The sequence below is a fragment of the Myotis lucifugus genome, unplaced genomic scaffold (assembly GCF_000147115.1).
Source record: "Myotis lucifugus unplaced genomic scaffold, Myoluc2.0 scaffold_10, whole genome shotgun sequence".
In the NCBI taxonomy this organism is placed as follows: Eukaryota; Metazoa; Chordata; class Mammalia; order Chiroptera; family Vespertilionidae; genus Myotis; species Myotis lucifugus.
In genome coordinates, this window is record NW_005871058.1 from 14404366 (window position 1) to 14476454 (window position 72089).

At 41.5% G+C, this 72089-nt stretch overlaps 1 protein-coding gene and 2 pseudogenes across 2 annotated transcripts in view; 1 reads left to right on the forward strand and 2 right to left on the reverse strand.

Annotated features, from left to right (window-relative positions):
- DERA (deoxyribose-phosphate aldolase) overlaps nucleotides 1-5326 on the forward strand; it is a 94620-nt gene extending 89294 nt beyond the window's left edge. For both annotated transcript variants that reach the window (XM_006084292.3, XM_023750078.1), the window contains exons 8-9: nucleotides 4044-4193; nucleotides 4738-5326. In XM_006084292.3, coding sequence (XP_006084354.1) covers nucleotides 4044-4193; nucleotides 4738-4794 — 207 coding nt within the window. In that variant the 3' untranslated portion in view covers nucleotides 4795-5326. The remainder of the gene's footprint in view (nucleotides 1-4043; nucleotides 4194-4737) is intronic.
- An 18006-nt stretch (nucleotides 5327-23332) lies between these two features.
- LOC102417465 lies at nucleotides 23333-26848 on the reverse strand (annotated as a pseudogene).
- A 3847-nt stretch (nucleotides 26849-30695) lies between these two features.
- On the reverse strand, nucleotides 30696-38324 carry LOC102417786 (annotated as a pseudogene).
- Between the last annotated feature and the right edge of the window lie 33765 nt (nucleotides 38325-72089).

Sequence of the window (72089 nt, forward strand, 5' to 3'; positions counted from 1 at the left end):
CCTGATCCAGGACACCCTTCAGGGCAAACCAGCCGGCCCCCACCCGTGCACCAGGCCTCTGTCCTATATAGTAAAAAGGTAATATGCCTCCCGGCACCGGGATCAGTGGAGCAGCGAGGCTCCCGGCACCGGGATCAGCGTGACAGGGGGCAGCGCCCAAAACCCCTGATCGCCCTGCGGCTCTGTGTGTGACAGGGGACGGGGCCACAACCTCCCTATCCGCCCTGCTCTGTTCGTGACAGGGAAAGGCGCCCCAACCCCCTGATCAGCCCTGCTCTGTGCCTGATAGGGGGGAGCTCCCCAACCCCCTGATCAGCCCTGCTCTGTGCCTGATAGGGGGGAGCTCCCCAATCCCCTGATTGCCCTGGGGCTCTGTGCTTGACAGGGTGCGGCGCCCCAACCCACCCTGCCCCCATGGGCCCTGCTCTGTGTGTGACGGGGTAGAGCCATAACCTCTCCATCGGCCCTGCCCCGAGTGTGACAGCGGTGGCGCCCCATCCCCCTGATCTGCCCTGCTCTGTGGGTGATAGAGGGTGGCGCCCCAACCCCCCTCCACGGGCCTTGCTCTGTGTGTGACAGGGTAGAGCCATAACCTCCCCATTGGCCCTGTCCTGAGTGTGACAGGGTGCAGCGCCCCAACCCCCTGATCCGCCCTGCTCTGTGTGTGACAGGGGGCGGTGCCCCAACTCCCCTATCGGCCCTACTCTGTGAGTGACAGGGGGGAGCTCCCCAACCCCCTGATGGGCCCTGCTCTGTGTGTGACAGGGTACGGAGCCCCAACCTCCCTGATGGGCCCTGCTCTGTGAGTGACTGGGGGCAGCGCCCCAACCCCCTGATTGGCCCTGCTCTGTGCATCACAGGGGGTGGCGCCGCAACCTCCCCATTGACCCTGCCTTGAGTGTGATAGGGGGCGGTGCCCCAACCCCCCAATTAGCCCTACCCTGAGCGTGACTGAGGGTGGCATCGCAACCTCCCAATCCGCCCTGCTCTGTGCATGACAGGGGGTGGCGCCCCAACTCCCCAATCAGCCCTGCTCTGAGCCCAACCAGGGGCTGCACCTAGGGATTGGGCCTGCCCTCTGCCACCCAGGAGCAGGCCTAAGCCAGCAGGTCGTTATCTCCCGAGGGGTCCCAGACTGCGAGAGGGCACAGGCCGGGCTGAGGGACCCCCTCTTCCCCCCCGAGTGCACAAATTTTTGTGCACCGGGCCTCTAGTATATATATAAAAGAATAACTTCATATCTTAAAAAATTACAAAATAGGTTAAGTAACAAGTGTGACCTACATATGAAAGTTGGCCCAACTTGAATAACCTCTACTTGGTTGCCTTTCTGTAGTGATCCAAATTAAAAAATTTAAGTAAAGCTCTAAAAATGAGAGAATTCTATCTTTACCCTCCCCCCTTCCCCATTGAGTGAGTGGGCCCACCACTTACTAGACCAGCACTTCTTTTTCTCAGCCCAGTAACATCCAAATAGATGTGAAGCTTTTTCTACTTGTAGAGGCCTGGGCACGCATCCCTGCAGTGCTGTGTCAGGGGGAGTCCTCAGTCATGTTCACGTTTCATAAGCTCCATAGTTGGGATTAAAACTCTCCATTGGGCCCTAGCTGGTTTGGCTCAGTGGATAGAGCGTCAGCCTGGGGACTGAAGGGTCCCGGGTTCGATTCCGGTCAAGGGCACATGCCCAGGTTGTGGGCTCGATCCCCAGTAGGGGGCTTGCAGGAGGCAGCCAATCAATGAGTCCCTCTCATCATTGATGTTTCTATCTCTCTCCCTCTCCCTTTCTCTCTGAAATAAATTTTAAAAAATATTTAAAAAAACACACAACTCTACTGGGAACCCAATCCTGTTTTAGTCTCAACAAACATTCGTTGAGTCCTTAACTATGTACCATGTTAACCTATGTTATATGTTAGGGACACCAAAATGAGCAAGTCTCTTCCCAGGAGATCCCTTAGACAACAAGCAAAGAATTTGAATAGAAGTGTTAAATGCTCTATGTTCTAGACCAGAGTAGAGAGCCAGGGATGTTTTGCTGTCTTTCAGCACTTTCTTTTTGAATTATGTTGACTCTTTCCTCAGCTAGTAAGCAGAGGTCATCCCAATTTCATTAAGATAGGGACAGGTACAAGGTAAACTGTATTCATTTTCATCACATTTGGTTTCACACAGTGAGGCGCTGTGTGTGTGTCTTGCAAATCAGGTGCATCCTTTCAGGTTGTTGACAGGTTGCCTGGGCTGTAAAGTTTCTACATCATTGATTTAAGGGGAGTTTTAAAATGGGATCAGCCGCCTTCCTGACTGTGATTAGTGCCGCTCCTGAGAAGCAGAGGTTTAATATTTCATAACTGATTTCATTGCAGATTCATGTTTTCCATGTTCTCTGCCTTATAAAAGGTGCAAACTTAGGCTAGAACCTGTCTTCAGAAGCATTGCCCAACAGACTTGCTGACACAACTGAATCCTGTAGGAAAATCTATATGCACCACTGCCTAATTGATAGCAGTGCTCCTGTGATTAACATGTATGCTAATATCAGCTAATAGATTTTTTTTTTGCCTCTTCTCAATAAATAACCCATCCCACTTGCCTGCCCCATTCCCCCAACTCCCCTCACTCTTACAGAGTCGCTTGGGTTCCAGAGCAATAGGAGGATGTGGTTAGAATCTCTGCACAGCTGCTGCTTAGCTGTGCGACGTGTGTGATTGAGGCATGGAAACCAGTTGGGAGACCTTTACTGATATTCCTTGTGAGAAGTGATGAGGGTTAAAACGAAAGCAGCGAAAGTGAGAGTAGATAGGAAAGTGTGCACAGGGGGCATATAGAAGTGAAGAGGGTAGGACTGGGGGGCCTTGACTGTTGATCGATTGGGTGTGGTAAGGTGAGGAAAACGGTGGAGTCCTGGTGAACTATGAGGTTTCTAGCTTGGGTTCATTTCTTACTGCTTCCCTTCTCCAGCATTCTGTTAGCTGTCACCGCTGCTGGTGTGCCTAGGAAACCCACAACTCTGAGTAGTCAAGTGCATGAGAGTTAGTCCTCGGGCCAGGGGGTGTTTTCTTGATTGCTTCCGTCTAGTTCTTGAGACAGGTGAATCCAGATAAGCAGGTTTTACTGTGTGTAAAGCACATTTGTCCTTTTCCAGTGGGCTCAGGGACATCATTTGTAAACATCAGTTATTGGCTAAATGGTGCTGTTTTATGGGCACCTTCAAAGACTACTGAAGTGCGAAGAGCCCCTTCACTGTCTTTTCTGCTGTGCTTCTTGAGTGAGTCTGGCTGCTTTATATAACTGTCTACTTACAACTTAGGGGGAAATGTCCCTGCAGTTTAAGCTGATTAAAACAACTGTCAGCGCTCCTTGCTGATTGCTGCCAGTGTGGTTAGTGTGGGCTTTCTGTTTTGCTGTTGTTTTAGATACACATGTGTGTTTTGCACCTCGAGATGAAGGGCTGAGAGGTGTCTATCCAGGCTTACTCGTAGAAATGTAGAATGAGTGGGCTTTTGTGAGATGTTTTCCTATTTATTGACACTTTTTTGCTTACCCCAGGTTCACAGCTATAGTCTAGGTCAGTGGTTGGCAAACTGCGGCTCGCGAGCCACATGCGGCTCTTTGACCCCTTGAGTGTGGCTCTTCCACAAAATACCGACTTCTGCGCATGGGCCACGAAGTTTCAATCGCACTGTACGTACGCACCCGCACGTGGTATTTTGTGGAAGAGCCACACTCAAGGGGCCAAAGAGCCGCAGTTTGCCGACCGCTGGTAGGTGGTTGAAGTTTATGGCTTTCCAATAAGTGTAATGTCAATGAGGGTTATTAACTCTCATTAGTGCCTCCTCAGAAGCACATTCTTCTCATTAGTCTTGGAAAAGTCATTTTGTAGTGTGAATGGGCGTGAGTCAGTCATCTAAGCTCTTTTGCTGGGTTAACTGAAATTGACTAAAAAAAAGACAGCGAGAGAATTGAGACCTGTATTAATGCAGTAGCATTTTTAAAAATAACCCAGTGACAATGAGCCTTGTTGTCTTTCCCACCTTCCCTTGTAGATAGGCTTTAAGCCGGCAGGAGGCATCCGCAGTGCCAAGGATTCCCTTGCCTGGCTCTCCCTCATAAAGGAGGAGCTGGGAGATGAGTGGCTGAAGCCAGAGCTCTTTCGGATCGGTGCCAGCGCTCTGCTCTCCGACATTGAGAGGCAGGTGAGTAGTAACCCATTGTCCTTGGAACAAACTGATAAGTGTTTTGGAGAAACGAAAAGTCGCCTATAGGGCTGTGAGAACTAGAGATGAAAACTCATTTGACTTGCCTGGCCGGCATAGCTCGGTGATTGAACATCGACCTATGATCCAGGAGGCACGGTTCGATTCCTGGTCAGGGCACATGCCCGGGTTGCGGGCTCGATCCCCAGTGTGGGGCGTGCAGGAGGCAGCCGATCAATGATTCTCTCTCATCATTGATGTTTCTATCTCTCTCTCCCTCTCCCTTCCTCTCTGAAATCAATATAAATATATTTAAAAGCAAAACAAAACTCATCTGAAGTATGTCATCATATCCAAACTTCTGCCTTCTTCCAAGCAAAACTGCCCCTGAAGTAGGTTGGATGGAGGTTTTGCTGAAGTGCAGAATAATGGGGCTTTATAATGAAGTGTTAATTAACATCATTAATTATTGTATAATAGTATGATTATTAATTAATGTGTAATAATATAATAATTATTAATTAAAAAACTGTTTCCCTCACAGATTTATCACCACGTGACTGGAAGATATGCAGCTTATCATGATCTTCCAATGTGTTAAACCCGAAATGGATTCCAGAAAACGTTTTTCACAACGTTTAAAAATTATTTCTCTACATGATTATGAAAATTACTTAATTAAAAAATAAGAGAGTAGGTAACTGCCTTTTTCCCCTTAAAATTTCCGTTGAATTTAATTCAGAGAATGAAAGAAAAATGCCAGCTAATCCACACATGGAACTCATTTCAGGCACATCTGAAATGCCCTTAATGACTAGATCTGCACTGTTAATTGTGTGAAGGTTTTCTCTTTAAAACTCTGAGTATCACGTTAATGACAGCATTGACAACATTAAATTCTAAGGAAAAAATGTTGACGTGCCCAAGAAACGTGCAGAAGAAACTGGCCTGCCGCTTTCCTCCAACGACCCAGGACTCACTGGCTCGGCACTAACTTCCTGCCATAAAAATCCATCTTTAATTTTTGCAACAGATCTGCGCTTTTATTAATTGTTTTGTTAATGAAATGCCTGTCATTGCAATATGAAACTATGGATGTCATTGAATTTTTTAAATAAAAAAAAATCCCTGTAGTTGTTTATTTTTTTTAAATTTTAAATTGTCACCATACATTGCAAACATGAATTCATGAAACATACAAAGAGGTTATCAATGACTTTCTGAATCCCGACTCTCTCTGGTAGAGTCCAGGGGTACTTATCTCAGCTGAAGCACCCCCAGCCCATTATTAATGAGTACAACTTACGTCTATATTCTGAAACTTAAGATTTACTAGTACAGTGAATAGGGGTAAAACAGCAGACACTAACATAACACTTAAGTGCTGAACTCTTCACATATATCAATTTACTTAATTGTTATTTAATCTCTATAACAGTGATGTAACTACATGAAGGTTTTAAATCCTTACAACAGTGAATACTGATATTATCATCCTTTATTCAGATGCGGGACTGAGGCACAGAGAGTTTAAATAACTTGCCAAAGGTCACGGAGCTCAAAAATTAAGAGTCAAGAATCAAGCCCAGGCAGACAGTCTGGCTCCCGAGCCTGTGCAGGCACTCCCGTGTGGAACTGCCCCTCAGCACACCCAGGCACACAAACAGCTCACGGTCAGCGGTGCGAGATGATCGTCTCTGTTTTACTCAGCTGGTTCCTTTGCCCGCTGAGGTCTCTCCCAACTTCACACCTCCACCTGTGTTGCTTGCTAGCACCTTTGCCACATTATAAAACCTGTTTCGTCTCCTTTTTTTAAGTATTTAAAATAATTTATTTTGATACAATTAATTGATATTAATTTTCAATCTAAAACTGCATCAGGAAACTGATTACGTTTCCAAATCAACATTGACTTAGTTCATACTATGAATCAGGTACTCAGACACAGTATTGAGACACTTCAGGGCATTTGCTCATTTAAAAAAAAAAATTATTTTTCCCATCACCATTTATTCCCTCTTGCCCCTATTTTTTAAAAAAAATGGTGATTTTGATGGAGTCTTCTCCTTCCTGAATGAATCTCTAGCTACTCATTAACGAGAAACCCCGGACTGGGAGTCAGTTGCAGTGCCTCACCTGCCGGGTCCTGGCCCAGCCCCTTCCTCTTTCTAGCTCTGTGACCTTGGCCCAGTAGGTTCACATTTCTGGACCTCTGTTCCTTTATCTGTGAAATGAAAGGACTGAGGCAGGTGATATCAAGGAGCTTTCAGCCCAAACATTACAATGCCCTAAGGATAAACCATAACAGATCCAAGAAGATGCTTTATGGCTATAAAGAGAAAAAGTTTATTGTAGCAATCTAAGTTAGAATTTGCCTCTCAGGAGTCAATTAGGCAAGTCCCTCAAAGCACCTCTCTAACTGTAAATGAAATGACGGAAATAAGTACAGAGAAGTAATCCTGCTTTCCCCCAACACCTTAGCAGAAAGCTGGCTTTTGACTTATGTCTTTGGACGTGGTCAGTGACTGAATGCCGCTTCCACCTTCATAACAGGCTGGCCCAGGTGTCCCCCAGCACAAAGGTCAGTCACCTTTGGAGAAGAAACTGCAGAAAATAATTACACTCTATCACCTTTGAAGCTATTTCAATTTCACAGGGGTTTCTGTTTTCCTCCCATTAAACCCAGCTGGTCACTTTAGTTGATCAAGTGAACAGGCATCATTATCTTCAATTCTAATTTATATGAGACATCCACAGAAATTGACCTCTGCGGACGATTATAGATTCACACAGGAAATTAAGACTGGTGAGTCCCTCAGACCTATTAGAGGCTGATGAGCGTGGCCTGCTCTAAAGGTAAATAATCTTGTATTTTGGGGGACAATTTATTCCAAGGACTATTGGCCTCTTCATCAGAAATGTCTGCCCCTTACCTGGCTCTTGAAGTCAAATATAACAAGGATGACTTTAATAGAAACTCCCAGTCAGTGTTGATTGCTATGAAAACATAAGAGGAAGAGGTCATTTCTGAGGTGATTGTGATTTACTACAAGCAGATTTGTCTGCTTGAGAACACTGGGAGCGATGCTTTATACAACCAGAAAATGAGTTCTGCTGTGTTGTGTTTAAAGCTTCTAGGTTCATAAAAGCAACCTCCCCCAAAATTGTCACAATTGTTGAATAAAGCATATTAGGTTTTAAAGATAACGTAAAACAACCAATCATAAAGTTTAGGGGCTTAAAATGACTTTAGGGACTATCTAATTTTATCCTTTTTTTTTTTTTTTATGTGAGAAGAGAAACTCAAAGTGGGACAGAGGAAGTAGATCCACATCACGCCATGAAGTATTCTATAGGTCATAGCCAGGGCTTTGGAACTGAACATTTCGTAATTGTTTATAAATCCTGCCATACCTAATACTATGTTTGTCAACATGTGAGCTTTAGACGTTTGAAGGACTCACTTTTGCCTCTAGGAGTCTTCTAAATGGTGTTTGGAGATGATCAGCCATGTAAATCTAGTCCAAGTGCTGGTGTGGTTAATTTCATTTCTTAGACTTTCAGAATTTTTGGTGACCTCAAGAACTGAATATTTTTAAAAAAAAGGTAGTTCAATGTTGCTTTTTTTTTTTTTAAAGATTGGATTCTAGTTTGTCTGAAAATGGAGAGAAAATGATGTATACTTGCAAAACAATTTCATAATTATAATATTGTTGCCTCATTGTGGATTATTTCAGCACTAATGGGAAATTTGGGCATATTAGTTTGTATGAAATACAGCATCTGAGGAGACCTATGCAAAGTGGGAACCATTTCAGATATCTTCCTGGAAGTGCATCCTCACAAGAACGTGATACAGTGTCTGTCCTGATGGAGCAGAGCAGTTTGCTGTCCTACATCTGTGTCTCAAGCCCAATCTAGAAAACCACATCAGTTTCTTTGGAAAAATCAGCTTGCACTTCTAGTACATGGGGAGACCAATATTAATTTTTCTTCTGTCAACTTGATCATTTTTTTTACACAACATAAATAGGGCCAGAGTGCAGAAACAGAAAGAAGAAAGAATTTGATTTGATTGTACTTTCTAAGGAAATGAAACGTTACACCTATTTGGACACTATGAAAAAGGTATGAGGTGAAATCAGTTTCTACAATTGTTTTCCTGATCATGCACAAGAGTCTTGCCTCCCAAAGGAACATAGATATTTTATAACCACCACCAAATGATCCTTTCCTGAAATGACCACAGGTAACATCTGGCTGATATATAAAATAGGTAGTAAAAATAATCATTTTTAATTAACTAAAACCTGCTCAGGAGAGAGAGTCAGAGGAATAGCCATCTGGTCAATTCTCAGTTAATAGGACAAATGAGGATCGAATGTTTAATGCAATATATGTGAAATAGTTAGTGACCTTATGATGAACTAAAACTTTTTTTAGGAAGAACAGGGGTGAGGAGGAGGAATCAGAGTATCTAGAAAGAACAGACATAAAATTTGATTTTTTTATTTTTAGAAGTACATCTTATACTATAAAATGTAGATAGAATAGACGAAGCCTAGGTTTCGTGGCATTATTTTCTCTGGTCCAGGGACAGGAAATGAGTTGTAATTCATTTGAACAGTGAAATGAGGTTACACTTTATTCTGGAGCTTGACAAGGATGATGAAGAGTTTTAAAAAGTCATTATACACAAAGGTAAAAGGATCTGGGAGAAGATTGAAGGGTACTTGATGTCTAACGGTCCCAGGAAAGGGTCCTTCTACATTAGATCTTAGCAGACAAGAGTCCTGTATTTCCTCTAGAGAAGAGGAAATGAGCTCATGCTACATGTGAAGTTAGGTTAGTTCAAGGGAAGATTCCTTTAATGCTCTGAAGTGTGTTACACTATTCCCGTCTCAGAAGTAAATTCTTTGATCGGAGTGGTTAGTTGTGCTGCCAAAGAAAGCAGTTCCCTACTTTCCCAAACTATTTTACATGAGAAATACTGGGAGAGTTTATAAAACACAGAATTCCAGCCCTACCCCCAGAGTTTCCAATTCAGTAAATTGGGTATGGGGCCCCAGGATGTGCATTTCCAAGCAGTTCCCGGGTGATATTAATGCTATGACCCGGGAACCACACTTTGAAAACCACTCGACTGGAAAGCCAGTACTCAACACCTAGATTTCAAAGTAAATGCCTCTTTCCGTGATAAAACCCACCAGTGGCAGCACTTCTAAATCATGAAACTCCAGGATAGAGGTGTATATTTTGTTGCTTTTCATAGCCAAGAACAGGAGACAGAACAATGGAAATGACATTATCCCTTAATCCTTTCACAGTAGGCAGTGAACTTGATTACACTCTGGGCTTAAAAGCAAGCTGCGGAGCCTAGAATAAACATTTTAGATGAGGTTAGAATCATTACCCACAAAATCTTCCAAGGGATTGCAGCAAGCCGAGATAGATTCAGCTGTATGTGATTTTTACCTATTGGAATGCCTTAACTTTTGGTGATTCCAGTATAATTGCACTTAAACCCAAGACCTATTTTAACAGAGCCCATTCTTTAATTTATATTTGAAATAGATAAAATATTCCAGGGAAGGAACTTTTCTCTGGTGCTTGGCTTCTTGATGTGAAGCTACTGTGTAAGGGGTAAGGAAAACTTTAGGTCCTGTCCTTTTTAACACAAAAGGATGTTTTACATTTGTTTTTATTATATTTTTATTTATTTCAGAGAGAAATGGGGAGAGAGAGAGAGAGAGAGAATCAATGATGAGAGAGAATCATTGATCAGGCACTGGGACTGAGCCCGCAACCCAGGCATGTGCCCTGACTGGGAATTGAACCATGACCTCCTGGTTCAAAGGACAATGCTCAACCACTGAGCCACGCTGGCTGGGCTTATTTACTTATTTATTTATTTTTATTTTAAGTATGTGTTCTTCCAGACACAGAGCAAGCATGGTTCTTAATTGCAATAACAGAACTCCCCTCTTCCTAGTTTAAGCAGAAAATCAATTTATTTTGAAAACATATTGAGTATCTTCCAGAAGAGGAACGCCAGATTGTTGGGCACAGAGGCAGCCAGCTAGGAATAACACCCAAACCCTTTTTGGAACTGATCCAGTGAAGACCCAATGCTACCACCTCTGGGCACTTGATACCCCAACTTGTGCCTTTGCCACCCTTGAAAGCTGGAGCCCTCCTTGACCACAGTGTCCAAAGATGGGTTCCTCCACTGCTGCCCTGGGTAGCACACTCCTGTGCAGTTGTCTGCTTTGTTGGATCCTCAGCCACATGCCTGTACTCTAACTGTGAAGGAGGCTGGAAAGTGCATTTGGCCTTGGGAGAAGTGGCGCACAGTAATCATGATAGTTGTCAACCACAATATAGCAAGGTGGTACTGGGGACATGGTTCATACGGTTACCGGGAAATCCCGGGTGGGCTCGGGGTTGGCAGGGTTGAATCATACAAGGTGTTTATTGAGAAGGCCAGGCACCTAAGAAGACAGGGTGCTTACAAGCATTCAAATCCTGTCTTATAGCAGGGTGCAGGGGACAGGATTATAAAGGTGAAGGGCTAGGATGAGGCTGGGAATGGAATGCAGCTCTGTGCAGTCCGGGAGGTCCACAGATGTCAGCTGTTATCTTTAATCCTCAGGTGAAGAAATGATGTTGATGAGATGATGTTTTGGCTCCTGGTGGGTCGGTCTGACCATGCCTATTGGTTCTGTTTGCTGGATTCACAGCTGAATCACTTCCTTAATCACTTTGCACAGGTCTTGGAAAGGAAACTTAAGAAAAACTTAACCACCTATTCACATATAAGAAACCTAACCCCCTATTCACATAAGTATATGTGTTCTAAGATTTAAAATAGTATGATTATTTTCAGATTCATTCAGGTGCTCTATCTATCAGATTATAAGTCCCCCTATCAATACTTGGTGGTAGGAAAGGACTCATTGCCTCTGGCTGTATTTCCACTTCCAGTCAGGCTCTAAAGCTGAACTCGGCAGTCACCCCTGGTCTCTTGAGAAGTCCTTACCCTTACTCGCACCAGCAATATATGACAGTGCACCTTCCCTCATATACTTAAATATATCTCTAGACAGATATCTGTTGACTTCCTACCAGGAGTCATGATACAATTAGGTTGTTTTTTTCCCCTCACATCCTCCCCCTCATCTTCCTCCCAAACTCAACTTATTCATGATGATTATATAATTTTTCATATCATATTCTTTAGACTTTGAAATGTACTTATAGCTCTATTACATGATTTATCAGCTTCAATAATCTTTCTATCCTCTGCTCTATCAGATGAGAAAATCAGCATATTGATGTTACTACCCACCATCTGTCCTCTTCCCCTCCAAACTTTTGCTATATTATTTCTACATCATTAGAGTTTATAACATGTAATTTTGTTCTGTGACCGTAATCTCCACAATCATTTTAGTTTTAGTCCTACAGTTTAATGAAGTCGACACTTAGGACTAGTACTCTATTTATCTCTTTGCTTTTCAAAATGTGGCTTCAGGAAGGGCTTGGGGGATATTCCCTGAGTTTTTGCAAGCACAAAAATACTTTCATTACATTTCCTTGACTATTTGGCTGGGTACAATTCTTGGATCACACACTTTATTTCCTGTTGCTCCAATGTCTTCTAATGTTGACCATTGCTGTGGGAAGTAACATTCTGACTTAAACTTTTTGTCCCAATGCACAATAGGTGTTTTTTTTTTTCCTTTCAATTCCAGTAACTTTACTGAAACATGATATAGGGTTGAATGTTTTGTATCAGTTTTTCCTGGAATTCAGTGTGCCCTCTCAGTTTATAGAGTTATGAGTAATATTTCTGAAAAGTTACTTTGAAGTATATCTTTAACTTTTTTCCTATTTTGTTATTTTTTGCCTCTTCTTCAGGATACTGCAAGTTGTTCAGGTTATTGCATATGATAAGGCCTTTTTTTTATGTCAGTCTAGCTATTATTTTTTTCTAATTCTTTTTTTTCTACTTCATTGCATTGCACTCTTTTTCTATTTCTGACATTCTTGTTTCTTTCCATGTTTTTAGCAGAACCTGGTTGCTGCCAGTGAAATGTATGTTTCCTGGGCTCTGCAAATCATCTTTCATTTCCTATTGTCTTGCAGTATCTTCCCCAAGCTCTTGTATATTTGATATGAGCTCTTGCTTTATAGATATGGTAGCTTTGTTTAGGCCTTTTTTAAAGTTTATGGCAATATATATAGCCCAAATTTTTATCTGCTCTATGGACACATTTTTTTTTCCTTGAAAGTATTTTTTGTCTTCCATTTTATCTTTTTTCTCCTCTCTTATTTTCTTGTCATAGCTTTGCAGAGATGATGTCAGTTTTTTTCTGGATCTGCTACTGGCAGGAGGTTTGTGTGGGAGAGATGCCATGTCCATGCCCTAGGCCAGCAGATTTCTCACTGTTCCTAGATAGACACATAGTTCCTTATGACACAGCTTGTGTGTTTGAGTGGATTATTTTGTCCTCCATTATCCCTAGTTACCAGAGATCAATAGCTTTAGGGCTACTCACATTGTGGTTCTGTTCTCTGGCCCTGCCTCAATAACAGGCTGCTTCCTGCAAATATGGTGTCACTGTAAGATTTCTCTTCTAGCTATAACGCCTCTGCTTCTCTTTGATGCCAAACTGGGTCCAGAAAAACTCCTGCTGCCAGTCTATGGACCTGTCCCTATTTATTCATAGAAATTATGGGTCCTCCTTCCCAGGGTGTGACACCTACTTTGATCTGTTGACTTTTTCTGAGGCCAAGGATTTAGAATTTGCATAAATCTTACATTACAATAGAAAGAATTGTTAATTGTGTTTGGGATGAATATAAATTCTGGCTGGCTTTGAAACCAGTAGTAGAAACAACAGCAAGTTGAGAAATGGGGATTGAAGCTATAGTGCCCGAGGCATCTGGCATGATTCATATCTCACTCTCAGATAAGACATCTTCCCATTAGAATATCGAGGGGGATAATAGGTAAAACTGAACTTGGAAAGTGTCTGGCGTGTAGAAGCTGTTCAAAAATTCCAGTTATTCTCTCTGCAACCATAATGACACTGCAAAAAAAAAAAAAAGTGGAAAATCAGCCATGTACAAATATACTATTTTGGTAACACAAATCTAATAGTTTTATGAACATAAATATGCCTCTCCTGCTCTAGTTCCTCCTATTGGGCATCTTGGAAGCCCATTCATCACTAAGCAGAATCAGAAAGGAGGATTCAAAATCAGAAGCTATTTCTCTCACTTATATCACTTAACAGTAACAGCTGGTTCCTATCATTCTTTAAGTGATTTTTATAATTAAATTATTGGCTTGTGTCTTTTTCTGATTCTCCTTTTATGGCAGGTTGTGCCGCGCTCAGCATGGCCAGGGGTGAACCTGGGGGGCGGGCTGGGGGGGAGTGGTGAAGGATTAAAGAAGACAGACAAGAGAATAAAGCTGGGGCTAGGTGGGATACTGCCTTCTGAGGCCAAGTCTTTATTTTATAGCCAGATTCCTCGAGGCAAAGAAAGGGTGTGGTCAAGATGTTTACAATGTTCTCAAGGGTTTCAAATCTACTTAATTACATGCATCTGAACTCTATCAAGCTTTGTTTTGGCAGCACTTGCTGCACCTCCCGCAGCCTATGTCACTTAGCCACCTGGAACCACAGGTTCGGACTATAAGGTCAAGCTTACAACTATAGCCTTTGGCTATAATTGTGCTGGGAGGGCTTTGCCCTCCAAGCTGGGACTTGCATATGGCTTTGCCATGAGAGGACCGTGCCCTCTCATTAGTCTGAGGCTCGAACCTGTAGCTGCTCTCCACAGCAGGTCAGTTTTTGTGTGTGTGTGTTGGGGGGGGGTGGGGGTGGGGGCGGTGAGGAGGGTAGTTGGGACAAGGGAGGGGTAAGGGGTCTTCACTCTGTAGTGTTAGTCTTATACAGCAGGACTGGCAGACAGATTTCTTACCTGGATCTTTGCGAGTCTGGGAGTTAAGAGTGGAAGGAAATCTGAGTCAGCAACGAGGCTCTACATGTGGGATGGATATAGGAAAACAGATTTTAAACTAGGAGATCACAGAAGGAGAAGTTAGGGGCAGGTTGCACACTGGGGTGGTCTAGGACAGAAGTCTAGCTAGCCTGTGTATTCTCCCTTCATCATGATGACACCGTGTCTGGAGCTAGTAAAATGTAGGGATAGAGCATATAATCTTCAATCTACCTGTCTGCACTGCCTGTATGTCCACCCCTAGTGGGAACTCTGATAGGTAAGCTGTTGTAACTTCTTTAAACCCCTCAAATTACAGCGGTTCTCAACTTGTGGGTCGCAACCCCTTTGGAGGTCGAACGACCCTTTCACAGGGGTCGCCTAAGACCATACTGCATATCAGATATTTACATTACGATTCATAACAGTAGCAAAATTGCAGTTATGAAGTAGCAATGAAAATAATTTTATGGTTGGGGTCACAACATGAGGAACTGTATTTAAAGGGCCAGAAGGTTGAGAACCACTGCCTTAAAACATCCAGTAAAGTAACTTAAAGAAAGTAGATGCTCTAGATTAATTTGTTAAACTAATTTAAATAGTACTTATTACTCTAGATAAATACAAGGAAGATATGGTTATAAAATAAGACTGATCCACAAGATAAAGACCAAAATTCAGTGCTGTCTAGGTGGACAAAATATAGCTTTGCTGGTGAATGGAATTCCTAAATAAATGCATAATACATATTTTCAGAGGAGTTTTTCATAAAATAACCACACCTTGAGTTTTAATTCATTTTAATTTGGGGGAACAATGATAAATTTTATCAATGGTTTCTATAATTTCAGACTTAAAACTTGATGGATGAGTTGCAAATGTATGAAAAATGGTTTGGGAAAACAACTTTTATTCATTAAGTTGTTTGTTTTGGTAGATCAAAAAGCACATATTTTTTAAGGCAATGTTTATTTTATGTTTTGAGTGGCAGCAAAAATAATTGCATGTTTGAAATCTTTGAAATATGTTTTAATGCTTTTTAAATGACTTAAGAGCAAATGTGCCAAACTTACCACTGCTTAAGCGATTCTGTGGTTGGAAGTTAGCTTCACTTGCTAAGCCTTTGGAACTGTTTAATATGCTGTTTGATTATATCTTTTAAACTGAAGTCAGTGTCTGCACCTGGTGGAGTGTTTAGAACATTTAACACACCTACAGCAAGTTTTTGCAAAGAAGAGATATTGTAATTCTGTAAATGCTTGATTTGAACTCTAAAAAATGGATTTAAACATTTTTAATATAATAAAAATTATGCAAACATGGCCTTATAAGAGGATCTTATTGGTAAACTTAACTTATATGCCTGGTATATATGCTGAGAATTCATTTTCAAAAAAGACTATCTTGCCCTGACCGGTTTGGCTCAGTGGCTAGAGCGTCAGCCTGCGGACTCCAGGGTCCCAGGTTCGATTCCGGTCAAGGGCATGTACCTTGGTTGCGGGCACATCCCCAGTAGGGAGTGTGCAGGAGGCAGCTGATCGATGTTTCTCTCTCATCGATGTTTCTAACTCTCTATCCCTCTCCCTTCCTCTCTGTAAAAAATCAATAAAATATATTTAAAAATAGAAAAGAAAAGAAGATAGTCTTTTTTAAAATATATATTTTATTGATTTTTTACAGAGAGGAAGGGAGAGGGATAGAGAGTTAGAAACATCGATGAGAGAGAAACATCGATCAGCTGCCTGCTGAACACTCCCTACTGGGGATGTGCCCGCAACCAAGGTACATGCCCTTGACCGGAATCGAACCTGGGACCCTTGAGTCCGCAGGCTGATGCTCTAGCCACTGAGCCAAACCAGTTAGGGCATCTATCTTCTTTTCTAACTTAAAATATTTTCAATTTAATGAGACAATGTATTTAAAAGGATTTAGATAAGTCTATAAAGTTCAGATTCAAGATTACTCTCCAGTGTTTCTTATTAAATGTATATTTTAAGTTACTGGGAATTCGTGGAATTATAGAGTTTTTTGTACACATATTTACTGGTACTACCTAGTAATTCACAGTTTCCTGTACACTCAGTATATGGCAGGCACTGTTCTAAGTGCTTTATATGTATGAACTAGTTAACCCACACAGCATACCTATGAGCTAGGCATGATCATTATCATTTTACAGATGAGTTGATGGAAGCAGAAACCCACAAAGGGATTTGAGGTCACACATACAGCTGAGATTAGAGGCTGGTTAGTTACTCTTGGCTCCAGCATCTGTACTTTTAACCACTGTGACAGACTACTACGTGCCAGGCACTTTGGTAAAATGCAGCCTTTGTGCCATAATTCCAAGAAAAGGAAACACATGGGCTTTTAGGGGGTAAAAACAGGTCCCCAGAGGTCATTTAGCCATCCTGCCCATGGTCATGCTCTCCAGCAGTCTGCAGGCTGCCACGGACATGGGGGGGAAATAGCAATGCCGTGGAATCTCTATAATGAGCTGTTCAGGGACTGAAACAGTGCCTCCTTATAGGTTAAACAGGGTATATTAGGCTTTTATTATATTTACTGCTGCGTCTTAGGATCTGGGATTTGGTCATATTATTTCCAAATCCTTATATAATGAACTGTGTTACTGTAGGATTCTACAATTGTAGCTATAAATATAAAACACAAACGCACAAAGGCATCCACCCATGTATAAAATTACTAGGGAAATGGGACGGATAAAAAAATGAATTGTTAGGTTTAGGGCATAATTACTGGGGGCTCTGGTCTGGTTAGATCTTGAGAGCAGTTTGGAAAGATTTCAGGGGCATCGTGAAAGTCAAGTACAGATTTGTGTGGGTCAAATGATATAGACAGATTTCAGATGGTGCCATGACAAGGGTAAATTGTTTCATAGAAGAAGGGTGCCTGTGTGCTAAGTGCTTCTAAATTTGTTGACAGAATAAATGTTGAGGCTAAAACTCTGAGAGCTGTATCAGCGATACTCTCATAGATATTGTCACCCCAAGTTTCTGAAGGCAGAAATATTGACTTACTTACAGCCATTGTATCTTGCATGTAATAGTCAATATCACTTGTTGAATTTATTTATAGGTGCAAATATGTTATGTAAGCAAAGGAAGGAATATGTCAGGAAGTTGAATAAAGCTGCATGCGATAGGTAATGTTTGAGGATGACTAGGAGTATTGTAGGTAGAAAATGTTGGCGCTTGTAACTCTCAGACTTGTCTGTACTGAACCTACAGCAATTCATCAATTACAGTTCAGATTTTCCTACCCCAGCACTGGTCCCCACAGTGGTTTCTGCTGGTGAGTCTTTGCTCTCCTAAGCCACAACTCTCTACCCCCATCGCTGCAACCTTAGGGGTAGCGGTTTGCCCTGGCTCCTCCTCTGTCTTATGGACCCAAGAAGAGGTGTTGATTTTCCAGTCTCTTCAGTTTTTTACTCGTCAAGATGGAGTGGCCACTTCCAAATCTTCTTACATGTGGAACCAGAAGTGGAAAGTTTTGTGTGTTGTTTTTTTTTTTTTAAAAAAACAGCAACCAAGAATGAATGCTTTAAAATTTGTCTAAAATCTCCATTAGTAGATTTAAAAATATATGAAGAAATCCATAGAGGTCTGTAGTCTATAACCAGTGTGTACCAATGTCAATTTCTTGGTTTTGATAATGTACTACAGTTAATGTAAGGTGTCTCCATGCAGGAACCTTGATGAGCAGTGCTATGTACTATGTACTATGTACTATGTTTTGCAACCTATTAATCTGTAACTATTTATAATAAAGGTTTTTTAAAAAGTAAAATAATCTAGAAAAAAATATTTGTAACACAAGAGGAATAAAAAAAATCAAAGCTTAGGTATATAAAATGCCAATCAATAAAACATTATAGTAGAAAAGTGGACAAAAACTGAGTAGGCATTTTGTATAACATAGGTACTAAAGTTACGAAAAGTTGTTCAAACTCAGTTGTGGTAAAAAAACAACAAATAGAAGGCATCAATTTCTATTTATCAGCCTGGCAATGATTAATAATGGACATAATAATACCAAATGTTGCCAAGTGTGTGGGTAATTAGGCACTCCATGTACTTCTAGTAGAAATGTAATTTGGCAAAATGTAGTAGAAAGCCAATTTGATAACACACAAAGTCAACAAAAGTTGCAATTTCATATATAAGAATTTATGTTAGGAAATAAGGATGTGCACAAATATATCTATAACAGTGTAAATCATCCCTAGCCAGTTTTATTCAATGGATAGAGCGTTGGCCTGCAGACTGAAGGGTCCTGGGTTTGATTCCGGTCAAGGGCACATGCCTTGGTTGCAGGCTCCTCCCCAGCCTGGCCCCTGGTCGGGTGCGTGCAGGAGGCAACCAATTAATGTGTTTCTCTCACATTGATAATTCTGTCTTTCCCTCTCTCTTCCACCCCCTAAAAATCAATGGAAAAATATCCCCAGATGAGGATTAAAAAAAATCTAAAAAAAGAATGTAAATCAAGCATTATTTATTAGAAATTTTAAGAAACAATAATAGAAAAATGATTAGATAAACACATGAGGATATCATTGTAGAATTATATTAAATGTCAAGGGAAAATGATATGAAGTATAAAAAATCAAAGTAAAAATAATATGAAAGAATATGTACAGTGTGATGCCAATTATATTTCCAAAGGTTATACATAGAGAGAAAAACATGGAAATAACAAAATAGCAATAATTGGATAACTCAGGGTAGTGGGATCACGTATGATTTATTTTCTTCTTTGTGACTATTTAAGTATTCTGTTTTAAATGTATTATTTTTATAACCAAAGCAATAAATAAACCAGATTTTATAAAATCTGTCAACAAGTTTATTAAACTCCCAGTATTCTAAATGGTGCAGGAACAATACTCTTTTATACTTTTAAAGCTTGTAATCTATAGTATAAGCTATTATAAAAATGGTAGGCACACCTACCCATGCATATAATCAAGCAAAGCTGCATATGAGAGCTCAGAGGAAATCTGTGTGAAGAAAAGAATGTGAACTTGGCAGTCAGACAGAACTGGCCTTAAATCTTACCTTTGCTGATTTTTAAAAAAGTTTTGTTTTTTAATCTAAAAATGGGGATAATATTACCTATAACACCTGAGTTATAATGAGAATTAAATGGGATAAGATACATAAATGGCTAGTATGCAGAGTATATTCAGTAATTGTTAGTTTCCTTCACCAAAGAGAGTTGTGGTAATAAAAGAAGTATGTCTTGGAAAGTTTGGAAACAGAATAAATACTCAAAACTTATTACTTCCCAATGCATTTATGACATTTTACCATCACTGATGCTTTTGAGGTTCTTTATTCTGTTGTATCTGTATAGTATACAGCAGAAATACTATATAATAATTGCAGTTGCTCATCTTTCCCAACTTCATGATAAATGATGTCAAGTTGGTAGTTTGGATTTATTTATTGTGGAAGTATTTATATCACAGAAGTTAATAAATGGAAGTTAGGGCGTTTTCCTGGGAGAATCTATTAAAATTTTTTTAAAATTGATTTTAGAGAGGGAGGAAGGGAGAGAAGAGGCAGAGAGAAATACTGATATGAGAGAGAGAGACATCGATCAGTTGCCTCCCATATGTGGAACAAGACAGGGATGCCCACTCTCACCACTCCTGTTCAACATAGTACTGGAAGTATTAGCCATTGCAATTAGGCAAGAAGAAGAAATAAAAGGCATCCAAATTGGAAAAGAGGAAGTAAAACTGTCCTTATTTGCAGATGACATGATATTATACATACAAAACCCTAGAGACTCCATCAAAAAGCTACTAGACTTAATACATGAATTTGGCAATGTAGCAGGATACAAAATTAACCCCAAGAAATCTGAGGCATTTCTATACTCCAATAGTGAACTTTCAGAAAGAGAGATTAGAAAAACAATCCCATTTACCATCGCACCAAAAAAATTAAGATACCTAGGAATAAACTTAACTAAAGAGGTTAAAGACCTCTACTCAGAAAACTACAGGACGTTGAAAAAAGAGATAGAGGAAGACATAAACAGATGGAAGAACATACCATGTTCTTGGATTGGTAGAATCAACATCATTAAAATGTCTATACTACCCAAAGCAATCTATACATTCAACGCACTCCCCATTAAAATACCAATGGCCTTCTTCAAAGATCTAGAACGAACTCTCCAAAAATTCATCTGGAATAAAAAAAGACCCCGAATAGCTGCAACGATCCTGAGAAAGAACAAAGTAGGCGGGATCTCAATGCCAGATATCAAGCTGTATTACAAAGCCACTGTTCTCAAAACTGCCTGGTACTGGCACAAGAACAGACATATAGATCAGTGGAATAGAATGGAGAGTCCAGAAATTAGCCCGAACCAATATGCTCAATTAATTTTTGACAAAGGAGGCATGAACATACAATGGAGCCAAGATAGTCTCTTCAATAAATGGTGTTGGGAAAATTGGACAGATATATGCAAGAAAATGAAACTAGACCACCAACTTACACCATACACAAGAATAAACTCAAAATGGATAAAGGACTTAAATGTACGACAGGAAACCATAAAAATTCTAGAAGAATACAAAGGCAACAAAATCTCAGACATATGCCAAAACAATTTCTTCACTGATACAGCTCCTAGGGCAGTTGAAACTAAAGAGAAAATGAACAAATGGGACTACATCAAAATAAAAAGCTTCTGCACAGCAAAAGAAACCATCAACAAAACAACAAGAAAACCCACCTCGTGGAAAACATATTTGCCAACGTCATATCTGATAAGGGCTTAATCTCCAAAATTTATAGGGAACTCATACAACTTAACAAAAAGAAGATAAACAATCCAATCAAAAAATGGGCAAAGGATCTAAATAGACACCTTTCAAAAGAGGACATTCAGAAAGCCAAGAGACATATGAAAACATGCTCAAAGTCACTAATCATCCGAGAGATGCAAATCAAAACAACAATGAGGTACCATCTCACACCTGTCAGAATGGCCATCATCAACAAATCAACAAACGACAAGTGCTGGAGAGGATGTGGAGAAAAAGGAACACTTGTGCACTGCTGGTGGGAATGCAGACTGGTGCAGCCACTATGGAAGGCGGTATGGAGGTTCCTCAAAAAATTGGAAATGGAACTCCCATTTGACCCTGCGATCCCACTTCTAGGAATATATCCCAAGAAACCAGAAACACCAATCAGAAAGGATATATGCACCCAGATGTTCATAGCAGCACAATTCACCATAGCTAAGATCTGGAAACAGCCTAAGTGCCCATCAGTAGATGAATGGATTAGAAAACTGTGGTACATCTACACGATGGAATACTATGCTGCTGTTAAAAAGAAGGAACTCTTACCATTTGCAACAGCATGGATGGAACTGGAGAGCATTATGCTAAGTGAAACAAGCCAGTCAATGAAGGAAAAATACCACATGATCTCACTCTTTCGTGGATAATTGAGACCATTACAAACTTTCGAACAATAATAAATACAGTGGCAGAACTGCCTCAAACTGATTGTCGAACTGCAGTGGGAAGGCCAGGGAGGGTTGGGGGACAGGAGGGAGGGGAGTAAGAGATCAACCGAAGGACTTGTATGCATCCATATAACCATAACTAATGGACATAAGACACTGGGGGGTAAGGGAGGGCAGGGGCTTGTCAAGGGTGGGGGGGGGAAAGGACACTTATGTAATACCCTTTGTAATACTTATAGCGAAAAATAAAAAATAAAAAATAAAAAAAAGACAAAAAAAAATTGATTTTAGAGAGGGAGGAAGGGAGAGAAGAGGCAGAGAGAAATACTGATATGAGAGAGACATCGATCAGTTGCCTCCCATATGTGCCCTGACCTGGGATTGAACCAAAAACCTAGTATGTGCTCTGACTGACCAGGAATCCAACCCTAACCTTTTGGTGCATTGGACAACACTTCAACCAACTAAGCCACATCGGTCAGGGTGGGAGAATCCACTTTTAAACATTACCAGAACACACTGCTCTCAAAAACAGAGTGCCTTACCATGCATAGACTCATGGGAGGGAATCTGGTTTGTAGGGTTTCATGGCCAGGTAGGCAGAAAACGTGGCTAACAAGGGTATCTCTATGGTACAGCAGGGCTTGAGCCACTTTGTAAGGCTAAGAGGAGAGGCTTTAGTCCCCCAAGGAAAGGGGACCAGGAAGAACAGAATGGGGAAGGGGGAATCAAAGTGACAATCCATTCCTGAGACTTGACACATGTGGGCAAAGAGAGCTTCACGGAAGGTGGCATAGGGGATGCCAGTGGTTGTCCTGGGCCACCAGTTCCCAGAACTTAGGGTTAGCAAACGGACATGGGACTCCCACTGGTCAGCATCAGAGTACATGGGAGAATGATTGATATTAAGCCCCCTTATGTATGCATGTATGTATGTATGTACTTATTTACATATGTGTGTACATATGGATGAATGTATACACAAGTATGTGTATTGTAGGAGGAAAGGAGTTGAAGCTATTTAGATACTTATTACATCTTGCCTTAATTCCCGGAGGAACTGAAGTCTGAGTCTTTTTATCTAATGTGGGAGCAAAGATCCTTTGACTTAGCTATGTGGTGTGAGAATGAAGATGAGTAGACTTAGCTCTGAGCTTCTAGTGGAGGCAGAAAGTGAGGAATTAAAGTAAGCAATGAAACTTAGCAGCGGCAGCCCATGGATTGAATCAGTTCACATATTTGACTACCACAGTAAATTCTCGTACGTCACCAATAACAGGACTTTTTCTTGCAAACGACCTGTGTTTGCTGTTTCCAGATTGAATAGGGCTTTCTCTCCCTTCTTGACTACTAGGGCCTGATAAATGCAGATATGTATCAGTAAATAATCCCTCCATGATTCATTTCCTCTCTACCCCATGTGATAAATCACATAGGTTAATAAGGGCTGATAGGTTAGGTTCTGCATTTCTGTAAAAACAAGGATAGCACTAAACAGTGAGGACCAGGTGAGGGCATTGGTTTTTCCTACAGGCTTTGGACTCAGATGGATGTGAATTTGAGTTCCAGTTCTACTAGTATATTTAGCTGAGTGGCAGCACTTATCCTCTCTAAGCCTTGGTTTTCTTGTCTATAAAATGGGGATAATAATAGCACCTTATCCATTAAGTATTACCATGCAAATGAAACACCTAACATAGTGAATGGCATATAGAAAGCACTCAAAAATTTAAAATTGCTTTAATCTTATGTAGTGATTTCACTTTCCAACATGCCACAAATTGCGCGCATGCGTGCGCGCGCGCGTGTGTGTGAATAGATATGTATTATGACTAGAAATGGGCAACAATCTTTGTGGATGTAATAGCAGAATAGTTAATGCCAATATGACAATTCTGTTGTCTGGTTTCCTTCACATGAAACAGTGACTGAGCTGTATCCATCCTGCTGCTGTATGAGGAGTTTGCTCCTTTTTCCCCCCCTTTCTCTCTCTCTTTTTTTAAAGAATATATTTTTTATTGATTTCATAAAGGGAGAGGGAGGGAGAGATAGAAACATCAATGATGAGAGAGAATCATTGAACCACTGCCGCCTGCATGCCCTCTACTGGGGACAGAAGCCAAAACCCAGGCATGTGCCCTGACTGGGAATTGAACTGTGATCTCCTGGTTCATAGGCCAATGCTCAACCACTGAACCACACTGGCCAAGCAGTTTTGTCATTTTTATTACTGAACTAGAGGCACGGTGCATGAAATTCATGCATGGGGGGTCCCCTCAGCCCAGCCTGCACCCACTCGCAATCTGGCACCTTTTGGGGGTGTCCGACTGCCAGTTCAGGCCCGATCCCGCAGATTGGGCCTGAACAGCAGTCGGACATCCCTCTCACAATGCAGGACCACTGGCTCCTAACTGCTCTGCTTACCTGCCTGATTGCCCCTAACCACTCTGCCTGCTGCCTGATCGCCCCTAACTGCTCGCCTGGCTGCCTGATTTTGCCCCTAAAACTCAAGCTTCTTTCTTTTTATTTTTAATAATTACATTTCTTCTGTATTTTTTTTTTATTTTAAAAGTCAAGCTTCTTGAGAACATGAGGTGTTTAACATTATTCCATATTTCTTACAGAGAGCTAAGCATGGTAAACACAGCAAATACTTAACACTTATGGGCTTCTATACAAACACTTTCCAACCAGGAATGTCTTAATAGGCAGCCTCCAAAAACTTGAACTGGAAAACCTAAAAGTAGAGTGCTCAGATTTCAGGCATCAGGTGCTATTAGCAGGATTTATATCCCAATTAAACTCTAATTCTTAGTTCTCAACAGTCTGGACAAACTGCCCTTCACTGTCTCCAAAGTTTCTTATTCGTCACTATCCCATTTTCCTTTTTTCTTTTCTTGAGTTCAATGTTTTATATCCACATCAGTATCAACGTACCATACAAACCCCACCTGCCAGCTTAGCTGGGCAGGCTGGAGGGGGGGCCCATGGCAGCACAGAAAACCGCGGTTCTTGTCCCAAAAGAGGAGAAAATGGGTTTACAGTTAAGGAAACAAAATCAGAACCCAACATGATCAAAGAGAAGCCTAGAAACTGCATCGAGCAGAGGTGTTGTGGGCAGCGGTGCCTCTGGGCTGGCCCAGCAGTACCTGCAGCAGCCTCCGTTCCTGGGAAGCCTGGGGTCAGATAGGGCCCAGCTCTTGAGGTTATTTTTAATAATTTTGCTTTTGGGGGAGGAGGGCTCTGGGCAGCAGCTCCATGTGGGGGTAACCAGTGTGGGTTTCACCTCAGAGTTTGGAGAGGAAGTTGGGTCTGTGGGGCAGGACCCGCCTGGTCTGGGCCCAAATGTCACAGCTGAGGTTCTTGAAAGTGGCCCAGCGAAGTTCCTTCCTGCCTTCTTCCTGCCCTGACCCCAGGTCTATGGGTTAAAAGTCATGGCACCAGGCTGGGGCTGAGCACCCCCAGGGGCCTTTGTAAACATGGCAGGTCCAGGCAGGGGGAGCTTAGGGGAACTGTAGGAACTGGTGGGGGCAGCCAGAGCCAGGGAGGGCAGTGCCCATGGGGACAGGGGGCATGGGGTGGAGGAGGTATGCTCCTCTAACAGAGACTTAGAGGTACAGAGACTAAGAGAGAGAGAGAGAGAGGACAGAGATGGGGATAGAAAGTGACAGGAAGAGAGAGACTCAGAGAAAGCAAGAGAGAGATTGAGACAGAGAAAGATCCACAAAAAAGGGAGAGAGGCAGACAGAAAGATGGAGGGCGCCCCGGGGCCTGGGGCTGGCAGGGGGTGTGCCAGTGTGATGGTAAGTGCATCCTTGTGTTGCAGGAGGGAGGTGTGCTGGTAATGCAGCAGCAGGTTCTTCAGAGACCCGTTCAGGTTGTAGGGCTCTGCAAAACCCAAGCCAGTGGCCATGCGGTCTATGGCACAGTGCTTGGTATCACCGTCCACCACCACAGAGCAGGCATAGCAGCCCCGCTGGCTGCTCTCACGGATGAGGAAGGTACCATCCCGCTTGCCAGTCAGCATCTCCTCAGCCTGCGTGCTGTTGATCTTGCTCACATACCAGGTTCCTTCCTCAAGATGGGGGAGGTCATCCTCATCCTCCATCAGTGCGTACTGGTCTTCAATCTCATTTTAAAAAAATATATTTCTTTATTGATTTCAGAGAGGAAGGGAGAAGGAGAGATAGAAACATCAATGATGAGAGAGAATCATTGATTGGCTGCCTCTTGCACACCCCCCACTGGGGATCGAGCCCGCAACCCAGGCACGTGCCCTTGGCTGGAATCGAACCTGGGACCCATTGGTTCGCAGGCTGACGCTCTATCCACTGAGCCAAGCCAGCTAGAGCTTCAGTCTCATTTTTGATTCCCAACCACTAGTTGATTTTCTTCTGCCGGGCACCTTTCTGGAGGAGCCATACCAGGTACCGGTCTCGGATGGTGCCCAGCTGCATGTGGTCCGGCTTCAGGCTGTTCATGCGCTTATGGATCTCCCGGTTGTCCAAGGCCTGTGTCCGCAGCTCCTGTTCCAGCTTCGTGCAGCTCTCGTGGGACTTCCTCCCCTCCCCACCAACGAGGATCCTCTGCATCTCGTTTTCATTGCCCTCACACCAAGCGCTCCAAATACTCCTTGCTGCCCTTCTCTTGAGTCTGGCCCTGCTCTTTGAAGATCTTGATGGTTTCATTGAAGGCTTGGATTGCGGTGCGCTTCATCTGCAGTTCCTGGGAAGTGCGTGTGTGCTCCTCCTAGAGCTGGTCCTACTGGGGGCTCTTGTCCTGCGCTTCAAACCAAGGTAAACAATTTCCCGCCAGAAGTCACGTCCAAATACTGCGAGACTAAGGACCATACGGCTGACTATGCACATGCGCAATTACAGGCTCACGTTCTAGCCCTAGGTGCCCAGGCGTCCTCCACAATCCCACAATCCTCTAGGCGCCCAGGTGTCCCCCACAATCCCACAATCCTCTAGGCGCCCAGGCGTCCTCCACAATCCCACAATCCTCTAGGGGCCCAGGCATCCTCCACAATCCCACAACCCTCTAGGCGCCCAGGTGTCCCCCAAATCCCACAATCCTCTGGTCGCCCAGGTGTCCCCCACAATCCCACAATCCTCTGGTCGCATACTTCCGGTTTTTCTAGCTCCTCCTCAAGTGGTGTTTCCTTCAGTCGCGTTGGGAATCCCGGACCTCTAGTTGGGGAGGATTTTTCTGCTCTTTGAGGTTGATAGCTGTTTACTGTTTGAATCAGTGAAGTTTCGGGAGAACTGCTGCTGCCGTGAACATGTCGGTCCCAAGCGCACTCATGAGACAACCGCCCATTCAGTCCACAGCTGGCGCCGTCCTGGTTCGCAATGAGAAAGGTACTGTGCTGGGCCGTTTTCCAATCGGATCTTCCTCTTCCTTCCCCAGCACACTCCACACCTCCACCAGCCGATCACCCCTACCCCACAGACCCTTAAGTCCTTCCCCTCTATTTCTTCGACTTTCCCCCATTAAACTCGCACCCTATTGGGTTACCTAGGGGAGCCCCTAACGGCGGGGCCAGCCTGGGCGAGGGGCCGTGGTGTTCTGGTCATTATGGTCGCTTGCTTTTCATAAATATAGAAGATAGCATTAGCATTGGAATGTATGACCATGCCACATTTTATCTATTCACCTGTGGATAGACACTTTAGAGCTATTATGAATAAATTTCTATGATCATTCCTGTACAAGTCTTTTTGTGGATATAGGTTTTCATTTTGATTGGGTAAATATGTGGAAATGCAATTGTGGGGGTCATTGTGTAGGTTACGTTTAACTTTAAAAGAAAGTCCGGTTAGCATTCCCACAAGCAATTTATTTATTTATTTCTGACTGCCTAACATCTTCACCAAACCTTTGGCAATATCAATCTTTTCACTTTTATCCATTCATCTGGTTGTGTAGTTATCTCATTGTGGTTTAAATTGCGTTTTCTCTGGTGACTAATGATGTTGAGCATTTTGTCAGATTTGGTCCCCTGCACTGAATTCTATGCCCTTCATAAAACAGGAAGGACAATAACTTAAAATCAAGCACATTAACAGTGTCAAGTACCTCCTACAAACAGTTTGCATATTGATTTACCTTTATTCTCACCCCTATTAAAGTATTGTTGTATATACATCTTTAGGACTTATGTTACTTTCTATCTCATGCATGATTTTTAAAAATTATTATTCAGCTGGATTTAGTACAAAGTAACTGCTCTCTTGGCAAAATCCTCTTGATTATTTATATGATAATCATGAAGTGAAGCCTTTCAGATTACTTAATGCCTTGTATTTGGAGGTGTGCCTTTCTTCAAGAGTACTCAAAGCCTTTTGACGTTAATATTCACAACTTTGTGTAGTGAGTGGGGAACATGGGGAGAAGAAACAAATTCCAGAAGGTGAAGTGACTGAGCCCAAATCTCAGAGGAAACTGGTGAAATCCAGACTGTAAGTTGAATCACAGTCACCAGACCTACAGCAACCTAGCAAACCAAGGTACCTCTCCTCATGGGGTCAGCCTGATAAAGATTTCAGATAAAGCCGAGTCATTTCATCTACTGATATAAAGTTAATATAGTTTCTCCCAAAATCTTTCAGAACTAGAAAGTTATCATGAGCCGTGCCATGGAAGGTCTCTGTGGATTTATGAACTGATTGTTATAAAGAAAAAGAGTCATTCTGCCCCCCGGAAAAAGATGTGTGAGAATGCAGTAATACAGGGAACAAAAAGTTTCAAAGAACAATGCACAAAAACCTCCTATCCTCTCATACACACATAACTATTTTCAAGTGAGAAGACTCTGTGTTTTGTGAAAAACAACAAAGAGAAGTATAGGACCTCTAGCAATACAGGCATAAAACACACACAGTGTTCCAGGTTGGTTTTTCCTATATATGAACATATTGCATATTTAAAGAGTCACTCTGAAGTAATATGTCTGATGTTTAACAAACATGCCAGAATTCAAGCACCCAAATGGGTGATTTCCCCCCCTCAGTGTAGGCATCTTGGGATGTTTATACATTTCAATATCACTTTGTCACTAATAAAAACATTTTTGGAATTGCTATTCTGGAATTGCCTTCAAAGTCTTAGGAACATTCTTTTGAATATCTTCAGGCTTCTGTGGCTCCATTAAAAAAAAAGGGCGGGGGGAGTGTATTTGCTTCAAATATCCTCTCACCATTTTATTGCCTTAAGTCTTAGGCTTCTTATCCTGGGTCTCTTCTTACGGAGTCTCTTTTTATTCCATATACTCACTCTATTCTGATCCTCCTAGTTTTTGAGTTCATTCCGTAATCTTCCATTTGCAACTCATTTTATAATTCAGACATGACAGTTAGCTCCACAATTTTAGCTGTAATCTAAGGTGCTATATAAGCAGCTCAGGCAGACACCCTCTTGGTCCAGCTTGACCCTGGGAACCATGATCCCGTCCAACCCCTAGATAAATGACTACACACCCAGCACACTCATCCATCATCCCCGAGAGCAGTAGCTAACAACTCGGTGGCAGTGATTCTCACCTTCTAAGAGCAAAATTAATTTGTTCAAACAGCCTGAAGTCATTTACCCATGACTGACATGCAGGCTCAAGCTGTGTAAGGAAAACAAAGGATGAAAAAGTCTCCTTAAAGTAACGAGACTGGATTCCTTTCATAGCACTGAACGCTGCATCAAATTGCTCATCATGGACCAGGGAAGGATGCTTGCACGTGCAGCAGATTCACATCTTGCTCCCCCTCCATTTGAGTCAGCTGGGCTCTGCCCCATGTGGTCCGTCACTCTGGGACTGTCTCCTGATAGGGGAATATGAGACAGTGACCCACACACTCACAGCCGTTTGGGGCACTGGCAGTAGAGTTGGCATAAAGGCACTGCTTGCCATAGATAGTTGAAGGGGAAAATAATTTAGATTTATTTTGTAAAGGTAGATTTTTCTTGGCTTTGTTTTAAATGTCTGTATTGGGGGAAGGGTACTTAGATTCCTATATATCTCCAGCAACTTTGAAGTATTTACATTGTATAAGGAAAAGTAATATACAGAGGTAAGAAAAAGTAGGCTTACAGTTGTAATACAAAGAAATAATCCAATAATTAATTAATAATAGCACAAGAATATATTGTTTCCTGTATTCACAACTGTAAACCTACTTTTGCTAACCCCTGTATAGGTAATAAAAACACCAATAATAAAAATATATTAGTATTTTCTTTTGGATAGTATATTTTTATAGTGGCACTTATCAATTTATATTTCTAATTGCATTGTGCCTGAATTAATATAAACATCAGTTGTATTTTACAACTGGGGGAAAGCAGATTATCTCAAATATAGAAATGTGGCAGCGGAGTGTGTCTGTGTGTTGGTTTGAAACTTCAGGAGTTCCCCTGGAGGAAGCTGATAACCCAGCAATGGAGGGCAGGGGGAGACAGAAGAAAGAGGCAGACCACTCCTGATGGTAGGTGGCAGTTTTTGTGTGTGTTTGTTTTGTGCGTTTTTAAAAATATATTTTTATTAATTTCAGAGAGGAATAGAGAGGAGAGAGGGATAGAAACATCAATGATGAGAGAGAATCATTGATTGACTGCCTCCTGCACACCCCACAATGGGGATTGAGCCCGCAACTCAGGCATGTGACCTACTGGAAATTCAACCATGACCTCCTGGTTCATGGGTCAAGGCTTAACCACTGAGCAACACTGGGCATTAGGTGGCAGTTTTAATAAGCAAGGGAACTTGTGTTGGGTGCCTGCGATACGAGTTGGAATCTTAAAAGTTTATAGAGAGGCCTTAACTGGGTTCAGTCACGTACACTGTCCATATCAACAACACTACTCTGTCAAGATTGCTTCCTTGAAATGTCTCTGGATATAAACACGGAGGGCGGCAGGTGCATCCCAAAGACAGGGGAGGGAGTCAGGAGCCTCCTACTGTCCGGGCCAGTTCTCCGTTCAGCTGGAGGTCACATCTTCTCGATGTCCTCCTCCAACACGGTGATCATTGCTCATGCTCAGAGATGACCTGTTTGCGGAATTCTTAGAGACCGTTCATACGTGTTGTAAGTCAAAATCCAGTGTGTGATTCACAGTATTTCTGATGGTAGATTCCCCTGAAGACCCTGACTTGAAACTGAGAAGAAACCACCTACTTAACAAGAACTAAAGGTTGGTACCAGGATTTAGACTGACACATGAGTGAATCAGGTAGTTCAAATGTGTGTGGGCAGGAGGCAACCATCAGAATTAATGGGAGGACAGGGCGCCCAGGCGCCTGCATCAGCAAGGCTGCACCAGACCTTCATGGAGAGGGGAGAACAGTTCAGGCAGGAAGGTAGATTGCATTTTGTCTTCTCTCCACACACTTAGCACAGGGTTCGCGCCGTGCAGGGGAGAGGATGGAAAGGGCACTCTATCAGAGCACCATCATCACCATCCTACAAAGGAAACAGATTTTAGAAGCCGAGAGAAGGATTTATGACTTCAGGGACCTTTGTGAGTCCTTTTATTAGCCTAGTACATCACTTCTCTCCCATCGTCATGCTGACAACACTCCTCAGCCCTTCTCTGGATGTCTTGTCAGACTGGGCAACTGTAGAAAATGAACAGACAAGAGCTGCGGGAAAAGGCTGATGGATTCCTGCCTGTTCCTGAGCACCAGGGCAATTTTGTTCTGCTAAGAGGTTCTCTGACACAGTCTTCCAGGGAGGGAATCTTGGATTGTTTCTGACACCTATGTGTTTTTAAAGAGTTTTATTTTTTCTTATAATGGTCTTCCTAAGAGCATAAATCAACATGTAAAGAGACTAGCATGCTAGCTTAAATAGTTTTACAAAAGTTATTTGAAAGTTTGGAGAGCCTGTGATGAATGTGGCCTGGCCCTCAGAGTCAGTAAATGGTATAAGGCCAGTGGTTCTCAACCTTCTGGCCCTTTAAATACAGTTCCTCATGTTGTGACCCAACCATAAAATTATTTTTGTTGCTATTTCATAACTGTAATGTTGCTACTGTTATGAATTGTAATGTAAATATCTGATATGCAGGATGGTCTTAGGTGACCCCTGTGAAAGGGTCGTTCGACCACCAAAGGGGTCGCGACCCACAGGTTGAGAACCGCTGGTATAGGCCCTTTTGAGCAGGGTGGCATTTCATTTCCACCCTTTGTGTATGAATGCGAAGTTCATAGGGGACAGCACCAGTGTTATCTCCTCTGTAAAGCCCTCCTTGGTTTCTCCAAAATTGAATTAATTTCTCCCTCTTCTGTATTCCAGTAACAAAACAAAAAAATTGAAAAGGTAACGAGCATGTACATGTTCTGTAGGTATTATTCTAGGCACGTTGACTCACTGCTTCTCTCAACAATTCTCTGATGTCTGCACTGTCATTCTCTGAGGCTCAGAAGAGTTAAGGGACTTGCCCAAGATCACACAGCTACAAAGTGAAAGAACATGGATTTTAACCTAGAAATAGGCTGTCTAACTCCAGAGCATGCATTGTTAACACTTTTTACATGCACCTGTTCTACAGTTTTAACAGCATACAACTTCAGAAAGAAGAATCACAACAATAGTAGCCAACCTTTACTGGGTGTTGAATAAGTATCAGACACTCTGCCAAATGATTTCACAGATTTTATTCTGTTTGGTTGAATGCACTTGGCTTCTTTTTTAAAAATATATAAATTGAATGAGTTTGCTTTCAATATATTTTATTGATTTCAGAGAGGGAGAGGCAGAGAGAGATAGAAACATCATTGTTGAGAGAGAATCATTGTTTGGCTGCCTCTTGCATGCCCCCTACTGGGGATCGAGCCCACAACCCTGGCATGTGCCCTGACCGGGAATTGAACCATGACCTCCTGGTTCGTAGGTCGACACTCAACTACTGAGCCACACCAGCCGGGCTGCATTGCCTTCTTTATTTTAAAGAAGTTCTTGTTCAAAGGGCAAGCATAGCCGCTCAGGCTGTCAGTGCTCCCATTTACTCACTTATAGACCTTACATGCTTATCATGCAACTTGCTTTAAATCTCACTGAACTCCCATGTATGATGGGGCATCCTGTTATACACTGACAGAGTAGCAAGGAATTCAGGTAGCAAGGAATGTCTCCTCTTCTTACATGCATGTTCCATCATCACATTGGACTTTACTTACAAAACACAAGTCCAAAGATAAAATTATTACTCCGTAAGAATTTCAAGTTAGGAACAGCAGAGCATTTACTAGTAAATCATGGTTGGAGCCCTTCAGTGAATGGGTTCCTGTGGAAGTACTCAGGTTGCATGTCTATAAAGTCAGCCCTGGCTATGATATAGTACCTTATTTTTTGTTTTTCAGATGAGACTGATGGAGGGAAAGGTTAAGTAACATACTTAAGCTCAGACAAATGGACATTGGAGAGCCTGGATTGAAAAGGTAACGAGCATGTACATGTTCTGTAGGTGTTATCCTAGGCATGTTGACTTGCTGCTTCTCTCAACAATTCTCTGATGTCTGCACTGTCATTCTCTGAGGCTCAGAAGAGTTAAGGGACTTGCCCAAGATCACACAGCTACAAAGTGAAAGAACATGGATTTTAACCTAGAACTTAAACATGGACTCAGGTCTGTCTGATCCAGGAACTCACATTCTTAAGGATTCCGTACTGAAATTACTCGGCTATGCAACTGCCTATAGTCATTGGTGGATTTTAGTAATCTAAAAATAATTATCATCTGTGGGTTATTAAGAGTCCAAATTATTCTTCCTTCCTATTCGTTCTCCTGTGGAGCATTTGGCCAAAGTACTTTGTCTTGTATCATACTTTACTACAGGCCCAGTGCACGAAATTTGTGCATGGGGGTGTTGTCCCTCAGCCCAGCCTGCACCCTCTCACAATTCAGGACCTTTCAGGGGATATCTGACTGCTGGTTCAGTCCTGATCCCACAGATAGGGCCTAAACCAGCAGTCGGATATCCCTCTCGCAATCCGGGATCTCTGGCTCCTAACCGCTCGCCTGCCTGCCTGATCGTCCTTAACCACTCTGCCTGCCTGCCTAATTGCCCCTAACTGCTTGCCTGGCTGCCTGATTTTGCCCCTAAAACTCAAACTTCTTCTTTTTTAATTTTTAATATTTATATTTCTTCTTTATTTTTTATTTTAAAAGTCAAGCTTCTTGAGAACATGAGGCATTTAACATCATTCTATATTCCTTACAGAGAGCTAAGCATGGTAAACATAGCAAATACTTAACACTTATGGGCTTCTATACAAACACTTTCCAACCAGGAATGTCTTAATAGGCAGCCTCCAAAAACTTGAACTGGAAAACCTAAAAGTAGAGTGCTCAGATTTCAGGCGTCAGGTGCTATTAGCAGGATTTCTTTTCTTTTCTTCGTTTTTTTACAGAGAGGAAGGGAGAGGGATAGAGAGAAACATCGATCAACTGCCTCCTGCACACCTCCCACTGGGGATGTGCCAGCAACCAAGGTACATGCCCTTGACCGGAATTAAACCTGGAACTCTTTAGTCCATAGGCTGACACTCTATCCACTGAACCAAACCAGTTAGGGCTATTAGCAGGATTTCTATCCCACTTAAACTCTAATTCTTAGCTCTCAACAGTCTGGACAAACTGCCCTTCACTGTCTCCAAAGTTTCTTATTTGTCACTATCCCATTTTTCTTTTTTTCTATTTTTGAGTTCAATGTTTTATATCCACATCAGTATCAACGTACCATACAAAACCCACCTGCCAGCCTAGCTGGGCAGGCAGGAGGGGGGTCCATTGCAGCATAGAAAACCGGGGTTCTTGTCCCAAAAGAGGAGAAAATGGGTTTACAGTCAAGGAAACAAAATCAGAACATGATCAAGGAGAAGCCTAGAAACTGCATCGAGCGGAGGTGCTGTTGGCAGCGGTGCATCTGAGCTGGCCCAGCAGTACCTGCAGCAGCCTCGGTTCCTGGGAAGCCTGGGGTCAGAGAGGGCCCAGCTCTTGAGGTTATCCTATCTAATAATAGACAAACATGGTAATTAACTGTACCTCCAACACGCTTCCCATTGGCTAATCAGGGCGATATGCAAATTAATTGCCAACCAAGATGGCGGCCGGCAGCCAGGCAGCTGAAGCGAACAGGTGGCTTGCTTGCTCCAGTGATGGAGGAAGCCAAGGTTCCCCGCCTGCCACTGCCGGCCTCTGAGCTGCACTCTAAGAAACAGTGTTGCAATTATAGAAGCTAAACAAACCCCAGAAACCTGCTTTCAGCCAGCCGGGCCTCAGAGCTGGAGCTGCAACAGTGTTTCAATTATAGAAGCCAAACAAACCCAGATACCTGCTTTCAGTAGCCAAGGTCTCAGAGCTGGAGCCAAGCCTCAGACCTAAAGGTGGCTCTCAGTTCCAGTGACAGCTATAGAAGGTAAATAAATCCCAGAGTAAAAAAAAAAAGAAAAAAAGGAGAGGTTGGGAGCTTCAGTCACCCGCCAGCCTGAAAACAGCCCTCAGCCCCTCACCCAGACTGGCCAGGCACCCCAGTGGGGACCCCCACCCTGAAGGGGGTGTGACCAGCTGCAAACAGCCATCAGCCCATCAACCAGGCTGGCCAGGCACCCAAACGGGACCCCCACCCTGATCTGGGACACCCTTCAGGGCAAACCAGCTGGCCCCCACCCGTGCACCAGGCCTCTATCCTATATAGTAAAAGGGTAATATGCAAACTGACCCTAACAGCAGAATGACTGGGAATGACTGGTCACTATGACACACACTGACCACCAGGGGGCAGACGCTCAATGCAGGAGCTGCCCTCTGGTGGTCAGGGCGCTCTCACATGGGAGGAGCTCTGCTCAGCCACAAGCCAGGCTGATGGCTACCAGTACAGAGGTGGTGGTGGGAGCCTCTCCTGCCTCCTCAGCAGTGCTAAGGATGTCCTACTGCAGCTTAGGTCTGCTCCCTGCTGGCAAGTGGACATCCCCCGAGGGCTGCCGGGCTGCCAGAGGAATGTCTGATTGCCAGCTTATGCCCAATCCCCTGGGGAGCAGGCCTCAGCCAGCAGATGGTCATCCCCCAAGGGGTCCCAGACTGTGAGAGGGCACAGGCCGGGCTGAGGGACCCCCCTCCCTGCCGAGTGCACAAATTTTTGTTCACCGGGCCTCTAGTTTTTAATAATTTTGCTTTTGGGGGAGGAGGGCTCTGGGCAGCAGCTCCATGTGGGGGTAACCAGTGAGGGTTTCACCTCATGGTTTGGAGAGGAAGTTGGGTCTGTGGGGCAGGGTGGGGTGGGGCGGAACCTAGGCTGGCCCCGCCCAGCCCCAAATGTCACAGTTGAGTATCTTGAAAGTGGCCCAGAAAGTTCCTTCCTGCCTTCTTCCTGCCCTGACCCCAGGTCTATGGCTTAAAAATCAGGGCACCAGGCTGGGGCTGAGCACCCCAGGGGCCTTTGTAAACATGGCAGGTCCAGGCAGGGGGATCTTGGGGGAACTGTAGGAACTGGTGGGGGCAGCCAGAGCCAGGGGAGGGCAGTGCCCATGGGGACAGGGGGCATGGGGTGGAGGAGGTATGCTCCTCTAACAGAGACTTAGAGGTACAGAGACTAAGAGAGACAGAGAGGACAGAGATGGGGATAGAAAGAGTGACAGGAAGAGAGAGACTCAGAGAAAGCAAGAGAGAGATTGAGACAGAGAAAGATTCACAGAGAAGGGAGAGAGACAGACAGAAAGATGGAGTCCTGCTCTGTATGAGTCAGCGAGCTGTGGGAGGGGGTCCCGGGGCCTGGGGCTGGCAGGGGATGTGCCAGTGTGATGGTAAGTGCATCGTTGTGTTGCAGGAGGGAGGTGTGCTGGTAATGCAGCAGCAGGTTCTTCAGAGACCCATTCAGGTTGTAGGGCTCCGCAAAACCCAAGCCAGTGGCTGGGCGGTAGATGACACAGTGCTGGGTATCGCCGTCCACCACCACCGAGCAGGCATAGCAGCCCCGCTGGTTGCTCTCACGGATGAGGAAGGTACCATCCCGCTTGCCAGTCAGCATTTCCTCAGCCTGCGTGCGGTTGATCTTGCCCACATACCAGGTTCCTTCCTTAAGGTGGGGGAGGTCATCCTCATCCTCCATCAGTGCGTACTGGTCTTCAGTCTCATTTTTGATTCCCAACCACTGGTTGATTTTCTCCTGCCGGGCACCTTTCTGGGTGAGCCATACCAGGTACTGGTCTCGGATCTTGCGCAGATGCATGAGGTCTGGCTTCAGGCTGTTCATGTGCTGATCGATCTCACGGTTGTCCAAGGCCTGTTGTGTAGCTCTCGTGAATCTTGGTGATGTGAGACTTGAGCCGTTCTGAGTTCTGCAAGATCCTCTGCATCTCTTTTTATTGCCCTCACGCCGGAAGCGCTCCAGGAACTCCTTACTGCACTTCTTTTGAGTCTGGCCCTGCTCTTTGAAGATCTTGATGGTTTCATTGAAAGCTTTGATTGTGGTGCGCTTTATCTGCAGTTCCTGGGAGGTGCCTCTGTACTCCTTGTAGAGTCGTACTCGTTGCTCTTATCCTCCGCTTCAAACCAAGGTAACAAACGAAACCTTTAATTCTGATCTTCCTCGCTGCAAGGGAACAGCAAACCTCCTTAAATGGTGTTTCCTTCAGTCCCGATGCAACATCCAGGGCCGCTAGTTGGAGAGGATTTTTCTGCTCTTTGACGTTGATAGCTGTTTCCTATTTGGAATCAGTGAAGTTTCGGGAGAACTGCTGCTGCCACGAACCTGTCGGTTCCAAGCACACTCACGAGACAACCGCCCATTCCATCCACAGCTGGCGCCGTCCTGGTTCGCAATGAGAAAGGTACTGTGCTGAGCTGTTTTCCAATTGGATCTTCCTCTTCCTTCCCCAGCACACTCCAAACCTCCTCCAGCCAACCACCCCAACCCCGCAGAACCTTAAGACCTTCCCCTCTATTTCTTCGACTTTTCCCCATCAAACTCGCACCCTATCGCATTGCCTAGGGGCACCCCTAACCACTCCCTGGGGGCAGGCCAGCCTGGGCGAGGGGCAGTGGTGTTCTGATCTCTGGTCGTTCAGGTAGCTGGCTTTTTATATATATAGATATATAGATAGTTTTATAAATACCTTCTTTTCTGAGACATTGTCTTCTTTGATCATCATTGAAATCTTAGGAGAGACTTAGGGTCATTACTCATTTTGTAAGTGAGGAAATTGATGCTCAAAGGCATGAAGTGACTTTTCTAGGTTATGCTTTCCATCAGTGGTAGAGCCAAGTCTGTAGTCACCTCTTGAGCCAAACTTCAAATAAACATAGCAGGACTTGTGGCCAAGTGATAAGGGAAGGTAGAATATTGGCTCATAAAGCAAAATGTTTTCATATTTCCCTTTTATAACAGGGAACAAATGGAAAGAACCTGTGAATTGAGGTCAGAGAGAATGGGCTTGGAGTATAGCTCTGCCACCTATTAATTGAATACACTTGGAAGCTTTCACTTCTAAGCCCTCAAATCCTCATATGCCAGCAGGGGTATTTATCTGTACCCTGAAGGACTGTTGTATCAAATGAGAAAGCGTCCAAGCCTCAGTAAATGTTACTTTCCCTGTCCCTACTGGTCATGATCCACTGATCATACAGAGAGTGGAGAGCTCAGTCTTACATCCTCTATTCTTGAGAGGCCATGCTGGCCAAAGGCAAATTCAGAGCGAAGTAAACACCTAGAGACTGAGTGTGTTCCATTCTTTATTTTCACACATCTTCTGCTTCTGCAAAAGAAGGGACACCACCAGGTACTATGACTAATACATACAAGATGTGCTGAATGTGTGAGGCCATTCCAGTCTTTATACAATGCCGATTCAGAAATTCATTGTGAAGTCACCTAAAAGTATGAACTGATGGGTACTTTGGCCACACTTACTAGACCTGAAATTATCATTAATTTCTTCAGTATTGTAATAACATTGATTTAGGTGAACCTTTATAACATGGAAAGTGTATAGTATTTAGCAGTAATTAACATCCTTTAATTAGGAAGAATTGCCAAGTAGTTTTCTCTCTTGGCTCTGTTGTAGCTAATGCAGCTGGGTGAAAATTCAGCTTCATCACAAAGGGAACAGCTTGTGTTTTATGTTAAATTTGCCTTTAATGGTTTAAAAATATTCTTTGGTATTATATTTTATCATAAAAAGGCACATTTGAATCACCAATGTTATAGAATGTGAACAGTCTAAATGCCATAAACCTTACAGATAAAACCATTCATTTAGAGATACATGCACAGAATATAAAATGACTATAGAAATTTGATAAGTCTGTCCATATGCTCATCAAGTTGTATAGGTCTTAATACTGGCATTGCTATTATTATCCCTCTAGAATTACAATAAAAAATTTCATATTTCATGTGCATTTATAGTACATGTTACTCCTTGCTAACCAAAGAGGCATTTAGGCAATGGCTGGGTATGAAAATTGCTGACATTTTCTGAATTTCAAATGACAAATGAGATGCTCCTGTCAGTTTACTGTGTAACTTCATAGCATATGGTGCTTCTGCTGGTGGGTGTTATTTCAAAGTTTGCAAATCACACCATGAGAAAGTCCCTTTGGTAGGCTCCTGGAACACTTAGCAACTGTGAATCTGAAGTGACAGTACAGAGGGAAAGAACTAAAAAATAACTTTTTTATTTTTTATAGTGAGAAGGCAGAACAAAGTGAATAATAAGTTAATACAGGGAGGTGGAGGGGTAGGGACACCGATCTAGGAAAAAAAAAAAGAAGCCATTTTCCCTTTCATAGGACAAACCAGAAAATTCTTCAAATTCTTTAAACTAAGTGTATAGTTTTAGATTTCAGAGAAAGAATAAGAATTAAGACACTGACTAGAATTAGAAGAATTGTCTACTATGTTACACAGAAGTCTAAAGATGGAGGGGAGATTGTTTCAAGGGATAGAGAATGGTTCCAGAATTATATCTATACCAGAAATCACAGAGTGACTCCAAATAATGAAGATTTGAAAAGACAGCCTCTGCTATTCAGAACGGGTCAGCATATTCAACACCAATCCCAGCAGAGCCTTATTTCTTTCATTGCAATCTATTTTAATGGGTCACTTTGTTTTGCTTTGTTCAATAATGCCCACATTTCAGAACGTTTCTATACAGTGGTCAAGCTACCAGCCAATTAAATGGAACTAATTGACTGGACAGTTCCATTACAGTAGTTCAGCCAATTGCCCCAAGGACCACTGCCCAAGACTCATTTTTCTATATGTTCCTCCTTGGAATCAAAAAATTTCCATTGTTTATCAACCACAAAATTTTTAAATTTATGTCTCGAGTGCAGAAATGTGAGTAACCTAAAATGATAGGTCACTATCATTGCTATGACAAATAATAGTTGGGGAGTTAGGCAGTGTTTCTAAAAGAGTTATACCTCCCATTCCTCTTTTTCTGGAATCTTTCAATATTTTTACCTCCAAATTTATGGATTATTAAATTTTTCATGTAGGAAAGGAGAGACTATCCCAGTAAAATAAGGAGTGTGGTGAATGGTATTTAATCTCTAGGTTATTGGCGTTTACAGGTGTTAGGAGTTGACCCCAAACAATAACAGCAAACAACAACAATAATAACAGATAATATTTATTGCATTCTAAGCATGTCATATGAATTAATAATCCTCACAAAAAAATTACTACCCCCATTTCACAGTTGAGGAAATTGAGGCACACAGAGGTCAAGTATCTTACTCAAGTTCCATGGGAAGTACTGTGGCAGTAATAGATATAGAATAGATATTGATTAAATTGCCTCCAGCTCCTCTTTCCCTCATACACTCATCTGGCCTAAGTTGAGCCATTACAGCTGCACATTTATATTTTATGACTCTGACCCTTCCTTTCAGGTCATAGACAATTGGATTTAAGAGCAGAGCATTCAAAGGCTGAATTAGGTGAAACATTTCCTTTCTCCCAAGGTTGCTGAAAGTATCTTGGGTTGGGTGACTGAGAGACACCTGAGGAAAGTGAAGAGGCCAGCAGGCTGACACAGAAAAGAACCACTGTAGAGAGCCGTGGGGATGAGTGGCACCGTTGGTGGGAAGGAGAGAGCAAACGCTAGCAACATGTTCTTCCCCAGTTCTTATCTGCAGGAGACGTGGATGCACTTCTTGCAGTTGGTTGCATGGGAGACTCATATAACTTTCTGCTAAAACCCTTTTTATTTTTTCTTAACTGTGTTTGTGTGAGTTTCTGTTATAAAAAAACCAAAAGAGTCTTAAGAAAACTATGATTCTTCTTTGAGGGGCTTCTGTTCTGCGTCACCCAAACCACTCTGAGTTGCCACACCACAACATGTGTTTATTCAAGGGCTTCCAAGACATCTGTTTTCATTCCCCCAGGATTGATACTGTCATCAGAAGGCAGGGTTGACAGAGGGTAAAAACAAAGATGCCAAGTACCACACACAACATCAGGAATGCATATGAACAAGATAGTATATATCAAATCACCTACCATGGTGTTTGGCAAATCCCAGTCTCTTAAATGTTTATTTTCTTTTTGTTCCCATTTATTTAGTAAAGACTATAGCAACTAAGAGTTCTATATTTTATAGTTTAATACTGATGAAAATCTCATGCTTTTCCATAAATATGTTAACACGTGTTAAAGAGTGTGTCTCTGTTTTCAGTTGGGGAAATACTAGTAGGCAGTGGAGCAGTGTGGTTAAAAGGGGAGTTAGACTGGTTGATAAAAACAGTATCCATCCATTATGGTTAATTTTATGTGAACTTCACTGGGCTAAGGGATGCCCAGATAGCTGGTAAAATGTAATTTCTGGGCATGGGGTATTTCCAGAAGAGATTAGCATTTAAATTGGTGGGCTGAGTAAGGAAGAAAGACCTCATAAATGTGGGTGAGCATCTCCCAATCCATTGAGGGCCTGATTCGAAGAAAAAGGTGGAGGAAGGGAAAATACACTCTCTCTGCTTGAACTGAGATGTGCATCTGCTCCTGTACTTGGACATGAGCACCCGTGATTTTCATGTATTTGGACTTGAACTGAATTACACCCCAGTTTTCCTGGGTCTCCAGCTTGCAGACAGCAGAGCATGGGACTTTTTGGTCTCCATAATTGCTTGAGCCAATTCCTATAAGAAATCTCTCTAATACACATATGCATGTATACATGTAAATGTCACATATATGTACACATGTCATATATGTACACATATACACATTACCTATGTGTATATACATATCGCATATATGTATGTGTTGCATGTGTATGTGTATATATGTCAGGGTTCTCCAGATTGTTTCTATTTTTCTGGAGAACCTTAATACACTACCTAGAGGGTTAGAATAGTGCCTAGCCCATTGAAAGGGTTCAGGGAGTACTAGTTAGCATTATAATGATTATTTTTATTATCATCATTGTACCTCTGATCCCTTTCCTTTCTCAACAGCATCATTCCTACATTTTTTTTTGAATTAGTATTAATCAAGCATAGCCTCTAAATTCTATAGAAAGACATCATTGCTGAATAAGTTTGATTTACAGTAGCTGTTTGTTTCCTTAAAAGTAATGGTTATTAGGCCCACTACCTTTTATTGCTTGCAAATCTTCCTTTTTTTCTTTATGTCTCCCAGAACTACTGCGAAGCACTCAAGGCTGCTGTGTAGATTGTGTTCTGTGTGACACTTCTCTCGCATTTGGAAATTGCTTACCAAAGACATTTTGATAGAAGTAGGTTAAATTTACTTTCCAAATGTTTACCTTTCCCAAGACTCTTTAGTAGGTGAGGATGTGCATCTCAAGATTAAGGAGAGGTTGTTTACAGGAATGCTCAACAAAATCCAGATAGTCATATGGTGCAGCTCTCCAGTTTTCTGCTTTCATTTAATATCAAAGTATCATAAAAAGAGGAGAAATACTGTAAAAAAAAAGTGTAGCATACAGAATCCCACAGAAAGCCATGGCAGGAAATATTAGATTGCATGTGACTTTAAGGCAAGAATATAATCTTCTTTCTTTGTAACTTCACCAGACTCAATAAATGTTGACTGAACTAATTGACATTGATTCTGCCCTTAATACATTAGAAATAGAACTTTTATTTCAGCATATAATTAGCATATTTCTTCAGAGCAGTAGGATTAACAGAGACTGCTAGGTATTTATATTGATGCTATTTCATTTTATAGAAAAATAATACAAATAGAGATGATAAGCCACAGTTTCATGCCGTGTAACTCTATGTGAGTATCTATTACTACTCTATCTCTGTTAGTAAAGATACTATTGTGATTTGAGGAGCAACACTCCTCTCTGACAGATATTGTAAACCAAAGTGTTGTTAAGAGCCAGGCAGCCTTAAAATGATAGAAGTTCGGTATCCTCATTAGCTCCAGCATTGAGAAGGTTTCATCTTCCATCTGTCACATTCCTCACTATGTATAACATCAACTGCAAGGCCCACATTTGTAATAAGGTGTCCAGGTGTTCTGTTGACATCCATGCTCAGGGAGTAATGGGCTACAGTGTCGTGGGAAATGTAGCCACCAGGATCGGGAATCATATAGATGAACTCAGTCAGGCCTGAGACATGAAGTGCCAAGAGGCTACTAAGTTCAGTTTGAAGGCACGGTCAATAGAAATAGCCAAGAGATTATACTAGCACGCATTGTCTCTGAGAAGCAACCATCTGAGCATTACAGTTGCTCAGAGCAAACCAGACTAAGAACAACCCTGAGACACCAAGTGCCCTAAATCATTTTTTTCATGATTCTTTAAAAAACCACCAGGGCTATAGAATGCCTTCATGAGAGTCTGAGAAAGGAATCCCTTATGAATGACAAATTAGAAAGAGGACTGCTTTCTCCGTGGATGTGCCAGTTATCAATCTGGATGGCCTCTCAGCCACAAATCCACTCTTCATTGCCCTGCTAATGATGCTGGAACATTTCTCCCATGCCAACTAGCACTAAGTTATGCCTGTCAGTAGAAGGCACTGGAGGGACACAAGGAAGCTGGGGCTTTCTCTTCCTGGTTTCAGGGTGTGCTCTCCTTTGGCATGAGGCCACCTCCCCATTGGTATCTCCCTCTAGTTTGCCAAAGGTTGGCTTCCCAGCAAGTTCTGCTCTTGCTGCACCTCAGCAAACTCCCCTGCCATTTAGCGAAGCCCGCCACGCTCTCTGCAGCAAAAGCCCTGGAGAGTCAGGGGTTTTTCTCTTACAATTATTCCTTACTTGGGTACTTTGTCTCAGTTGTGGATGTAGTGGCTGATGCTTATATCAGTTACTCTTGTACTAATATTAGTGGCTAACACCCTAGTACTCCAATCCCCTACTGTAGATAATTACTCTTTTTAAAAAAAATGTTTTTATTGATTTCAGAGAGGAAGGGAGAGGGAGGGAGAGAGAGAGAGGAAAACATCAATGATGAGAGATAATAATTGATTGGCTGCCTCCTGCACGACTCCACACTGAGGATCAAGCCTGCAACTCGGGTATCTACGGGCATCTATGCTGACCGGGAATCTAACTGTGACCTCCTTGTTCATGGGTTGAAGCCCAACCACTAAGCTACTGCGGCCGGGTGATAATTATTCTTGATATTAAACTTTCCCTGTATGGTTTCTGTCTCCTGAATGTACCCTAATGATGCAGTGGATGAACTAGAATGGTGACCCCTTGACAAGATTTAGTGAGTAAAAGTGCCTTTCTTTGTACAAAGAAAGGAGTGCCTCTCTCTTCCAGTGGCAGCAGCCCTCACCAGGACATTCGACTTGTTGAGTGAGCAAGGGCTAGATCTCCATTGCTTCAGCACATCGGTAGGCACTTTTGAGCATCTGTACAACCTGTATGGTCATTAGTAGTAATTCTTCTCTGGACCATTGAAGCTTTATAAATTAAATTAAAAGATGAATTGCGCCCAGCCGGTGTGGCTCAGTGGTTGAGCGTAGACCTATGAACCAGGAGGTCATAATTAGATTCTCAGTCAGGGCACATGCCCAGGTTGTGGGTTCAATCCCCAGTAGGGGGCATGCAGGAGGCAGCTGATTGATGATTTTCTCTCATCATTGATGTTTCTATGCTTCTATTCCTCTCCCTTCCTCTCTCTGAAATCAATAATCTATATATATATAAAAGGCTAATATGCAAAGTGTCCCTGCGGGAGTTCAACCTGGAGACTGGGAGTTCTATCGCTCGCTATGATGTGCACTGACCACCAGGGGGCGGCGCAGAACGAAGGAAGGCCCTGGCCGGCAGCCAGAAGGCCCTGATCAGCCCTGATTCCCGGCCAGGCCTAGGGACCCTACCCATGCGTGAATTTCGTGTACCTGGCCTCGTAGTAGTAGTAGTAGTAATAATAATAATAATAATAATAATATGACTTGCTATGTCTCTGCTTTCAAGATGACCTCAGGCTAGTGGAAAAGGCAGATCGGTAAATAAACAATGAGAAGTAGGTTTTGATGGAGGGAAACACAGGATGCTATGGAAAAATAGAGGAGAGAGACCCTGTACCTGTATATGCATAGCAGTTTACTACAAAGCATAGAGGCTTAAAACAACAACGAATACTTACCTTCTGTGAATCAGGAATTTGGGAGTAGCTTAGCTGAATATTACTGGCTTGGGAGCCTTCACGAGGTTACAGTCAAGGTGTCAGCCAGGATTACAGTCATTTGAAGGCTCAGTGGGGCTGAGGATCTGCTTCTGAGACAGCTCACTCACATGGCTGGAGAGTTGATATTCGCTGTTGGCATATGGCTTCACCACATTGATTTCTTCATAGGGCTGATTGGATGATTTCAAGATATGGCTGTGGGCTCCCCCCCCCCCAAGTAAGGGATAAAAGAGAGAGCAAGGGAGGATTTATTATTTTTATTATTACCTAATCTCAAAAGTCACACATTTGACAATTTCCTTAGGTTACACAGGTCAACTTATTCAGTGTGGGAAGAGACCAAAAGAGTATGAATATCAGGAGGTAAGCTCATTGGGGCCACCATAAAGGCTGGCTACCGCAGTCCCCATAGGACAAACTGGAGGGAGGAAAGTTTCCTGAGGAGAGAACAGTGGAGTGAGTCTGCTGGGCCCCATTAGCAAGTAAAGAGTAGAAGAATGTTCCAAGCTAAGGTATTGGTGTGTGAAAAGGCCTGGGAAGATAAAAGGACAATGGAAAGTGTTTAAGTATCTCTCAATTGTAAGATTTGGGATTTTGGAGGTAGGAGGGTGGTGCTGGGCGAATGCAGTGAGAAGTGAAGCTGGGTAAATTGTCAGAGGTAAAATCTCAAAGAACCTTGTCTGGCATTTTACTTAGAGGAAAATGGTGGCCATGGACAAATTTTAATCAGCATCTCAAAAGGGAGCCATCAAGAGAGATTTAGTGCACTTACTGCAGTGTTTATTTCCAACATTTTGCAGAAGCAGTCAAATGTCTTCAGTGTGCACCTCCTGCCTTCTCTTCCTTTCTCGGTTTTCGCTCCTTAAATGCATCTGAAATGCAAGGGGCAAGGCCAGGGGGAATTGACAAGTTATGGTCCAGGCTTTTCCAATCTTCCTGGAAAGTCCCCTGTACAGGCTGAAAGCTCGCTGTGGGTGTTGCAGGGACCCTGGTTGGAAGCAGACTAAGTAATATCAGTGCTTGAGTCAAGGGACATCACCAGAAAGGACATTTTATATGTGTCTCAGTGTGGCAGATCTGCTGGGGATGCTTTAGTCTTTTCAGCTCTAATCATGAACAAGAAAAATAATGCTGTCAACATTAACATTTCAAAGGTGAACACGTGTGTGTGTGTGTGTGTGTGTGTGTGTGTGTGTGTCCCAGACCACACATCAGTTAGGTCTGGGACTCTGGATTAGGAAACATTATCTGTCTCTTCCAGGAACATAAACAATTCATTAAAGTCAATTTCCAATTTCCCAAAGGAGTAGGAATAAGACAGAAAATTAAAATCCTTATATAATTCTCCAATCTTACTTTTATTAATACTATCATATTTTCTCTCAAAGCACCTTAGAGGTGTAAGCTAGTAGGTTTACCAGTAAATTGCCTAATTTTAATCCCTTCCACTAACTCATTCACCTACCTTGGTAATTTACTTCCCTTCTTAAAACAATTGCTTAACTCACAAAATTAAGGAGTAGGCATGGTTAGCTTTTAAGACTCTTTCAGATTGAGAAGATCCCATTTTATGAATTTTATATTTCAAAGCCACACTTATTGGAGATGCCAGTGGATGTGGAAGTGTGAGATATGAAAAGAGATACAGTAATTCACAAGCCATATAATCAGTCTTTGAATAATTTAAAATTTCATATACTACTAGACCCTGTGTTTTATTTGCTATTGACATAATTCAGATAACAAAGGGAAGAGTCAACAAAAAACTCGTAATGAAGTGAAAATCCATATTGTTGATTCCTGGTTTAAGCTTTTTCCAGAAGTACCTTAACTGTATTAGTACAGAGCTTAGGAAAGACTGTACACATTTAAAATTCACTGTATGTTTAAAAACATCTATAATAATAAAAGCATAATATGCTAATTAGACCAGACAGCCAAACGACCTTCCGGATGAAGCTGGGGTAGTGGGGTCCGAGCCCCTTGCACGAATTTTGTGCATCGGGTCTCTAGTCTATAATAATGAAAGTGTAATATGCTAACTAGACTGGACGACCTTCCAGACGACCTTCTGGATGAAGCTGTGGCTACAGGGGCCAAGCCCCTTGCACGAATTTGGTGCATTGGGCCTCTAGTTTATTGATAAAATGACTATGGCAAAGAGAGGTTAAGTAACTTTCCAAAAATCACACAGCCCTAAGTGGCAGAGCTAGGATTTTAATCCAGTAGTCTGACTCATAAGCATTTCATGCTACCTCCTTCGTAAAAACATTTTTGGATTAAAATTATCCCTTCAAGTCATATAACCCTTCATTTCCTTACTATAAGTAGTGACAATAATTTTTGCATGATAGGATTGTTGTAATGTTTAGATAGTAGAGGATTTGTTAAAGGTTCTAATACAGGATTTGACAGGTATGAAGTCCTTAATAAATAGTAGCTATCATTTACACTTCTGAATATCTTTACTGAGACAGATGAAATGTAAGTCACATGGGGGTACACATGATATTTTGGAAATAAACAAAAATACCTGTCTCCTGTAATCAAGATTAATGATCGATGGGAAAGATCACACCGGCCACTAATACAGCCTAATAAACAACAAGATGTTCTGTGAAGGATAACATGGATTTTCCTACGTGCTTTCTACATGGCTAGTAATATTAATGGTTCATTATCTGCATAACCATCTTAGCTTTTTAAACCTCAACTTCCCACATAAATGGGAAAGCAGCAAAACAAAAATTACTAACAGAGCCTTGAGAGAGGTCTGCTTTTTGGCTGCCCTACTGTACCTACTAAATCTGCACTCAAGGGGGAAAATACAATTTGGGGACTGGGATAGTAATGGGCTAAACGGGATTTATTTTTCTGTTTGCTTTGCAAAAGAGAGATGAGAGTATATGCGGAGTAATGACTGCATTATGTGATTGTGGATCAAGCAAATATAATACTATGCTTCTCTAGCATGAAACAGTGGTTCCTTCTTATTACTGTAGAAGTGCATGAACATGTATATACAAATGTTCTAAATGAAAGCTCTGCTTTGTAGGGTTATTTATTGAAGAGACCTTGTACAGATATCTGTAGAAGGCCGGGCCTCCACATTGGTTAAAACTTCTTGAATGGGCCACAAAGAAGAAAAGAAAAAAAAATGCAATACTTTGTTCTTGGGGTGTTTTGGGAAATTTCAAAACATGGCTAGAACTGTAATAATAAGAGCACCTCAGGTTTGTAACCAAGGCAACCCTTCCCTCTCTGTTCAGGCTTTCCTGTTGATTATCTATTGTAATACCAATAATTGCATCTGAGAGAAGTCTCTGTTTGTAGTGAGAGACAATTAGCACTTGAAATAAAATAACAGATTTAAATTAAATTGGGGGATTCAACAGGGTGACCTGATCTCCTAGGAACAAGCACAGAGCTTTGGAATAGGGCTGAGTCTTGTGTTTGAGCAGCCTCCGGAGTAAGGTCCAGAGTTACTTGAAGTCTTATTGCTGGTTACTAGTGGTTATGGTAGAAAACCATTTGTTTCTTTTTAGATTATATTGGAAAAGAGTTTAATAAGTCCAAACCTACAAGAAGGTGATACTAAATTTTCAATAATAGGCTTACTCAAACAATTTGTCTCTGCACTTAATGCTTCATTAAAATATTTCCTCCAATTACCATCATTAGTCTTCACTGTTATGTGGACTGTATTTTAAGCTGCTGTCTACTTTAATCCAGATGTGAATAAAAAGCTTGCAAGTCTTGATCTATATATCTTTGCCTCACCTGCAACTTTTGCTTTCAAAATAAAATCACCATTAGTATTATGACCATTTCCTGAAATTATTACATGGCACAAACTCTCAAAATTAATGTTAATCTGTGGAGCCACAACTCTTAGAGAATTTTTGGTAAGTCTCAATAAACTTCAGTGTTCCAAGGACGAGTAAGTTTTCCCTGACTCAACTATACTTGTTTTCATAGTCTCATTTATTAATTCGTTATTTGTATAAACAAAATCACTTTGTTCTCACATTTCCATATGATGGGATTTCTGCTAGAACAGTACTCCTAAGTAGCCTCTCCTTTCAGCTATTCTGATTTGTTGAGTTTAAAAGAAAGGGAACATGCCAGATTCAGCCTCTTCCGGACTTTTCTTTTTCAGTGAGCATGTCCACTGGTTTTATGCATTCTTGTCAGCCCTCTGTAGTAAGGGCTCTGTTTCTAGGGGAAAATGGCCCACAGCTGTCAAACTATACCAGTGCATAAGGAAACCAGTCTTTTAAATTCAGCAATAAAGGAAGATCTAAAGCCACAGTCTCCAATCAGCGTTAACAGTAATAAAGCTGTTGGTTTGATCTCCATGTGTCTATCTCTCCCATCTCTAAATTGTTTCTGAATTCAGTTGAGAAAGAGATTTTACTTATTGGCCACCCCAAACACCTAACATATGTTTTCCATATAAAATGTAGTTGATAAATATTAACTAATGACAAAGTCATAGACTGTAAATTCCATGAGAGCAGAGCCCTTGCTTGTCTTGTTCACTGCTGTTTCTCTAGTACATAGAAGTTAAATTTTTGTTGTTGTTGTTGAGTGATGGAAACTTCTCTAGATCAGATCACAAATAATCTCACTCACAGTTCAGAATAAAGCATTCGGGATACTTCCTATTTCTGTGATAAACAAAAGATTAATGAAAGATGAATTGGAACCACTGCAGAATCACTGACAGCAGAGATTGACACCCTGGTGTGCATGGATTGGAATTTAGGCTTATCTAAGTAAGATTGTTCTCTGGCCCAGTACCACAGAACGGGGAAATCTCAAAGGATGGAAAGACACAAAGAACCCTGACATGACTAGCAATAAAGGCCAGTCCTAAGGAGCACAGGGAAGGAATTGGGTGTGTAGAAGTAGAAATGGAGCTCACATGATACCGAGTATGAAAGGATCGAAGAGTAATGTCTCTGAGCCACATCGTCCAACAGAATGTGTAGACCGACAGACAGCATTATGGCGTGGGACACTGGGAAATATCTTTTCAAAAGAGAAACTTTTCTTGTTGCCAACGATAGTGGACTTTGAAATCTACACTGTGATCCTCTCTGTCTGAGAGACTAATTGGCTGAGAAGGCTCTCATAGGACACACTAGCCTGAGCCCCAAACAAAAGAACTGAGGAAGATAAGCACCTGGAACATCTTGGAAGGGAAGAAAGCCCTCATAAAGGATTTATTTACTAGTAAAGAGAATGATAGGCATTTGCATATAAAAAGAACAAGAATTCATCCCAGAGACCTCAAAATCCAGAAAGACATTCCCAGACACAAAAATATAGGAGAATGGGGACACCTTTCAGAGGAGAATTGAGACTAGAACAAAGCAGAGATATGCTCTCCGTTCGCTCATAGTAATTTAAAGTTCCTAAGAGGAATTGGTATGTCATCTTCACTGTACAGTTTTTCTCATTTGTTGTCTATAATTAGGCCTAAGTATAGCCAAATGGATGTAGCTCTCAGTCCTGTGTATGGATTCAAGTATTCCCCAGAAATCTCTTAAGTCCCAAGGCTATATCATTTTTTTGGATATTGTTATATATAAGATTCATCTATTACAGTTACATATGGTGCCTAGCATGGCAAGAACATGCCAACAGAATCGTATAAATTTCTCTTAGTAAGACATATTATCTAAGTAACATGGGGTTCTGGAGTAGTGCCTAAACGCAGGCTCTGGAGTTAGAGCACCTGCGTCTGAACCCTGTCAGTCACTTTCCAACCACTTGTAAAAGCTTGGGTCAGCTTGGTTATTCATCATTTTTTACTTCAGTTTCCTCATCTGTATAAATGTACAAATAGGGATTACAGTAGTACGTCCATCACAGAGCTTTAGCAAGAATTCAATAAACATTAAATAAGTATTTACATAAAATGAATTGATTACCTGTTCATATAAATTTAATGAGTTTTTCCAAATGGATAATTCACAGAAAGCTGTTTGCATAGTGACTGGCATATGACTGAATTCATACGAGTGCTGAGATATCACTGTTAGTGGATCCTGCAAACACGTGCTGAGTCCATGCTATGCACTGAATGACTGTGGGAAACCTGCTGAATATCAGAGCTTTCTAGTAATGCTTTATGTTTTATGTTGATTTCAGCCCCCTTTAATTTCCCTTTTCTCTACCATAGCAATGATTTTTCTTCGAAAAAGCCTGAACACTGTATGACTGGGTTACCTCTCCCAATCTATTGCTCTTCTTGCCTGTAAACATTTTACTACAAGTGAGTTGGCAGGACGGTCACTAAGCCCTGGATCCCATGCCTTTCCCATCCTGGTGTTATTCAAGGGCATTTATTCCCATTGCTTAGTCCATCCTCTTTTCCTCCCTTCCTTCCTTCTTCAGATATTCCTAACCCTCTGTTATACATGCTATATAGTGGTAGGAGCTGTAGAAATCACAAGTAACGTGTGCATGCACACACAGATGCACACAGAGACACACACACACACACACACACACACACTCCATGTTCTCAAGTATTTAAGAATCCATTTGAGGAGACAAGATATAAAAAGAGGAGACAAGATATAAAAAGTTAAATATATGAGTTAAACTGCAATACAAGATACTATTGTAAGACATGTACTAAGGCTGTTTTTGATATGTGAGCAATGATATTCCTTATCAACTTAGCATTTCACACATTCAATCTCTGCTGTTAATAATTTAGAGTTTTTGATTCCTTCTTTCACACAAAGATAGCATTACTCTATAGATCATGTAGAGATAGAAATTACCTAATTCCAATGATGCTAGATGAACTTAATACCTTAAGCAGGAGTAAGTTAGAAATCTAAATGAAGGAAATTCAGTATCAGTAATATTTTTGGAAATTGATGCAATTATTTGTTAGAGGGGCTCTCAAAACAATCACCAAATTCCTACTGGGGTTTGTATGAGCATAAAATGTGAAGAGAAATTTTGCTGACTAACACACAGAATTATTTTAAATATTGATGTTTCGATAAATGGAGCTAATGTATTTGGAAAATGTGGTATGAAACACAGACACTCATAACGGAGGAAAAATTTGGAAAGTAGTAACGCTAAATGGCCTGGGGTGATAACTCGTAGCAAATTCATATGAACGTGTAATGCAAAGGGGTGCAGAAAAAAAGGCAATATGACTTTCGGTAGACTAAGCAAAGAAATCACATTATAGATCAAGAAAAATATAGGCAAGGCTGCTTATATCTCCTTGGCGAAACACTTTTGGAATAATACACATGATCTCAGGATTGCAGCACAAGGAAGATGTTGAAAAACAAAGGAGATTTGTATGTGAAAAGCACGAGTGATTATAAGGACCTGCCAGATTGATTTATGAGGTATGAATGGCACAACAGTCACCTAAATATGTGCATATATGTGCGCATCTCTTAGAGAAACCCAATGGTTATCAAAATAATTATAGTCTTTTGCAGTTCTATTCTCAGGGATAAGCATTTGTTGGCTTAAGTAAGATCCCTTGCCTGGAAGATGAGATTATTTTAAACTTTGTCATCAGGCAGGTGCTATTCAGGAAATAAAATTATGTGCAACTCACAGGCAGTTGTAAAATTCAAGCTCATTTGTAATAAACTAAAGAGACTATAGCTCTAAAAACAAATGGCTCTAGTGGCAATAGAAATGAGAAATAATCAGCTGACAGATAACTAGTAGTTGTTGCTGGACTTATTCTTGGCCAATAGCCCAAGTCAGGGTTTAAAATTTTATAAATATAATATCTTAAAGGGACAGATGACTAATAACCTAGGAAAGAAGAGGTAATAGGATGAAAAGAAGAAATTACTTTAAAAAAGGTTGAAGGATGAGATGTGCTCTCAGTGACATAGTTTTTTTGACAAGGTGAGAGAGCTAGAATTAATTTAATTTTCATCAGGAAGGTGTTTAAAATTACCTTTGTTCATTTTTAAAGGATACCTTTATTATGTTACAGATTACTGAATTTATTATATGAATATATAAAAAAGTGAATGTTCTAAATGTAGATACTATTTACTCAAAAGGCTGACTATGCATATATAAATGTTATGAAAGAAATAACTTTAAATTTATGTAATCAACTGACATTTTGGCATTTTATATAGTGAACTGCAAAAAAAAGTCAACAGCAAATGTGAAGAATTTTCGAATACATAAATCTTAGATGATTGTGTTTTACTTATAAGTGGTCTTTAGAATAAATTCAGGATAAATTATTTTTCATTTGGAAATAATTGCCTGAAAGTGCTATAAAGAAAAGTAAAGTTATAGGCAAACATGCAACTTGTAAAACTAAAGTATTTTAATGATTTGGTTCCACAGATATTTATGCTTGAGTTTATGGGAAGTGTTTTGAAATTCATGTAGAGTACTGAAAAACAGTTATAGGACAAATGATTCATATTGAGGTCAACCAAGTTATAAATCAAAATATAAATGTATTTCACAGTACATTTATTTCCAACATAGTTCATAAAATAACCTGTTTACTTGCTGAAACAAAGTGTATAAATTTTAAAATTTACTTTAGTCAGAATTAACATAATTTGAAAGAGCCAAAATTCGCTACAATCATATCACTCCTCTGTACAAAAGCCTTCACTTGCTCACCATTTTTATTGAATCAAATGAAAAATTTTCAGCTTATCATAACTCAATTATCTTTTCCAATCTTCTACACAGTATAGGTGACTCAATTTTTTTCTATTTCATTAATTCATGGCTTATAACTTAATAGTTACTTCTTTTTGAAGTGAACAGAATAACTTTAAGCACCTTTCTAATCAGATTGAAATTGTTTCAGGTTCTTAGAAGATACTTCATGTGTTTCTCTGGACTAGTTGTTGCAAATTCCAATGCCTATCAAGGGAATGTAGGTAACATCAACAGGTACAGTGGATCTGGAGGGGATTAGACAAATGGGAGAGGGCACCCTGTCTAAATGTCAGCATGTACACAGCTCTGATTGTTGACATGTGGTAATGGTGCCTCTGGTTTACTAGCTCTTTTTTTAAAATATGTTTTTTTATTGATTTTAGAGAGAAAGGAAGGGAGAGGGGGTAGAAAGATAGAAACATCAACAATGGGAGAGAATCATTGATTGGCTGCCTCCTGCACGCTCCCTACTGGGGATCAAGCCTGCAACCTGGGAATGTGCCCTTGACCAGGAATCAAACCAGTGACCTATTGGTTCATGGGTCGATGCTCAACCATTGAGCCACACTGGCTTAGCCCGTTTACTACCTCTTAAGAGGAGTTAGGAATCTAACTCCTATGTGAAGTTTCCAACTTTTGAATGTGGGATTGATTCAAATCAAAACACACACACCCCACCATTTAAACCCAAAAAGAAAATGAAGTTTCTGGGCTTTAACCTCTGTGGCAAACAAAACCACCTAACCCAGGGGTGGGCAAACTTTTTGACTCGAGGGCCACAATGGGTTCTTAAACTGGACCGGAGGGCCGGAACAAAAGCATGGATGGAGTGTTTATGTGAACTAATATAAATTCAAAGTAAACATCATTACATAAAAGGGTCAAAACACACACACCCCACCAGTTTTATTCATTTCAAACGGGCAGTTTCTGGGCTTTAACCTCTGTGGCAAACAAAACCACCTAACCCCTTATTCAATTTCCTTCCCCAGTCTCCTTGTTCATGCTAGTTCCTGGGCCAGGAGAGCTGTCTTCCCTCTTTTCCTGTGAATTCACTCTGAAACTTCCCCTGATCCTCTCTGTGAGACCTCCCTTCTCTTTCGCCAGATCTCTTTTTTTCTCTGAATCCATGTAATATTAAACTCTTTCCTACACCATGTTCTGCCATGTATCTTACGTATAAATGTTTTATTCTTATTCTTAACAGTATAAACTCCCTGAAGGCAGAGATTATTTTACCATGTCTGAAACCTAGGAGACATTCAGTAAATGTTAGAGAATTGAATCGAATTGGATATGGAGGATATCATTTACAGGTGCCCCATCAGCAATGTTTTTCATGGAGATTCTCATTTGAGCTGAACAATGTAGAGTTAATATTTACAAGTCTAAAGTCTAGTGGGGGAAAAATCAGTTAAATCATGTTTCCTTAACAGATGGTGCATCTGTCTTCCCTAATGCAGTATCCTGACTGTGTATAGTTGTCATAATTAAGTCGTAGTTGCCTGCTCAATCTTTGGTAACTGAGGAATCTTTCCTGTGTGTGGGCTTTAAGTATGTGCCAATCCCATTGAATAACTGATCCTGCATTTGATTCAGTGCAGACGATTTTGGAGTAGACTTCCTTCTTTGACCCCAAACAATTGATGAAGTCCTTCTTGGTTTCACTTTGGCAAGGCAGGCAGTTCAGTGTGAACTGGCTGATATAGTTAATTCTGAAATGACGCTGGGACTCAGGATGCAGTATTTTCTGGCTTTATGGTTACTAAATGCTTGTTCTAACGCTTGAGTTAGTATCAGGGGGTTACTCAACAGAGCGTAGGTGTGTTGATAGATTTTTAAAAAACTCTTGGGCACTAACCACATTTATCTATCCATAAGACATGGTTTAAAATTTGTTATTCATAGTTCTTTTGTTTGATCTGTATGAAGTGCATTGTTTATGAGACAGTTGGATGTGTGGTGGAAAGATAATTGAAACTGCAATCAAGAGATCAGCTGTTCAGCCCAGCTGGCAAGGCTCAGTGGTTGACCATAGACCTATGAACCAGAAGGTCATGGTTTCATTCCCTATCAGGGCACATGCCTGGGTTTCTGGCTCAATTCTCAGTGTTCGGTGTGCAGGAAGCGGCCGATCAGTGATTCTCTCTCATTGATGTTTCTGTCTCTCCCTCCATCTCCCTTGCTCTCTGAAATCAATAAAAAAATTTTTTAAAAAAGAGATCAGCTCTTTGATTGTTAAAGGCAAGGAATTTACCTGAGTATCTCGAGTCTAGTTTTCTCAAGCGTAGAAGAAAAAACAATGGTATGGCTGCCTCTTAGAGTAATCCTCATCTCAGGATTAAATGAAATTACATGTGAAAACCTTTGTGAATATGCTTATCAAGGGTTTACTATTGTTTATTTAAAGAATTTATGCATGTGGTCCTTTGGTGGTAGATATCTAATTTCTTAGGAACCCTTTTGAGTCAGCTGGACCCAAACCGGGCCAGTTCCATTGGTCTACATATTGCCTGTGGCTATTTCACTCAACAAAGGCAATGTTGAGTTGTCATGACAGAAATCTTAAGTCCCACAAAATAAAAAAACAGTTAATATCTAGTTCTTCACAGAAAAAATTTTGCTGATTTCTGAATAGTTTTTGTCTTGCAGGAGATATTCGAATATTTGGCTTCAAGACTAAACTTGAAGAACACCCCAACTAGACCTTCTCAGATTTGCTGTTTATTTTTCCTGTGGTCACAGGGCAGGAATGAAAACACCTGTGGGATTTGGGACCAGAGCAATAATTACTTCTCAGTCTTATCTCCTGCAGCCAGAAGAAAACATCTGCCTTTTTAATTCTGTAGAGAAGGGCAGAATTAAAACTCTCTAGGGACTTTCGCTGTATCTCTGGCACAGAGAAGGAAGGGTAGAAAGCAGGCAAGAACATTTCCGGTTTAACTGAATGCAAGCAAAGTTAACGCAAATCAAAGTAGCTGCGGGTGAAGCCTGGGCTTTAAAGTTTAGACCTAAATAGTTCTCATTGCTGTTCTTGAACCGATAGGTAGATGCTGGCAAAAGTCCCACTAATTCTTTGATTTGTTTAATAAAAGTCACTTTAAAAAATCAAATGGATCACTGGGCAGGAATTTGACCAGAAACACCTTCTGAGTGATAATTAGCTTGCCAATTTTTTTTTCCTGAGTTTTATGTTACCATAAATATTCATGACACATTCCCCATCAAAATGTAAGTTCTTCAGGAAACACTGTTATCAGTTTAAGAAGAACATGAATCAGACTGATAAAGCTAATTGGTTAGGGTTCTTTTTTCTCCTTCATTCTAAATAAAGCTGTCGAAGGTTCCCAGGGTAATGAAGAGCTGTGTTGTTATGACAACTGCTTATTCCATTCTCTTTGAAGAAGTTTGTGATGTGATAGGCAACACATCAGGAATAATTAAAACAAATGATAAGCAAGACACATCTGCTTAGGAGAATAAACCAGCACAAACTTAAACCATTTTACTGGTTTTCAGTTATAATTTCATGGCAAGAAATTAGCATCATCTGAGCTAGTCATTTTTGCCAATTTCTACCATTTCTTGATCTAAGAATTGAGTTACTCTGAGCAGAATTAGATACGCAGAAATATTTTTTTAAAAATATCTTTTAATTGATTTTAGAGAGAAAGGGAGAGTGAGAGAGAAACATTGATGTCCGACCAGTAGCCTCCCGTATGCACCCCCAACCATGGATTTAACACAAAACTTGGGTATGTGCCCTGACTGGGAATCAAACCAATGACCTTTTGGTGCACCAGACAGTGCTCAAACAACTGAGCCACACTGGCTAGGGCTGCACTGAGATCTTTTTTGCTCACGGTAAACTATTCTTCTCTAGATAAAACACTAGAAGTGATGGTTTACCAGGGCATAGAGCACACTCTGAAATGATTCCAGAAGCTCTGATTCCCTCAAATGTGGGAAGCCACCACTTGCCAATACTGTCACAAGAGTGCACCAAGGAACACGGAAGGCCGATGGACCTTGTGCCTTAGTAGGGCTGACACTAAGCACCTCGTCTGTTGAGATAGTGGTGGCTCAAGGCAATTCCCTAACCTGATAATCCTTTTACTGTTTACCAAACTTTACCTTTGATATGCCTGTATGCATTATTAAAGGGCAAACGTGTATTCATGTAAATAAATAGCGGACCAGGTCAGAAGTTGGTGTGTCTCTTCAAGAAAGAGGCTTCACCTGGCCCCAATGCCTTCTAAATTCATATTTCTCGTATAGCATTTTCATTTGTGCGTCGGCCCCTCCTTCAGATCCTGAACCCCGCCGCAAAGGTCATGGCACTCAAGCAAAAGGGAATTTGTATTATAGCTTTCTAGCTCACTCCCTGCTACCGCACACAGCATTCACTTGTTGGCTTTGTGCCAGGCCCTACTGCAGATGCAGTGGGGGCTGAGCAGGTATGGCTTCATGGGCATGTGACCTGTGCAGCCCAGGGCTCCATACTTAGAAGGGCTCCATGCTGGGTTCAATGCTCTGCTATCATGATGTTGGAATTCTTATTAATTAAAATTAAAAAAGGGTCTGCATGTTTATTTTGCACTAGGCCACACAAATTATTTAGTATGGCCTGAGGCTGAGAAATGTAATCCCTGAAGGGCAGCCCCTTCCCAATCACAATGCTACATTACGGAAGCAGATCATGCATATTTGGTGGACAGAGAGCAATATCTATCATCCTTGAGCATTGTTTCCAGAATCCATATGACATTTTAAAATATCCAGTATTTAAGAATCCCCAGTAGCCAATGAAAAGAGTAGGGGCATATTTTAATAGAATGGGTCTCTTCCACACGAGGTTTTGAGAAAAGGCAACGTGGCACAGATACATGTGACAACTATAACCACATGCCAGTTTTTCTAGTACTTTGGACTCAAAAAATATTCAGTAAACATATAGTATGTATCAGTCATTCACTTATGGTTGGGATGTCATTCATTTATATTTTAAAAACAGAATTATAGAAGTGTAACTGACATGAGAAACTGCATCTATTTAAACCAGGGGTCCTAAAACTACGGCCCGCGGGCCACATTGCAGCCCACCGAAAACATTTATCTGCGCTGGGTGTTTTTGCCGCCACTGCCTATTGCTTAGCAGCCGACTCGTCCCGGGCCCTCAGTGCGCATGTGTGGAATGTGCGCCGCACTCTCCGACTCCCCTCCTTCTCTCTGTCTCTCGACTCCTCCTCTCAGTCTCGGGTGTGATCGGACGAGTCACGAGCTTGCCTGTGCAGAGCCTGCTGCTGCCTGAGGACTGAGGTAAGAACAAGTTAGGATTTATTTTTTTTTTGAAGTTAGGAGGTCTATTTTTTTTTTTTTATTTTGCAGTTAGTAGGGTCTTTTTTTTTTGAAGTTAGGAGAGCCTTTTTTTTTAAGTTTTGTTTTTTTACTTCAAAATAAGATATGTGCAGTGTGCATAGGAATTTGTTCATAGTTTTTTTTTTAAACTATAGTCCGGCCCTCCAACGGTCTGAGGGACAGTGAACTGGCCCCCTGTTTAAAAAGTTTGAGGACCCCTGATTTAAACTATAAAATTTAACTTTAAAGTAATATCATTTAGCATATGTACATGACTGTTAAATCCCCTCCCCACTCCATTCAATTCCCAAACAACCATTTGTCTATTTTTTGTCAATATGGATTAGTTTGTATTTTCTAGAAGGTCATATATATATATATATATATATATATATATATATATATATATAATAGTTAAACATAGGTCCTCTCTGTAAAAAAATCAATAAAAATATATTAAAAAAAGAAAAAAGTTTTTATATTATCCACATAGTTTCTAATGTATTATTTCACCTTATGCATTCAAAAAATACTTTGCCTTCATTTTTGAAAGATATTTTTATTGGATATAAAATTCTATGTTGACAGTTTTATTCTCCCAATACTTTAAAGATGTTGCTCCATGGCCCCTGCGAGGCTGCGAAGCCCCCTTGCGAGGCTGCGTGAGGCAGCAACGGCCCCTGCGACGCTGTGAAGGCCCCTGCGAGGCTGTGACGGCCCCTGAGAGGGTGCGACGGCCCCTGTGAGGCTGAGACGCCCCATGCGCCTTGTGAGGCTACGTGAGGCTGCATGAGGCTGCGACGGCCCCTGCGAGGCTGCGACGGCCCCTGCGAGGCTGCGATGGTCCCTGCGAGGCTGCGACAGCCCCTGTGAGGCTGCGTGAGGCTGTGATGGCCCCTGGGAGGCTGCGTGAGGCTGCGACGGCCCCAGCGAGGCTGCGACGACCCCTGCAAGGCTGCGACGGCCCCTGCGAGGCTGCGACAGCCCCTGTGAGGCTGCGTGAGGCTGTGATGGCCCCTGCGAGGCTGCGACGGCCCCAGCGAGGCTGCGACGGCCCCTGCAAGGCTGCGTGAGGCTGTGACGGCCCCTGCGAGGCTGTGTGAGGCTGTGACGGCCCCTGCGAGGCTGCGTGAGGCTGCGACGGCCCCTGTGAGGCTGTGACGGCCCCTGCAAGGCTGCGATGGCCCCTGTGAGGCTGCGTGAGGCTGCGACGACCCCAGTGAGGCTGTGACGGACCCTGCGAGGCTGCGACGGCCCCTGTGAGGCTGCGTGAGGCTGTGACGTCACCCGCGAAGCTGCGTGAGACTGCAACGGCCCCTGTGAGGCTGCGTGAGGCTGCGACGGCCCCTGTGAGGCTGCGTGAGGCTGCGACGGCCCCTGTGAGGCTGCGTGAGGCTGTGACGGCCCCTGCGAGGCTGCGACGGCCCCTGGGAAGCCGGCAGAACTGCGTGAGCCGCCCAGACAGCTTCATCGACGGCCCGTGAACCAGCTCGCAGCCCCACGCACAACTATCACCCGAAGGGGGAGAGGGGCGAGAGCAGCTGTAGTGTTGCTTTCTCCTCAGTTTTGGTAGCAAAATCCTCATTTTAAACATAAGAGGATACATTATTTTAAAAAGCCATAACATGGCTCCGCACCCTTTCTGAGTAGAGCGTGAACAAGTCGTGAGAGACCTTTCTGAGCACAGGGACATGTTGCGGATGGAAATAGCTACAGTTTCCATGTGTGTGACCTTTGACCCGGCGACAAAAATCGTACACCTATAGATGAGGACAGTGGGGGGGTAAGGGCAGAGGGTGGGGTGGGAACTGGGTGGAGGGGAGCTATGGGGGGAAAAAGGGGGAACAACTGTAATAATCTGAACAATAAAGATTTATTTAAAAAAAAAAGATGCTGCTCCACTGTCTTCTCACTTGTCTTGTTTCCAGTGAGAAGTCTGTTATCCTTCTTATTCTTTGCTCTTCTGTACATAATGTGCCTTGTTATCTCTGGCTGCTTTAAAATAATTTTTTATGATTTGTTTTAAGGAGTATAATTATGATGTCCCTTGGTGTAGTATTCTTCATATGTATTGTGTTTGGGGTTTGTTGAGGTTCTAGGGTTTGTGGGTCTATAGTTTTCATCAAATTTGGAAAATAATTTTTTTTTGAGTTTAGGCCAGCCGTGGGCAAACTACGGCCCACGGGCCGGATCCAGCCCGTTTGAAATGAATAAAACTAAAAAAAAAAAAAGACCGTACCCTTTTTTTTTTTTTTTTTTTTTTTTTAAATATATTTTATTGATTTTTTACAGAGAGGAAGGGAGAGAGAGAGATAGAAACATCGATGGGAGAGAAACATCGATCAGCTGCCTCCTGCACATCTCCCACTGGGGATGTGCCCGCAACCCAGGTACATGCCCTTGACCGGAATCGAACCTGGGACCTTTCAGTCCGCAGGCCGACGCTCTAACCACTGAGCCAAACCGGTTTCGGCAGAGACCGTACCCTTTTATGTAATGATGTTTACTTTGAATTTATATTAGTTCGCACAAACACTCCATCCATGCTTTTGTTCCGGCCCTCCAGTCCAGTTTAAGAACCCATTGTGGCCCTCGAGTCAAAAAGTTTGCCCACCCCTGGTTTAGGCAGATTTAATTGAGGGTATTCAAGCACACAGACACAAATAGGTGACTTTGATTTAAAGCACACAAAGAGACTAATGAACTTAAAAAAGTAACAGGTAGGTATTTTCCATGTGCTTTTTTTGGTCAAGTTTCTGTCCATGGTATAAGCTCACATTGCTTTACTCCAAAAATGAATGGCAGAACAAGCAAGCCAGCAGTCAATTGCCAAATTTGGAATAATTTTATCATTATACCTATAAATATTTTATCTGCCCTCTCTCTTTTGTTGATACCAATTGTGTGTATATTTAGCCACTTGAAGATGCTCCATAACTCATCGAAGATAGGTTATTATTTTTTCAGTCTTTTTTCTTTCTGTGTTTCTTTTTGGATAGTTTCTAATTGTATGTCTGAAAGTTCATTAACATTTTCATCTGCGACGTCTGATGCATCTTTCCCATATGGTGCACTTTTCATCTCAGGCATTGTAGTTTTCATTTCTAGAAGTTTGACTTGCATCTTTTACATATATTTCATGTCTCTACATGTTCAATCTTTCCTCCAACTTAGTGAACATAAGATATAGTTATAACTATTTCAATGTACTTGTCTACTACTAATCCCATCAACTATGTTATTTTGGGGCAGAATTCTATTATGGGGCATAATTGTTTTATACTCCAGGAATACCCATTTAGATCTCCAGAGCTCTATCTGTAATTCTGTACTTTTTGGCTAGTCTTCCCTATGAATTCTAGCTGCTGTGGCCTACTCAGACCTCCAGCTTTGTTTCCTCAACTCAAGGCCACCTGTGGGCTCACCCTGCACTCTCCTTTCCTGTGCTGCAGTCGGGGAACACTCCTCAGTTAGGAAGCCAGGGCAAGGGTAAGGCTCATTTCATTTTTCTTGTCTCTTAGTAATCATTGCCCTTAACTTTTTAATGTCCATTTTCTCGAAAACTACTTCTTTAATGCATTTTTAAAAGGTCATTGCAGGTAGATGGGTATTCATTTTGGTTGGAAGTGGATGCTTCTATGTCATACCCCTTAGAATTTTACTACTGTTACCATCACACACACACACACACACACACACACACACACACACACACGCACGCAAAGGCTCTGGCAGAAATTGGAAGAATAAGAATATAAATTTCTTTCCCACAATCGACACTCAATAAATGAATTGCATTTGGAAGAGATATTTTGGGGGGAAAATGCATAGGAGGAAGCGGCAGAATTGTGTTTTCCTCCTTTATACCACAGCTTGTTGGTGGGGATAACAAAAACAGCTTTCAGTGATGTCACTCATCAGATATTACTGGTTTAGAAAGTAACAGTGGCAGGTGTAGATGCCAGTGAAATGAAGCATTGCTCTTTAGCAGAATGGGAATACTTCAATTTTTCATGCTAATGTCTTCACAGGAATAAAAGATAACACATTTTAGCAGATACTAAAAAAGAGTTGGATGAAATTTATAGTATCCATGGTGTAAAATATTCTTGCGTTGAGATGTGAGGCTTGTGAAATAATGTCGCAGCCTTTCAAAGACTGGTCTTGCTATTCTGATCCCACCCTGAAATTTCTTATCTCCTCTCCAATGAAACAATGTATTGCATGAATGTGGTGAGGCCTGGGGAGAGCTCAGAGCGGAGGACAGCATCTTAGCCGTGTGGGATGAGCATCCTGCCGCCTGGGAAAAAGGGACACTGCTGTGCCTGCCAGTGTTACTGTGAGCACGTTATTCTCCGCATAAAGCTGAGGGCCACTTCGAGTTTGGAAAAAAACAGTATGGATGAAGCCAACTCAGTATTACGTAATTCTTTAAATATAAACTTTCCTGCACTTTTCTTTTAAATCCACTTAAATACCTGAAGAGCTTTAAAAGGGGACTTTAATGAATGAATGCAAGAATTGTCCATAGAATTGACAAGTCTGAAAAAATTTCCTTTCTCCATTAAACAATTGAATAAAGGATGATGGTTTCTGAGGTTGAAATATATGACTTAGTGACATAAAAACCATGTACCACAAGGGCCATTTTAGACAATTGAAATACATCTTATTTTTACCCCATGTCACTGAGTCTGCAACCAAGAAGATGAGCTAAGAACACGGTTTCTATAATAAACTTTGCAATCTCCCTAATATACTTTTCCAATCAAAATAAGTACTTTGTAGTTTCTTTATATTATAAGAATTTTGTTTCTGCTCTTTACAGGCAGCATGAGGTGGTTGCAGACACCCTTGATGAATCCCCAATTATCCTCACTTGTCATTCATTTGTTTTCGTTGAACTGTTGAACCCCTTTGACCTCTCAACACGTGAGTATTCCTGGGAGAGGTCTCCCACATCTCACACTGAGAGTTTTATCAGATCACATTTTCTCTTTCAAAAAGGAGACTGGTCAACATGAAAGGTTGCATAAATTGGAAGAGACAGGAATAATCGAAGGATTGCAGAAAAGGAAGGCAAGAACCAAAGATATACCTCCTATGTCAGCATTTTGCTAAGGAGTGGTGATGCCATCATCCATTCATTTATTCAATTCAACAAACATTTATGAGTGTAAACAAATTATTCTTTTATATCCTTTCTCTTATGTAAAATAATTTTTTCTTTGATAAACAACTTTTATTTTCTCTTGAGTAACAATATCATACATATCCTCCCAACACAGTTATAATAAAAAGATTTTAAGAGTTCCTGGAGGCGGGTGGGGGGCATATAATGTTGAAACCAATTATAATTCTTTACAATAAGACTATGTTACATGTTTATATTTAGTGACATAGAAAGTTGTTAATAATATGCTGTTGGCTCTAGATGGCCCCACCCTCTCTATTCCTTATGGCCAGCCCGGCTGAGATCTGGGCAGAATATGGAACAGGCTGAGTTTTGTGGCTCTGGGGCCGGGCCATTCCTCCCTCTTTCCCCCAAGCCTGACCTGCACCTCCCCATCAGGGGAGATCCAGACTAGCCCCACCCTTCTGACTCCCCACAGCCCTGCCTTGAGCTCAGGATCCTGGCAGAATCTTGGATAGATTGGATTGTGCGGCTCTTGGACGAGGGCCATTTTCCCCTCACATGCCCGGCGGATGCAGAACCTTCCCTTCACACAGTCAAATCTTGGTCTGTTAGGGCTTGATAAACTCTGCTGGCCTCACCCTGACAACTCCCTGAGACCCCACTCAGAAATAACTGTTGTGGCATGAACTAGGGACACAAACCCAGTTCCCAGTGTGACATGTGATAGACCTAAAGGCCACAGAATCATCTGTTATAGAAAAATGTAAGAAGAGGCTGATCACAGTTCAAAGTATAAAGTGCTGCATAACGAATAACACAGGTTAGGACAGCACAGCTCAGAGGAAAGGAAAAGTCTAAGAAGAAAAGGAGTATTTAGTGAATCATTAGAAGTGGGAATGGTCCCAAGATTTCTAGCTTAGGCAGCTAAGAGTCATCATAACCGAAATATAAAATTTAGGCAAAGGAACACATTTTGGAGGGAGATAATTTTAATTTTTGAAATAATGAGTTCGAAGGCAATGCCCAGATGGTGGTTGTACACATTGACCTGGGGCTGAGGAGAGGCATTTCAAAACTAGAGGTAGAGATTTTGGAATTATCTGTTTTTAGGTGGTAGTTTAATATGTTAGTTGGTGAGATTGCCCAGGAAGATCAATTACACTGGAAAAAAAAAAGTCAAGGACAATATAGCAACTTTAATGGGCAACACAAGCAATGTAGAAAAAATGAATTGGGAGGTAGGGGCATAGAGGGGCAAAAAAAGCAACCAACAGATAGTGATGTGACAGAAACCAAAAGAGAAGAAAATTTTATGGGGGTGGAAAGGGAGTAATAGTGCCAAACGCTTTAGAGGGGTTAGTGAGACCAATGCAGAAATTAGAAAATAGAAGACAATTCAAATACATTCAGTCATGTAATGGGAGTAGAAGCCAGAATTCAGTAGGTTGAATAGTGCTGTTGAAAAAGAAGTATAAATGCTAAGTGCACTCTTTCAAGGCTGTTTAGCTGTGAATCTATTGAATCCTCCAAAATGTGGTCTCTGACCAAGAAATTTCATTTTGTTACTAGGAAATTATCAGAGACATGCACAAAAATGTACATAGATAGATACTCATCATTGTATCTGTATATATAAAAGGCTAATATGTTAAGTGTTCCTCCAATTGGTCACTATGATGCACACTGACCACCAGGGGGCAGACGCTTAATGCAGGAGCTGCCGTGACATGCACTGGCCATTTATAGAGAAACGGCGCTGTGGACCTGGTGCCCACAAAGCAATACTCGGCTTCCTCCAAGTGGGACACAGGCCCCGCCACCACCCCGGAGTGACACCCCACCAAATTGCAGTCAATGCTGCTGAGACCCCATGACACAAAATGCAGCCCACAGCCCAGCCCAGCCCGGAAATGGTGGCTGTGGGTGCCGAGTAATGACATCACATAGCAATGCTCGGCTTCCTCTCCCTAGCGACTAGCCTTTTTGCAGTTTCTTCAGCCCAGGAACACGACTTGCTTTATAGCCAGGTGCAAACATTTTACACTTTAACCAAATGTCTGTGAACCAAATGTCTATAAAACAAAGACTTATATTTTTTATATTTATTTTATATATTTAAATGCCATTTAACAAAGAAAAATCAACCAAAAAAATGAGTTCGTGTGTCACCTCTGACACGCATGTCATAGGTTCGCCATCACTGGCCTAAGTCATCAAGTTGAAAGGAAAGTCTGGTGTGGCAAAAAGGCCCTAGTTGGCCTGGCCTCCCTCCTCCCTCCAGCCTCATTCCCAGGTAACCTTCCCTATTCACCATTATGCACACTCCAGGTTTTCTGAACAATGCCGGCTCATTCACCCTTCTCCACCTTCCCTTATGCTATTCTCTATGTCCCAAATGCCCTTCCTCATCTTGGTGCCTATTCATCTTTCAAAATCTAACTCCTGACTTGCAAATTACTTTGTGTCCCTAAGTTTCCATCACCTTCTCTTTTCCTGCAAATATCTGTTAGTAGATTCTTATCTTTTATCTTTTCTCTCCTCCTCTAAAGAGGCCCTTGGACAGAGTGCAGTTTAATATTTCTTCAGTTACAGGTAGCCTCTATACTTCAATACTTTGAAACTCAAGGGAAATTTAGGCATTTTTCTCTAAGGCTATGACTGAAATTTTGCACCTTCTCTAAGTATGGTGCCTTCTGTAAGTATCCCTAATCCCATGGGATAAAGCAAAAAGAGAATTAAAGTTGTGCATACATATATTGATTCATTCAGTGCCTATATCATTGTTCAGTTTTATCAAGTTCTAGAATTCTTGAACTGCTCTATCTGCATCCTGTCCTGACTCTACTTACATTTCTATTCATCTTGGGGGTATCTGCTGAGTCTCTCAAGAAAGTAGAGGGACACTTCTGTAGTCTCTGCCTAGCGGTGGCAGACAGTGTACAACTGTGCTGGCCTTCTCCAGAGAGTTTTTGCATTTTGAAGCTGGGAGAAAAATGCTAATGCCCTGAGAGAGGCTCTTTCTCAGGAACAGCATGAAACAACACCCTTGTGTCGCTCCAGGGATTAATTAGCACTGCTTTAAAATAAATCCCTTAAAAGAATTTTACTTCCCTGCAACAGAAAGCCATGTTCAAATTTGGACCAATTTGCTATTACTAAATGAGACATGGTTTTCTTCGGGAAGCAGCTTATGACTCTAAAACTAAATACCACTCTTACAGTGACAACTGTGACTAGGCCTTGCCCCCAGGGCGTGCAGATAGCATGGCAAGTGCTCCCCTTGCTACAGGCTGGGCCTGGAGGTAAGTATTCACAGTGGTCCTAGTGGAGATTGGAGCTGATACACAGTTTCACCTGACTTAAGTTCAAGAATGTTTAGAGATAGCCCTATTGGCACTAGTCTGGATAGAAGGCCAGAAGGAGGAGGAAAATGGTTTCAGAAACTCTTAGAACAGCGGTTCTCAACCTGTGGGTCGCGACCCTTTGGGGGTCGAACGACACTTTCACAGGGGTCGCCTAAAACCATCGGAAAACACATATATAATTAAATATTGTTTTTGTGATTAATCACTATGCTTTAATTATGTTCAATTTGTAACAATGAAAATACATCCTGCATATCAGATATTTACGTTACGATTCATAACAGTAGCAAAATTACAGTTATGAAGTAGCAATGAAAATAATTTTATGGTTGGGGGTCACCACAACATGAGGAACTGTATTAAAGGGTCGTGGCATTAGAAAGGTTGAGAACCACTGTCTTAGAAGAATCTTTTTTATAGTTAGATGATGGCTGGAAGAGTGAAATCAGCCACTGAGGCACCCACAGTCCACCAAGTCCATCAAGAGTCCCAGCTTGTCCATTCCTCCAGATCTTCCATCTCTCCCTCATGAGGGCCATGAAGCTCTCTGAGGAGCCCTAACCTGCAGCTCAGTTCCCTGTGATCTTGCTCCAGTAAAGTGATGTCACAGAACATTGGTAGGTGACCTCTTGTACTTCATTAAGTTTTATAAAATCTGGTAAAATTTTTGCTTCTCATCTAAGAGAATAAATGTTGTCTTCTAACAGGCACACAGGCCAAAGAAGGGTGTGAAACTGAAACTTGTGTCAACATTACATCTTTAATATAGTTGCCAAGGTCACCTATTCCTAAAATCTTTGTGTATTAGTAATAGCTAAAAGCCATAAGTAACCTAAATAAATGTCTAAGCTTTTTGCTAAAGGCTCAAGGTTTTTAGAAAAAAAACCCACTTTTTTTAAGCTCAGAAAATGAAAAATTGAGGCATATTGAAAACCTTTTTTCTATATAAAATATATTCCCCCAATTGTAGGAGGTGTAGTGACTAAAGATAACATAGACCATCCAAGTTTCCAAGAAGCATTAAAGAAATAAACAAAAGTAAAAACTCAAACATCATTTTGGCTACATGTTTGTGTACAATTAAAATTATTTAGGATAAATTCTTAGACTTAATACTTGCTATGTTAATGATATAAAAATGTTATAGATATTACCATTGTAATGCAGTTTCATGTTCTCCATTTTAACACACTTATTTAAAACATTAGTATTTAACATACTTTTTGAGTCTTTCCCATGTTCAAGGGACCTCATTATGGCTAGAGACAAAAAAGGTAGGTAGAATGTAGTCTTTTCTCTGAAGGAGTTCTTAATAGAGTGGGGGACATCAACATGTAAATCAACCATACAAAAGAGCTAGAGAATGTATCCAGCACTATGGATAGTTAGTGGAAGCAGTGACTGTTTTTACCTGAAGGTGTTGAGAAAAATTTGCTCAGGATGAAGTGGCATTTTAGTGAGGACTTTGAAGAGTAAGTAGAAGTTCACCAGATGGAGAATAACTTGGCAGAGGGATAGCAGAGTCACCATGAAAGAGGAACAGCTATGAGTTCCTGGTTCAACTGGACATGCTGTGTCTGGTGGAGTGAGTGAGATGAGCTGGAAAAAATAGGTTTGAGTCAGAATGCATATTTTGTTCTTTTGACTATGGGGAACCCTAGAAGTAATTTAGGCAGAAGAGGGACACTCCCATGTCTTTGCTTAGAGTAATACCTCTGCCGGCAGTGTTGTTGACTATAGATGGAGGAGAGACAGAAGGTAGGAAGAGGTACTAGGGGGCTGTTGTCATAAAGGTCCAGAAATAAGGCAGACAAGTGGGGGAGAGATGAATCAAAATAATGCCAATTAGGTAAAATAGCGAGGATTTGGTAAACCCTGAATGTAGGATACTGCTAATGAAAAGAAGAGTCGAAGTCACTGCATTTCAGTATGATGATGATGATGATGATGATGATAGGAATATGCTTAGTCTTGAATATGCTTAGTCTTGACTGTAGAGACTGAAGCTCATTCAAGTATTCAGGTAAAAACACCTCTTAGAAATCAGGAGGATAAAAACTTACAAAGATGAAGACTTGGGAGACAAAGCAAATACATGGTAGTTGAAGTTGAAGAAGTGGATAAAATCCTTCAGGGGAACAAAGTAGGGATAAATAAAAAGAAATCACTTTAGATTATTAAGTTTAGTGGACATTTGAGAGGAGATTTGATGAACTGGACTCAGAAAGTAAGAAGAGAACTAGAAGAGAGGGGTGTGACAATGCTAAGGAAGGGAAGAGTTTGAAGAGGAAAAGTTTGGTGAACAACGTCATATGCCATAAATAGGTGAAGTAGAATTAATTTGGACATAGTGTTTGTATAGTCAGCATTCTCCAGAAATATAGAACTAATAGGATCTGCATCTATCTTATCTTATCTTACCTTATCTCTATCTATCTATCTATCTATCTATCTATCTATCTATCTATCTATCTATCTATCTAAAGGCAGAAGACAGATGTCAAAAACAGTCAGGCAGAGAGACAGAATTCTCCCTTATCTCACTTTCTATTTTATTCAGGCTCTCAATGAATTGGATAAGACCCACCCACATTAGAGTGGAAAATCTGCTTTACTCGTTCTACCAATTCAAATGTTAACCTCATCCAGAATCCAGAAATATCTTCACAAACATACCCAGAATAATGTTTAATCTGGGCACTCTATTGATCAGGCCAGTTGATACATAGAATTACTATTACAGCAGTGAAAAATCACTAGTTACTTTATTAAGAGGAGTTCCTTTGATGGTTCTCATGATATTCAGATATCAAATAACTGAGAAATAAGAAATTAGTAAATAGAGACAGTAGGTGAAGACTTCTCATTCAAGAAAGTTGACTGTAAAATGAAGAGAAGAGCTAAAGCAATAAATCAAGGAGGAAAATAAGTTGAGGAGATTTCTTTTAAGGTGGAGAAAATTTGAGTATGTTTAATATTTATTAGCTGAGACAAAAGAACTTGTGAAAAGCAAGTAATAGAAGTGACAAATGGGAAGAAGAAATGATAGGGCAGGATATTGAGCAAGGCAGGAAGGAATGATGTTTATATGCAAATAATTTTAAAGCAACCTGATGGTAATAATAACAATATCATTATAAAGTGATAAATATGTCTCATTGCCCAAGAATTAGGTTTAGACTTTAAACATGCAGAAATGTGAGTGGTCCACAGAGAATTATATCCCGATACCTGTACTATGGATTTATGCAAGAAAGTGAATGATATAAAATGATTACAAACACAGGTGGTGTCATTTTTTTTTCAACTGTCCCAGAGTGTGAAGCTTGATCATTATAAGCATGTCAGGACACTATCTTGAATTGCAATCAAAATCCCTTGCCTACTTTTTCTGGCTACAATCTCACATAGATATCAAGTCAAAGAAGCCACTTAAGCCAGTGAAAAAATGTCACAGAAAAATCTTGAAGTGTTACAGATTTTTCAAGAATGACATAATTATCTTCTATAGCATTCAACCCCTGAATGGAAGTAAAATAAAAAGTTACTCTAACATACACAGAATGTCATCATTATATGCCGAATCGAACAAGCTTTAGTCAAATGAGGACTCGGTTCTATTCACCACTGTGTTCCTACTGCTTACTAGTAGCTCATAGGGTTTGGCACCTAGAAAGCATTCAAAATACATTGGTTAAATGAGTGCATGAGAATGTTTTCATCTTAGGAATGTGTTGCAAATCCTCAATTAAATTAAATTTTGATATGCAAAGAATATTCTTCAGAGGCCAAGCTCCTAGACATCTTTGGAACTTTGAAGCAACACTCTACTTTAGAACATAAGACCAAAGGCAGTGAAGAGACAAGGTGAAATGCAAGGTGAAACTTGTGAAGACAAAATATGCCTGAGACATGATGGAATAAAACAAAGTGAGGTGGTGGAAATTGTTCTCTGTAGTGGATGCCGTGGTGCACACCTGTATCTTCATTAGGACTGAGGCACTCATGTCCTAACACCTGGGAATACTGGTGGCTGACAGCTCTTAGCTGAGTGACCCTAGGGCAGCGGTTCTCAACCTGTGGGTCGCGACCCCTTTGGGGGTCGAATGACCCTTTCACAGGGCTCGCCTACGACCATCAGAAAACACATATATAATTACATGTTGTTTTTGTGATTAAT